Genomic DNA, 72089 nt, shown 5'->3' with positions numbered 1-72089 from the left:
CCAGAAAAATCCCAAGGAGCCAAATTATGAACTATAAAGCCTTAAAATGTCCCCCAAGTTTCCAGAAGTTAAAGAGCATTTCCTGGCATGTCAGAGCTGGAAGGCACATTGAGAGTCATCTTATAAAACCCTCTCCTTTACCATATGAGGAAAGGGATGCCTGAGACTTTAAGTCACCTGCCTGCAGGCACACAGCTGGCTAGAGGCTCCCGCAGAAGGAAAACTGGTGTCTCTTTTAACTGCACCCTGGTGTGGAGATGCTAATCCATTTTCCAAACTCAAGAGTATCAACATAAAAGCAAATTCTATCTGACCTCAGGGGTTATCTTTTGTAAACATCTACTAATTGCTTTTGCCAACCTGAGACCTTTTTGGTCTCTCCATCTAATTTCCCTTGTTCAGTGCACTTCTTCCTCTATAAAAATATCCATCTTTCCTCCCTGTCGCAGAGATACACTCTCACAGCACCTCCTTTCAGCTCCTTCCTCCACGGAGAACATAAACCTGTCAGCTCCACAAGTGATGAGAGCCAGGCAGGCTGTCCTGTTCTGTCTCTTCCAAATGGGGTGATGCACGGGTGTCCTGCAGGCTGCCTCCCTCTGAAAAGTGATGAACCAGAGGGGGACTAGGTGCTGAATCTGCTGGTCTTATGGGGGTAGGATCTCTATCAAAATGGACCCCAGACTCACTTCTACCAGCTACTATGTCCAAGTCTGTGGTCACAAGACAATTGGTAGCAAGATCTCAGCACCTTCCAGCAATTTTTGAAACAAGATGGAGCAGTGGGGATGTCTTTCCATTCTGGGGATGTCTTTGTGTCCATCTAAAACTGCTAAACTCCCAAGAAATCAACATTAGGCTAAAACAGCCTCTCTATTAGTGTGTGTTGATTTCCCTTCCTTTGGATGAATAAACACTACTTAAAAAAAAATTAAAGCAATGTGGTGTTGACTTGTATGCCAGAATGATGCTTTATGAGGGGACAGTGTTTGCATGTGATTTTCCCTGTAATAGAGAATGATTGAACACAGCCACCTGCATTTTACTGTCTCTTTTGAATACCCAATGCTACAACAAATAAACTCCAAGTGATAGTTCTCCAACTTGAGCATGTGTCAGAGTTACATGGAGGGCTTATTAAAACTCAGATTTGCTGGGTGCCAACCCCCAGAATTCCTGATAAGCAGGCCTGGAATAGGGCCCAAGAATCTAAATTTCTCACGAGTTCCCAGGCGACGCTGATGCTGCTGGTCTGTGGACCACACTTTGAGAACCATTGCTCTAAATGTAGGGGCCAGTTTTCCTCTTGCTGCTGATGGGCCTTCCCACATATTGCATCTCTACCCTTGGCCTCCTTTAGCAATGAGCTTGCATGGCTGAGCTAATTAGTCCACACGCAGGACGCACAGCAAAGCCCCTCCTCATTTCTGAACAGGCAGTGTCCTTCTGAATATGAACTAGGGCTGTGGCTATGAGTGAATTTTAGAGAGTAATTCGCAGCTCAGCCGTGACCAAGATAGGCAGCACGGTCTGTCAGGGTCAGGTTCATGGGTCAGAGAATGGCTTTCATCTGTGAAGCTCCCATGGCAAGAACAACGCTTTATTGCAGATCATTTAGTTTCTACTCAAAGGAGTAGTCCCTCAAGGAGGAGAAACTGGCTCCGTATTTGCTAAGGAATCTGTGCTTCTTAAATATGCAGCATGGAAAAATAGACATCAGCACTACTTAAATGATGTGCTACTTAAATCGGTGCTACTTAGATTAAACATGTAGTGAAAAGTTTGTTGTTTCCAGAGTCAAAAGACGAGAGTTTTTATATTAGTTCCACCATTTACCAGCCATGTGGCTCCAAGGAGTCACGTTACCTCTTCAAGCCTCATTTGTGTAACAAGGGGAAACCATAATTATAAATGGGGTTGATGAGAGGGTTAGCAATTATGTATGTATAGTTCACACTGAAGGCGTAGATCTGTCATGAGCCTCTGGAGACCTATCACAAAGCTAAGATCAAAAGCAGGAGAGTGAGGGAGAGTGGGTACGCAGCCTCACCTGAGTCTCAGCCTGCCTGCTCTCGGTGGTGCCTTGCCAAGCAGACCTACCCACCCAGCATGCAGTTTGCACAAGTGGATGGTGAGAAAGACCATACACCACATACCCCAAAACTTTGGTTACAAGCATATATTCTCTTGAGGAAGATAAATCAGCGCGCGCGCGCGCGCACGCACGCACGCACGCACACACACACACACACACACACACACACACACACCCCAAAACAAAACAAACAACATTTGTTATCGATCATCTATTACCTTTTCCTGACAAACAAGCTAGGCCCACAACATTATAAACACAAATTTTCAACACCTCTCAGGCAACTCAGTTCTTAAAAAGTTTATACTGACATTGGTAAATGGTAAGCAATCAATAAACAGTAATTTTTAATTTTTATTATTATGAGAAGATAAAAATACAGAATATGACAGTCATTCTCTTCCCCTTCTCTAGAAGGTCTCTCTAAACCAATTTGTACACAGTACACTGACTTTACCTCCTCAAAGTGCTGGGAGGAACAGGGAACTAGCAACAGCTCTGCTCTTGAGCACTATCCAAAAGTGTCATGGCATTGGACACACGGGGAAAATAAATGTCACAGGTCCCCAAACTGGAAGACATGGTAGATAATGATTTATTGCTGGAAATGTTATGATTGGGGAACAGGACCTTCTCAAAACCTGTCTGCAACCATCAAGAGGCAGGGCAGGAGGAAATAAATGAGAAAATGCCCAAACACTCTCTTCATACCAGTAATAAGCTTCCTCATGGCTGTTAAGTCTGGTCAATTAAAGAGAAAAAGATAAATCTCCTGAGACACAGGGCTTCACTAAAAGTCAGGAAGAGAACTCACCAACATGGAACATCCATCCATCCTCTTGGAACAAAACAAAATCTGCATTAGTTATCTATTGCTGCATAGTGAATCATCCAAAAACTTTGTCGATTAAGACCACAATAAACATTTACTATATCACACAATTTCTGTGGGTCAGGAATACAAAACAGGTTAACTGAGTGGTTTTGGTTCATGGTTTGTTATGAAATGCAGTCAAATGGTTCACCAGAACGACAATTATATGAAGGCTTGACAAGGGCCAAATGATTCTCTTCCTAGATAACTATATCATACGGCTGTAGGCAGGAGGCCTTAGTTCTTTGCCTGTTATTGGCAGAATGCCTCAACTCCTTGCCATATGGTCCTCTCCGTATGGCTTCTTGGTTTTCCTCATGTGATCTTGATCCCCTAAGAGCAAGTAATCCAAGACAACAAGACAAAAAATGTATTTTCTTTTTCCTAAGAGGTCTTTTCTGCACTCTGTCTTTTCTGCAATATCCTATTGGTTACATATGTCAGTCCTATTGATCTCAGCATGAGAGGGCACTGCACAGAGACATGAATACCAGGAGGATCGGATAATTGGGGGGCATTCTGGAGACTGGTGGCCACAATTATGAGAATTATTTCTGAGAAAACAGAGCAAAAATCTGTGACAGCTTGCTCCCTGGCTCTACCTAATGCTATCGAGAATAATAAATAACTAGTTCTGTACATATACAAGTGAAAATTAAAAATCAGCAACAAATATGCTGTGATACTGTGTATGTATAATTGGTATCCCAGAAGGAAAAGGGAATGTGGCAAAAGAAATATTTAAAGAGATAATAGATAAGAATTATCAAAATAAATGAAAGACAGCAACTATAGGTCCAAAAATAAATCTCAAGAAATATGCCCAAATGTCCATCATCGGATGAGTGGATACGGAAAATGTGGTATATCTACACAATGGAATACTACTCAGCTATAAAAACGAATGAAATACTGCCATTTGCAACAACATGGATGGACGTAGAGAGAATTATATTAAGTGAAACAAGTCAGGCACAGAAAGAGAAATACCACATGCTCTCACTTATTGGTGGGAGCTAAAAATAAATAAATAAATTCACACACACACACACACAAAAACCGGGGGTGGGGTGGGGAAGAAGACATAACAATTACAATTCCTTGAAGTGGATACGACAAGCAAACAGAAAGGACATTGTTGGGTGGGAGGGGGGAGAGGGAGGAGGGAGGGAGGTTTCGGTAATGGGCCACAATAATCAAACACATTGTGTATCAACAAAATAAAATTAAAAAAAAAAAAAAAGAAATACATAGCAGAATAAGTAAAAAGAAAATCACAACTAGGCACATTAGAGCCAAAATGGTGAGAATCAAAAATAAAGAGAAAATCTTGTCAGCAGCAGAAGTGGGGTAGGATTGCATGCAAAGGAATGAAATAAAAATTACAGCAGACTTTTCATCAGAAAGTATGCAAACAAGAGGACAATGTAGTAATGTCTTTACTGAAAGAATAAATACTAACTCAGAATTCTATACCCAACATAAATAACATTCAAAAATGAAAGTGAAATAAGGACTTTTTAAAAGAAGATCAAAAGCTAAGACAATTTATTATATTACAAATAATGGTAAAGAAAGTTCTTCAGGCAAAAGAGAGTAAGATCAATAGAAATTTGGATCTACATAAAGAAATGAATGTTGGAAATGGTAAAAATAAAGGTAACTCTAAGAAACATTTATGCTTATTTCTAATCACCTTAAGAGATAATTGTGTAAAACAAAAATATTAACAAAATGTAGTTTCTGATTACAATTTGACAAAAATGGAAATAAACAATAAAAAGATAAGTCATCTTCGATGTGTTTGGAGCCTTAACAATACACTTAACAATACACTTGCAAATAATTCAGGAGTCAAAGAAGAAATCTTGAGAAAAAGTAAAATTAGAGAATGTATTTAGATCTGAATAACAGTGACAATACTACATACTTAAGCTAACATGGTACTTCATAGGAAAATTTACAGCTTTTAATGCATAGAAAAAATACCACTGAAAGTTAATGAGCAAAGTATATAACTGAGGCCCTACAGTGAAATAAGCAAAATACAGACTAAGCCCAGAAAAGTAGGGGTAATTAAATAATAAAATAGCATAAATTAATAAAATAGAAATAGAAAACAATCAAAAACAATGAAGATTGCCAATAAAAACAAAACCTAAAGTGCACAGAACCTTCCAGAACATACACTTCTGGAAAAATTATGTTGAAAATTACTACTGTAGCTCTGTAGTATCTATTGAAGTCAATTGAATATGTGATGCCTCCAGCTTTGATCTCCCTTCTCAAATTGCTTTGGCTGTTAAGCGTCTTTTGTGATTCCATACGAATTTTAGGATTTTTTCCCCTATTTTTGTAAAACAAACATCTCTGAGATTTTAATAGGGATTGCATTGAATCTGTAGATAACCTTAAATAGTATGGACTTTTTAACAATATGAATCATTCTAATCTATAAACACAAGATGTTTTTCCATCTATTTGTTTCTGATTTAATTTCTTCAGTGTTTTGTAGTTTTTGGTGAGCAAGTCTTTCGCTTCCTTGGTTAGGTTTATTTCATTTTTTTTTTTTTTTGGTGCTATTTGTAAAGGGGATTGTTTTTATAATTTTCTTCTTGAGTAGTTCATTGTTTGTGTGTAGAAACACAACTAATTTTTGTACGTTGATTTTGCAACCTGCAACTTCACTGGATTTGTTCTAACAGTGTTTTTGTGGAGTGTTTAGGGTTTTCAACACATAAGATTATGTCATCTGAAAATGGTAATTTTATTTCTTTCTTTAGAGTTTGGTTGCTTTTTATTTCTTTTCTTTGCCTACATGCTCTGGCTAGTGCTACTAGGTTGAAAAAGTGGAGAGAGTGGGCATCCTTGCCTTGTTCCAGATCTTAGAGGAAAACTTTCAGTTTTTCACCATGAAGTATGACAATAGCTGTGGATTTTCCATATGTGTCTTTTACTGTGTTGGGGTAATTTCCTTCCATAACTAATTTGTTAAGAGCTTTTGTCATGAAAGAATATTGAATTTTATCAAATGCTTTTTCTGTATCTATTGAGACAATTATGTAATTTTTGTTCTTCATTCCTACAAACGTGTTATATATCACATTGATTGATTTGGGTACGTTGAGCAATTCTTGCATTCCAATGATAAATCCCAGTACGGTACTACCATAAAAATAGACATATAGACCAATGTAACAGAACAGAGATCCCAGAAATACACCTGCTCATATACAGTCAACTGATCTTCAACAATAATACACAATGGGGAAATGATAGTCTTTCAACAAATGGTGTTTGAAAAATAGGATATCCTTATCTAAAATAATAAAATCAGGCCCTTAACTTCCACTATACACACAAGTTAACTCAAATGGAGCATATTTGAATTTAAGATCTGAAGAATAAAACTCAGAAGAAAACATAGGGAAAATCCTTCTTGATATTGGTCCTGGCAATGATTTCTTGGCTATGACACCAAAGGCACAGGTACAGAAGTAGACAGTAGAATGATGGTTACTGGGGATGGGGAGGGGTGGGGGTATAGGGAGTTGTTCAATGGGTATGAAGTTGCAGTTATACCAGATGAGCAAGGTCCAGCGATCTGCTGTGCAACATAGTGCCCGTAGTTAACAATAAGTTACTGTGGACTTAAAGCATTTTGTTAAGAGGGTAGATCTCACATTAAGTGTTGTTACCACACACAAAACTAAGAAAAACAAGGATACTTTTGGAGGTGATGGATATGTTTTTTAACACAGTACATGAGTGTATATGTAGATCCAAACCTATCAAATTGTATGCATTAATTATGTGCAGTTTTTTGTATATCAATTATGCCTCAATTAATAAAAATTAATAAAGAGTAAAAGCAGAAATTACAGTATTAGTTATGATAAAAGGGACATACATGTACAGCAAAGATTTTAAAAATCATAAAAGAATATTATAAGCATTTATAGGCCATTATATTTAAACATTCAGACTAAATGAACAATTTCTTATAGCAAAACATACATATATAACAAAAAGTAATTCATGAAGACATAGAAATCCCAAGTAGACCTATAATCATTAAAGAAGTTGATTGAGTAGCCAAAGATATATAATTCTCCCAAAATAAATATCAGATTGAAATGCTGTATTGGATATGGTTTATCGATTTTAAAGAAACACAGTATTATTCTCAATCTATATAAATTGTCCTCAAAATAAAGACAGAGTGATCTTAATTTATTTTCTGAGGCTATAATAATGTTGAGAAAAAAACCAAGACACCATAAAAAGAGGAAACCACAGACAACTTTCCCTTTTTAATGTAGATGCAAAACTTATAAAATTAACTATATTTCAACAATTTATTTTAAAAATGTTTCATGACCTATAAGAATCATCCCAAGAGTACAAGCATTATTTAATATTTTATTAAAAATCTACTAGTGTGATTGAGCTCAATATTAAAAAGTAAATGAGAAAAAATATCATCTGAATAGCATTAAAAACATTTATACAATTAAACATCCATTATTGATAATGTACATGTAACAAACTAGCAATATTTGACTATGCTTAACCTAATAAAACATATTCATGAAAATTGCTCAGCAAACATTTTATTTAAAATGTCCACTCTTAACATTTCTATTTAATAATGTACAGGAGATCCTAGCCAAAGTGTTAAGAAAAAGAAATACGGATGAAAAAGATTGAAAAGATTTAAGCATAACTGTGGTCATTTATAGACAACATGATTATGTGTATTGAACATCCAAAATATTCTATAGGTAATCTATTAGGTCGAATAGGAATATTCAGCAAGATTTCTACAGCCACGGGCAGCATTGATGATAATAATAATAATAATAATAATAATAATAATAATAATAATAATAATAATGAATTATACTCTTATATGACTGAAAATAAAAAGATTAAAAATATGGTAGAAAAAAACACTTCATTTCTAAAAACAGAAACTGCAAATTATTGGTAAACCTAATAAAAGAGCTATAAAAATGAAAAAAATACTAAAATGAAAAAAACCTATAAAAGAGCTATAAAAATGAAAAAATACTATATTCAGGATGAACCATGCAAAATTTTGAACATGCAAATATTTTCCAAAATTCTTCTACAAACTATACATAATTAAAACCAAAATTGTAATGTTTTTCAGGAGTATTGACTAATAGACAAAGAAATGTGAGAAAATGGTCATCCTTATAGAACTCAGGAAAATAGAAATTAAAATCACATTCTATTTTACATTCTTTAAGTGTGCAAATTTACGTGGGCTGATAAAACTGATGGTGTGGCAAACGAACAATGTCACATACTGTTGCTGGGAGTGTAAATCGGTGCAAACAGTCTGAATGATAGAAATGTCAAAAATGTGTGTGTCCTAAATCCGAGGAATTCTGCTTATAGCTATTTATTCTAGAGAATTTCTAACATATATGAAAAAGGGAAATGTGTAAAGAAGCTCACGGAAACACCGTCCCAGCAAAAACATGAAAAAGATAAAGAAGTGGGGAAGGGGAGGAAAACAGGAGGAAAAAACAAAAACCTTCAGTAGAAAGAAAGATAAACTTCCCCCACCAGACAATGAAATATTATGTAGCAATTAAAAGGGACCTACAAATACATGGACAAATGTGAAGTGCTTTGTGAATAAGTTGAAGAAAATAATGTACACAACAATGACACTTACATAAAATGTAAAACTATAAAGCAATAGAATATATTGTTTCTAAATTTTATATTTATATTTTATATATTTTTAAAATTTTATATTTCTATCTATATTTATATATTTATATTCTATATTTTTTTATATAATAGAAGTAAAAAGACATGCAGGAAATAAAGCCCATCCACTTTAGAACAGTGGTAATCCCGAGGATGGAGAGAGATGGAAAAGATTAAGGCATCTGTGTTTGTGTTTAATGTCTTAGTTATTTTTAAAGAGGTCTGATGCAAAATGACAAAATGTGTGCATTCGCTCAATCTATCTGGTGCTCTGTAGATGTGATATTCTTTTCTATACAACTAAGTGTTTGTAATAGTTCATTATGGAGGCAGGCTGAATAATGACCCCCTTAAAGATGCCCACGTCCTAATTCCCCGAACCTTGTGCACCTGTTAACTTACGTGGTAAAAGGGACTTTGCAGATGAGATTAAATGAAAAATCTTGAGATGGGGATATGATCCTGGATTATGTCAGGGGGCCCACTGTAATTAAGGGAAGGAGGGGGCAGGAGAATCAGAGTCAGAGGAGAAGTGAGGACAGAAGCAGGTGTAGGAGTGATGCAGAGGCAAGTCAGGAAATGCGGACAGCCCCAGAAGCTGGGGAATGATTCCTTCAGTGCCCGCAGAAGGAAAGCAGGCCTGATAACCCATTTTAGACTGCTGACCTCCAGAACTGTAAGAGAATAAACTTGTGTTGCTTGAAGCCACTGAATTTGTAGTAATTCATTACGGCAGTAATAGGAAACTAATATAATCATTAAAATGGTTTCATAGCAGTGGCTAGAAGATGAATGGTTTCTAATAATGTCCAAGAATAGGCTAATCGTTTAGAAAAAAGAAAATAAATTTGAATCATTACCTCATTCCCTAAACCAAAATAAATTCCAGATGTATTACAAATTAAAGGAGATAAAAAAAAAAACAACCCAAAAAACTATAGGTGCATAAAAAAACAAACAAACAAAAAAAACCCCGGGATATTTAAAAAATAATCTTGATGAAATAAAAGAGGGCTTTTCAATTAAAGTGAAGCCCATTAGCTATAAAAGAAAAGATTAGTAAAATTGGACATATCATAAGAAATGTTTTTTAAAAATTACCATAGACAAAGTCATAAGACAACCAACTCCTGCAAAGAATGTATGCAACAAGTATCACAAGTAAAAGCTTTATCTTGTAAATATATAAAGAAGTCTTACAAAACAATGGAAAATTATCCACCATTCAATGAAAAAAATAGGCAGAGTAGATAAACAGGAAATTCACAAAGAAATAAAGACCAATAGCTTATAAACAGGTGAAAAGAAAATTAACATCAGTCTTAATTAGGCATAGTTTTAAAAATGAGAAACTACTTTGTATCTAAGATATTGACAAATATTTAGAAAGCTTCCTAATAAATAGTACATGAACAGGTGTAAAAAATGGTCACTCTCTTACATGGCTGGTAAATTGTAACCAGTTTGGATACCAATTTGGCAATATATGTAAATTTTAAATGCACATGCTTGTTAACTCAGCAATTCTACATCTCATAAGTTAGCCTGCACATGCTAGGCGGTTCATTGCCACATTGCTTGTCATAGCAAAATATAGGCGACAACCTGTGGGTCCATTATTAGAGGACTGGGCAAACAAATCATGTTACACCTGTATGTAGCCAGGCAAAAAAAAAAAAAAGATTGATACTTATGAACTAATATGTTTAAAAATCTCCAAATGTTTAAGAAAGATAATCAAGGTGTAGTATGGCATATATAACATACTCGTATAAAAATGGATAATATGGATAATTAAAAGCAATAACATATATCCATATAGTAAGTGGATAATAATGTGTGTAGGTTTGACTGTCAATGGATAATAATACGAATTTGTTCTACTGAATGGATAGGCTGTTTCTAGAAGGCTAAGTTGGTCACAGTAGTTACTTTTGGGGAAAAGGATTTAAGGAAATCTATAAACAAGAGAGATTTCCTTCCCTTTGGATACACTTTGTGCTCTGGTGTTTTTTCTGATGCGATATTGATTTTTAATTAAAAGCAGTTAATCAAATAAACCCATGTGGAATAGTAAGTCATTGAGATTTTTTTTAAATTAGAAATGAGTCATAAACCTCCCAAAGGCAGATATTATCTGTTATTAAAGTGTTCTTTACATGTCTTCTGTCTAGGAACTATAACTGCTCCTGTTATCTATGCATCCAAATTAATATATGTAACACGATCTCAACTAGGAAAACAATGCACACACGCACACGCACTTATACTTGGCAAAAAAAAAAAAGACTATACATAAGCACATCAAAAATTTTAGTGAGGTGATTATCTCTGTTTACTAGGTGTAGGAATGATTATTATTTTTTTCTTTGTATGTTTCTTTTTCCATATTTTGAACAATTAGTTTGTATTACTTTTATCAAAAGAAAATATAGTTTTCAAATTATGAGATACAATTTTCATGTATATACGTATGTGTATATAAATTTAATGACCTAATTTATATTTGAAGCAAACATAACAAAGTATATATGTTAAAGTGAAATGAAATGCACCTGAAGTATTAATAGTACCTGGCTCTTTCTATAAAAGATTTTTTTGCCTTCATTTTTCTGTTTTCTGAATTTTCTGTAAGTACTATTGTACTTTAAATGAAAATATTTTAAATGCTAGGTATAAAAAGTGGGAAAATCTCTTTAAGATATAGTTACTGTTGTTTTAAATAAGAATCTTTAGATTCTTGTGGGCTTCTATGATCAAAACAAATGAAAACTTTCCTATTTGGTGGAATCAGTTTTTTGGAAAAAACAAGAAAAATATATTGAGTGAGCAAGTAACTTTTTAAAATTTCTAGCTGGATCCCACTGCTGGGAATATACCCAGAGGAATGGAAATCATCAAGTCGAAGGTATACCTGTTCCCCAATGTTCATCGCAGCACTCTTTACAATAGCCAAGAGTTGGAACCAGCCCACAAGTCCATCATCAGATGAGTGGATACGGAAAATGAGGTATATCTACACAATGGAATACTACTCAGCTATAAAAAAGAATGAAATACTGCCATTTGCAATGACATGGATGGACCTAGAGAGAATTATATTAAGTGAAACGAGTCAGGCACAGAAAGAGAAATATCACATGTTCTCACTTATTGGTGGGAGCTAAAAATAAATAAATAAATAAATACACAAATAATCTGGTTAGGGTGGGGTGGGGAAGAAGACACAACAATTACAATTCCTTAGCAAACGGAAAGGAGGTTGTTGGGGGGGGGAGGTTTCGGTAATGGGCCACAATAATCAACCACATTGTATATTGACAAAATAAAATACAATTAAGAAAAAAATTTATGCTTTTTACTAAAACAGAAAAATAAATAAATAAAATTTCTAGCTGGAAAGCAGTCATTAGAAATAAAACGTAGGTGCTCAATCTGCTTTGGGGAGCATTTTTCCACTTTGAGCTATGGGGGAAGAAATGTCACAGAATTTTCTGCACTGTATCTTCATACTGATTGCAGTTAAACACAAGATTTGATAAACACCAGAAGAAAAGAGAGGAGAGCTTCAGCTACCCCTAATAGAAGGCCAAACCTTGATTCTCACTGGGACTGATCACAAGGAAAGCTCGGGGAGGGACCCATGGGCAAAGGTGTGGGGTGGATGAGAGCAATAGCAAGAAAATGTAACCATTTCACACCCACGTGCTGGGAAGAAGTCCTGGCTTTATATTTATGAGAGAGAGAGAGAGAGAGAACTGTAGTTGGTCAAAGCACAGTCCAAGAAGAGGTAAAATATTGTAAAATAAGATGCTAATCTATACTAAAATGGTTTTATTTCTTAAAACTGTGTTTAGCAGCATTTCTATGAATTTAGAAGACGCCTACAACACTTAGCCAGGGTCCGTCTTTTTGTGGAGGGTGCGTGCTAGCGCAGCACCCCTGAAGATTTTCAGAGCCATATTAACATTTGACGATTTTCCCAACTTTGCTGAGTCACTTGGCAACTGCATGAATATTGCATCCTAATGAGAGCAGAGAAAGAATGAGGTGTAGACAAAGAAGAGATTCCAGAAGGCAATTTTTTAAAAAATATGAAGATATGAATATGAGATGGACACACTTCAGGGGTAAATGGAGAAAAATGACACTGGTTTTTGGCAAAGATATTTTTTATTCTGCAGTCTGGACAAGAACAAAGAGTGGTGTAACAAGCACATCTATACCCAACGCCCAAATTTAACAAGTGTCAACATCGTGTCACATTTCTTTCATGTTATTACTTGCAAGAAACAAAATGTTATAAACACAGTCAAGTCCCCATTCTAGGCTTCTGTATGGTCTCCCAACCCTGCTTCACTAGACATAACCAGTCTGTTTGTCATTCGTGTGACCATATGTGGAAACATCCGCAAAGAATATGTACTATTGTTGTGTGTGAATTTTAAAAATCTATAAAAAATGTCATCTGGTATTTCTCCTCCCACAAATTGATTTCTTCATCCCACACCGTGTTTACAGAATATAACCAGGTTGCTACGTGAAGATCAAATTCATTCATTTGAAATCAACAGCTTCAAGGCATTCTGTGGATATAACACAATTTGTCTGTTCCCCCACTGATGTACATTGAGGCCTTTTCTCTTTTTTTTGTTTTAATAAACAACACTGCAATGAATGTTCTCTTATGCACCTCTAAGAGGATCTGCTATTGAGTTTCTCAGTTAGTGAAATTACTGGGTCTTAGGGATGAGTCGGCTTTAGTCTTAAAAGTAGTCTTAAAAGTTCTTCCAAGTAGTTTTACATATGTATGAAGAACTTCCATCAGCAAGGTAGCAAGGTATAAGCATTTACATTTTTCCACATTCTTGTCAATTTAAAATTTTGAACTTCTATTTTTTGCCAATCTGTGGAAAGTGAATTGATTCATCTCAGTTACTTGTTTTAGCTTCCATTCTCCTGGTTAAAAGCAACATTAGTATTTTATTCAGATATTGATTGGCCATTCAGTTTTCCTCTTCTGTTAAATGTCTATTTTTTTAGGATGTTTGTATTTTTCATTAATTTGCAGAATTAAAAAAAAAAAACTTCCGAACACTATTTCTTCGTAAGTTACATGGCTTGAAATATATTTGTCCAATCTGTAAACCATGTAAATTTGTGCACATTCTATTTCTTTTTGTCTATTATCATATGAAAATATTTTAATTTAAATTTAATCAAACTTATAAGAATGCTCTTTCTTGGTTTGCATTATTTTGTCTTGGTTAAGAAATCCTGCCCTATCTTAAATCATAATGATATTCTCTTTCATGTTTCTAAGATTTACAGTTTATATTTTCATATTTTGTTCCTTTATTCAAATGGAATTTAATTTTGTGCATGGTATGAAATAGAAAATTGGTTTCATTTTCTGGCTTATAAATGGCCATTTTTTGGTGTGCTGCTTATTAAATAGTACATCATTTCTTTACCAAGTGGTTATGCCACCTCTATCTTTTACCACGTTTTCATGTGTGGGTTGGTCCGTGGTAGAGTTTGGGTGTGTTGTCTCCACAGAACTCATGTGGAAACTGATCCCCAGTATGGAAGTGTTGGGAGCTGTTTGAGTCATGGAGGCAGATCCTTCATCATGTGGGTAGTGAGTGAATTCTCGCTCTATTAGATCCCATGAGAGCTGGTTGTTTAAAAAGACCCTGGCAGCAACCCTCTCTCTCTCTCTCCCCCTCTCCCCGCTTCCCTTCTTGCCATGTGATCAGCTTATACCCACCGGCTGCCTGCAGCTTTCCACCATGAGTAGAAAAAGCCCGAGGACCATGCCAGAAGCAGCTGTCCCAGAATCCTAAGCTAAATACACCTTTTTTAAAAAATAAATTACCTAGTTTCAGATCTGTTTCTGAGGTCTTTATTCCATTCCACTGTTTTATCTATTCCTAGATTATTACCATGACTTTATTACTATGGTTTTATTATAAATCTTGACAAATGGAAGGACAAATCTTTTCTCTCATATCTTCTAAATGCTTTTCTGGTCATTTTTCTTTATTCTTCCGTGTGAATGTATCACACGGAAGAATATATATCAGCTTCTTAATTTCAGTGGAAGACTGCATTCAAAATTTGATTTGAGCTGCATACCCATCTTGATGTATTCATTTAACAAGTATTACTGAGTGTTTCCTGTACGTCAGGTATGGGTCTAGGCATTAGCTGCAAAGAAATTAAAAAACGAACCAAAACCCTGCCTTTGTGAAACATGCATAAATAAATGACTCAATGAAAGTAAAAACAAGTGAGCTATAATTTGGTAAGTGCCATGGAGAAAATGCAGGAGGAAAGGGGGATAGAGGTGGCAGGACAGCCACAATTTTAATTAGCCCTGTTTGTTTGACAGGGTTCAGTCAAGAGATCAAAAGCCATTGTACATGTTTCAATAAGGTAAATTGATTTACCAAATCCTGATTGGAGAGCTGAGGAGTCATAGGAGAGATTGCAAAGGAACCCAGAAATTAGCAATAGCAGGAAGGTGCTTATTCCCACTAAGGAAATGCATAACATGTGTCCAATATACCCCTTCTCTCTGCCAGTTCAGTGTTATAAAAAGCCCCCAATAGTCTCAACTACTAATTTGTTGTCATCTGTGGAAACAGTTCTCCATTATGGGGAAAAACAAAAAAACAAAAACCTTTAAACCAGAAGAGTCCGCATTTTCAGGAATAAAAAGAAAAATATCTGTGAGTGGACTAGAAGGTGTAATGATGACTTCAGTCTTTTGTTTCTGGACTTGTTATTCTGGCTTGTAGAAAAATGGCACCATGAATTGTTGCTGTTTCAAAATGAATGCCACATAACTATAGAGAAAGTGAAAAGATTAGTGGTTTCCAGGGCTTAGTAGGGAGAAAGTGATGAATAGGTGAAGCATGTAGGATTTTTAGGGCAATGAAATGACTCTGTATGATACTACAATGGTGAATACCTGTCACTATACATTTTCTAAACCCACAGAATGCACAATGCCAAGACCGAACCCTAATGTACACAATGGACTTTGGGTGATAATGATGTGTCTATGCAGGTTCATTGATTGTAACAAATGTACCATCTGGTGGGGGATGTTGACAACAGGGGTGGCCCCGGAGCATGAGGAATGCATGGGAAATCTGCACTTTCTTCTCAATTTTGCTGTGAACCTAGAACAGCTCTAAAGAAATAAAGTCTTAAAATTTTATTTAACAAACATTAAAAATATATGATACACCCTGCAGGCCAGTGCTCCAGGCTCTCAGGTTGCGTCATGGCTGGCATCATACAGAGGGCATCAGTCAGGACCCAATGGGTAGACAGAAACTAGGCCGTCATTTGAACAGGGACAGTGGTGATAAAGAATTATTAACTAGTAATAAGGAATTGGCCAGTAGGAAGTGATGAGAATTCTAAATAACATAGAAATAGAATATATAAGGAATATTCTCTATCCCTAGGGATAAGATAAAGCAGCCAGAAAAGAGACCTCCCCACTTTCTCCTAGAGCTGAGCTCCAGACTGAGTAGGGAAGAGCAAGACCATGGTTCACTCAATGACAGAGAAGTGTCTACAGTGCTGTGCCAGCTGAACTTGCTGGAAACCCACCCTCCAGAACTTTCCAGAAATCCTCCCTCCAGGATACTGGAGCCAGCCACTCACGAGGAGTGCTCAGGGGAACTTCTGGTCACTGGCCGCTGCTGACCACTGTGCACTGCAGGGAAGCCTGGTGCTGGGCAGCTGCTCATAATGTCCCAACTAAACACCAGGGAGCTGTGTGTACTGTAGGAGCCTGCTGAGAGAACACACCAGAACCAAGCAGGAAACCCCTTCTTCATGCAGGGTCTCTCCAGCACATTCCACTGAAGAGCCAGCTGCCCAAGGCGCATGCAGAGCGGGCAACAAGAGAGGAATCTGGAGCTGAGAGGCTGCACATTGATAACCGGCACAGGGCGTATTCAGGGCGCAGTTCTCACAGTGAATCAGGCCAGGTGCTTCCAGGTGAGAACCCTGGAACCCTCGTCTGCGCTTCCTTCTCTGTGAAGGGCGTTCCTTGGTCAGAAGCATTTGAGAGATAGAGTGGAAGGGAAGACTACCATGACGACCAGTAAGATACTTCATCCAAAGCAGGCAGATTTAAGTAATTCGCTTGACAAATTTAAACAGTTGTGACTCTCCCATATGCCATGGAACACTAGAGTTCCCCACTGTTCTGCAAGGAGGTCACCGCACTCAAGACGTGAGCAACCAACTTCCACACTGCATCCTGAGAGTCTGTTTTCTTGAGGCCACTTCTTGTGCCGATAACTATAACAGTCAGTGTCAAGCCAAGAAAATGGAGACACTCTGGATATTTAAAACAAGGGGAATCTAAGGGGATTTGCTACACACATTTTGGAAGAGCTGAGAAGTCAAATAGGAAATAGTAAAACTACCCAGACAGTAGCAAGAGCAGGAAGCCACTATTATCTCTGGGCTGGAGGGACAGAGGGATGAAGTAGTGTGGCTGGTGCCCACGGACTGGCATCCCCTTCTGGCTTGCCCAGAGGGAACTAGAACCACACCACCATCACGGTCACCGCTGGAGGCAACACCAGAGTCAGAAGGGAATGGAGGAATACACTGGATTAAACTTTCTTTCTTCCCTCCAATGTCCCATCTTCCTATATCACAGCTGACAACAGAGCCTGGAAACAACAGCCTGCAGGTGCCAACCTCCCTAAGATACAGAACAGAGCACAGGAAAGGTGAGAAGTGGATTTGGGAGCCACGAGGCTCAGGACATCTGTAATTTTTTTTTTTTTCAAAGTATCCAGGTAGTTCTGTAGATCAGCCAGGTTTGCAAACCATTGGTATGTACCAGTATTAGTGTATGTTCCTGGAAGGCAGGGACCTCATCTTATTTATATTTATATGCCTATAAATGAACACAATGTCTGGCATAAGTAGATGCTCAATAAATGATAAATAACTTATTGAATGACTAAATTAATGAGATGCTCTAAATTAATAAAAGCTGCATAGATGGGAGAGGGATCTTCAGGGGGCCTTGAAGAAAAAAAGGAGTCAGAGAAAGGCAATCCAAACAGGAGGAAAAGCAAAGAGGCAGGAATGCACGGGATACGAAGGAAACAATAAGTAGATGAAATTGGCCGAAGAGGCTGATTTGTTCTGGTTATCCTGCCAGGAACCTATTGCATGAGGCGGGGGTAGAAACGTGGTCATTGTTCAGGCTACTCGAAATTGTCATCCAGAGAAGAGATGATGGTGGCTTTGGAGGTAGAGAAGGATATGTGTATATCAGATGTGTTTTAGATATAGAATGGACCTTGCTTACTTCATGTCTTGCCCTGGAGATACAGAAATGGAATACATGAACCTTGCCCTCAAAAAGCTCACAACCTAGTGGACAAATAGTGAGCAGACAGGAAATGCAGTCAGCAAAATTCAGAGCACAACTCAGGCACAGGTTTCATATCAGTTCAAAATCTCCCATCAACCTGGCCTTACACGGTTCCCACCAATGCCATAGCACGTCCCCGTAAACCCTGTCCCAGGGGACAAAGAAGGGGCTAGTCATCCCTGTCTGCATAAAATTCAGATTTACCCACAGAGGCAACAGTAGCCTTCTGTTTCGCACTAAAATGTTCTTTAAGTCTTATCCTGTTGAATGCAAGAGACTCTGAGACTACATCTGTATTCACCAGTATAACAACAGATCATATTATATATATGTATATAACCACGGATATAATATACGCTGTTATATGTATTATATACATATAACAATCAATCACTAGTTTAGTCTTTGTTACATGAGAAAGTAATCGATTTCCATTCCTCCAGATGACTGATTTTCTAAAGACAAAAACGCACGGTGACATTGTTTGCAGGGATCAGGAAAAACCCCACGATTGCTTTTTTCTCTTTTCCATCTTCACAGCCACTGTGAATAAAAAGCAACGTGAGAGCATGACTGGGAGGACCCCGCACATGCATGGTCTTGGTGGGTGCTCTGTTGGATGTGTCTGTGGGCTCTGTTTGATCCCAGAACCTCAGGTGTGTGACAGCCGACCCCCGTCCTCAGGAGCAGCCCGCCGTGCTCCAGGCCTCCCACTAGCTGGAACATTCTCTTGATATTCTGCCTTAATCCTTCTGTATTAAATTCCTTCTGAGCTCCTGGAATTGTATGCTCGATACCACCCGCAGATGTCTTTCTCCCCCAGTGTTTATTCTATTAGCAGTTATTGTCTCATCAATCCCCTTCTTTCACTTGGTGTTCAGGAAAGAAATGCGGTTCGTATTAATACCTTCAATTGTCCTTCATAAATCAATACCCAGAGTCACTTAAGTATCTTTATTGCTTCTTTTTCAACTCTCCACTATTTACTACACTTGTCACATGCTTCTCCAAACAAACACTTTAAGACCGTGGGAGGTGTCAATGGCCACAGGCACTTCATGTGGGTCTCCCGAGAAAGCCTTTGCCGGTGAAGTCGACAGTGTTGGGGTAGGAATCGGTCACAACTTCTCACCAGATCAAGGAACTGAGACTGAGGGCCCAGAGCAAGCCAGGGCTGAACTCTTTGCACAGTGGTCCTAATGGCTGAAGGAATAAGAGGGGTCCAAAAGCCAGAAGGTACTTTAAGTAAAAATACTGGCTCACTTCTCCCTATCTTGACCAATAGGATCGAAAAAAGCAAAATTAGGGGAGGAAATCAGGGCAAGATTGTAATCACATGCCACAAGACAATTCTGCCAAATACAATAAAAGTTGAACCAAAAGTAAGAAAGATAAAAGCAGATGAGCAGAAATTTAAAATTATGATAAAGTTAAATTTACCATTCTGTGCTTTTGTGGATAATGCTTTTTGTGTCCTGCCTAGGAGATTTTTGCCTACCCCAAGGTCACTAAGGCATTCTCCTATGTCTTTTTCTAGAAGTTTTATATTTCTGACTCCTGTGTGGAGGGGGCTATGATCCACCTCAGATTAATTTGCGTGTACAGAATGATAAAGGGATTAGGCTTCATTTTTTCCCTCATACCTGTATCAAGTTGTTATAGCATAATTTGTTAAAAAGATTTCCCATTCACCCTTGAATTGACCCAAAACCTTAGCGATAAAGCAATCAAGCATATGTGTGGGTCAATTTCCGGACTCAATCTGTTCTATTATTTTATTTGTCTATCGTCATGCTGATGCTATACTGTCTAACTGCTGTAACTTTTTAATAAGTCATGAAATCAGGTAGCGTACATCCTCCAGCTTCGATTTTTATTTTAAATGTTTTACACTATTCTAGATCCTTTGAATTTCCATATAAAGTTGAAAGTCATGGAATTTTGATAGAGGAATTTTAGGAATATCCTAACATTACTGTCTCCCACTCTGTGAACTTAATATATCTCTACATTGACCTAGTATATTTCACTTTTTTTCTCAGTGACGCTTGATAATTTTGAGTATAGATATCTCACATCTCTTCAGTAAGGTGTACTACCATATATTTGCTGGTTTTAATGATTCCCTAAATGGTGTTTTTAAATCGTTTAATTGTTGTTGCTTAAATAAGGATACACAATTGATTTTTCATACATTGACTTTGTAGACTGCAACCTTACGAAATTCACTTAGCAGTTAGAGTAGATTTATTTGTAGATTCCATAGAGTTTTCAACATATATAGTAATGTTACCTGGGAATAAAGACATTTACCTTTTCCTCTCTATCCTTTCTCTTCTTCCATTTCTATCCCCCCTGGCTTTTTGCACTGGCTGGAGTGTCCACTATAGTGGGGAACTATAATGAGAATGATCATCCTTGCTTCCTTTGTCTTAGGAGAAAAGGGCTTAATATTTCACAATTAAGTATGATGTTAACTACAGGTTTTTCATAGATGCTCTTTATCAGGTCAAGTTTCATTTTATTCTTACTTTTCTCAGGTCATTTTTTAAATCATTAATGGGTGTTGAATTCTGTTAAATGCAACTTCTGTCTCTAAAGCGTTGATGACATGGTTCTAGTGCTCTTTTCTGTTAACAGGGTAAATTACTTTGATAAATTTTTGAACTTTTATACCAGCTATGCATTTCTGAGATTAATCACCACTCGTACATAATGTGTTATTGTTTGAATATGTTGCTGAATTATATTTGCTAATGTTCTGTGAGGGCATGTTCAATGTACGTTTGTGAAGGTTGTTAGTCTCTAATTGTCTTTTCTTGTAACATCTTCATCAGGTTTTCATATCAGGCTTATGCTGCCACAGGAAAATGAGTTTTGAAGGTACTTCTTTGTTTCCCAAAAAAGTTTGCACACAATCGGTATTATTTCTGTCTTTAAAATTTGACAGATTCACCAATGAATTCATCTAAACTTGCAGTTTCTTTGGTTGGAATTTTCTCCCCCCATTATTATAAATTCAATTCCTTTAATAGATGTACAGCTACTTAGAATTCCTACTTTTTTGTATGCCAGTTTTATATGTTTTATCAGGGAATTTGTCAATTTCATTGAAGTTGTTCAATTTATTGGCATGTTTATAATGATGTCCCATTATTTTCTTTTTAGTATCTATAGGATCTGTATTAGTATCCCCTCATTCTTTCTTGATCTTGGTAATTTGTATTTTCTCTTTTTTATCCTTTATTCGTGTAGCGGAAGTTTTTTAAAAAAATTTTTTTAAGAAACAATCTTTGACTTTATTTTCTAGTTTGTTTTCTTTTTTAAAAAATTGGTTTTGGTTCTTTTTTTACTATTATTTTTCCTTCTACTTTAGGTTTAATTTGTTCTTTGTTTAGATCATTGAAATAGAAACTGAGATAATTTACTTCATACCTTCTTTCCTAATGCCATATTTAAAACTATAAAATTTTCTTCCAAGTACTGTCTCAGCTACATTTAACAAATTTGATATTTTATTTTGATTACCATACAGTTTTAAATATTTTTTCTTGCAATTTCTTCTTAGACCCTTAAGTTATTTAGAAGTGTGTTGCTTAATTCGTAAATATTCTGGATTTGGGGTATATTTTGTGTTATTGATTCCTAATTTAATTGTGATCAGATAATATACTTCTTGTGAGACTTGTTTTAGTGCCCAGCACGTGGAAGAAATTTTGAATGTGAGGACAGATGATCTGCTGTGTGGCTAGAGCTCCTCAGAGTTCTAATTTTTCACGCTAACCCACAAACACCTGTTAAAAGTATTTAAAATTTTCAAGTAGATTTTTCTTACTCTCTTTCACGATGCTTTTCTTCTCCCATCACTGTTCTGAAAAGCATAATGGCAGCCATGGACCTCTTCTTTTATAGTTTAATTTACTTACATTTCTCAACCCTTTTATTGATTTAGAGAAAATAAAACTCTATAATTATTAGCTTATCTCGCATATTTAGGTTATTATGTGAGGTGGTCTTTTGTAAACTTGTACATCCTAACTAAAATTGGAACTCTCACTTAGAGTCTTTTTCTCTTTCTTTCTTCTCTTTTCTCTCTCTTCTGCCCCACTTTTTTTTTTTTTTTTTTTTTTGCTTAGGGGATATTTGTTTATTTATTTATTTCTTGTAATAAAATACACAGATCATAAAATTTAGCATTTTACCCATATTTAACTGTACAGTTTGGTGGCATTAGGTACAGTTATATTCATCTCCAAACAGCCATCACCAACGTCTATCTCTGGAAATTTTTTCTTTTTCCAAGATGAAACTCTACCATTAGACAATAACTCTCCACTGCACATTCCCCCAGCCCCAGAAACCAGCATTCTACTTTCTGTCTCTATAAATTTGATGACTCTATGTACTTTATGTAAGTGGAATTATACAGTTTCTGTCCTTTTGTAATTGGCTTCTTTCACTTAGCATAATGTCCTCAAGGATCATCCATGTTGTAGCAGGCATCAGAATTTCATTCCTTTTTTTCATTCCTTATTTTTAAGGCTGAGTAATATTTTGTTGTTTGTATATGCCATATTTTGTTTATTCATTCATCTATTGGTAGCCGCTTGAGTTGCTTCCACCTTTTTGATATTAGGAATAATGCTGCTATGAACATGGGTGTACAAATATCTGTTCAAGTTTCTGCTTTCAATTCTTTTGGGTATATGCCTAGAAGTGGAATTCCTGGATCATATTCTATTCTGTTTTTAACTTTTGAGAAACTATCATATTGTTTTCCATAAAGGCAATGCATCAGAATCTTCTTAAAAGCAATATAGACTTTTATTTCAGTTGTAAAACCCTAAATCTGGAATAAGAAGAGTAGACATTTGGATAGACAAAGCCCCCAATTTACTTGTAGTTTTTTGTAGACCAGCAGCCTTAAAAGCAAGAGGCAAATATATGATGGCATTTTCCAAATAACACATTGCTACTTAGGTTTCAGTTAATTTGCAAGCAACAAGTTCATGTCATTTCAAAGCAGATTATCATCAAGACCAAAGGGACATTTTCTCAAAGGGAAAGGGATAGTCCCTCAACTTGGCAGATATGGTACATTGTGACATAGTTACATAAAATGTAGAAGAAAAAGTGCCTGGTGGCAAACAACTTCTGTGACCTCCTCACACCTTCAGGCTCCTGAAATTCTGGGTAATTATATAAACTTAATTTATTGCAATAGAGGCTTATGCCAAAAGAATAAAAAGACTTCAAATAAACAACTTAAGGTTACACTTCAAAGAACTAGAAAAAACAAAAACAATCCAATTCCAAAATTAGTAGATGGAAAGAAATAATTAAGATTAGAGCAGAAATAAATGGAAACAAAGACCAAAAATATGATATAAAAGATTAATGAAACAAAATGTTGGTCTTTTGAGAAGATAACCAAAATTGAAAAACCATTAGCTAGACTAAGAAGAGAGAAGACCCAAATAACAAAAATCAGAAAGGAAAAGGAGACATTACAACTGGTATCACAGAAATACAAGGAATCATTAAATACTATTCTGAAAAACTATATGCCAACAAATTTGAAAATCTAGAGGAAATGGATAAATTTCTGGGCACATACAAACTACCAAGAGTGAACCAAGAAGAAATAACAAATCTGAGCAGACCAATAATGAGCAAAGAAATTGAAGCAGTAATCAGAAGTCTCCCCACAAAGAAAAACCGAGGACCAGATGGCTTCACTGCTGAATTCTATCAAATTGTTAAAAAAGAATCAATACCAATTCTTCTCAAACTATTCCAAAAACTCAAAGCAGAGACCATTCTCCCAAACTAATTCTATGAGGCCAGCATCACCCGGATACCAAAATCAGACAGACACAACAAAAAAATAGCACTACAGGCCAATATCCTTGATGAACATAGATTCAAAAATTATCAACGAAATACTAGCAAACTGAATACAACAGCACGAGAAGATTATAAGCCATGATCAAGTGGGATTCATCTCAGAGATTCAAGTTTGGTTCAACATATGCAAATGAATAAATGTGATACACCACATCAACAAAATCCAGCACAAAAACCATATGATCATCTCAATAGATACAGAAAAAGTGTCTAACAAAATTTAATATCCTTTTATGATGAAGACTCTCAACAAATTAGGTATAGAAGGAAAACATCTCAACACAATAAAAGCCATGTAGGACAAACCCACAGTTAACATCATCCTGAATGGGGCTGAAATTTTTTCCCCTCAGAACACGAACAGGGCAAGGATGCTCACTCTCACCGGTCCTGTGTAACATAGTATTGGAAGTACTAGGCAGAGCAATCAGGCAAGAGAAAAAAATAAAGGCATTTCAATTGGAAAAGATAAAGTCAAATTGTCCCTGTTTGCAGATGACATGATCATATATATAGAAAAACCTAAAGACTTCAAATTCAGTAAAGTTGTAGGATATAAAATCAATAAACAAAAGTCAGCAGTGTTTCTATACACCAGCAATGAACTAGCAGAAAAATAAATAAAGAAAGCAAGCCCATTTACAATAGCTACCAAAAAGTAAAATACCTAGAAATAAATTTAACCAAAGGAATGAAAAATCTCTACAAAGAAAACTATAAAACACTGATGAAAGAAATAAAAGAGGACACAAAAAAATGGAAAGACATTTCATGTTCATGGATTGGAAAAGTGAATGTTGTGAAAATGTCCATACTACCCAAAGCAATCTACAGATTCAATGCAATCTCCATTAAAATACCAATGACATTCTTCTCAGAAATAGAAAAAAAAAAATTCTAATATTCATATGGAGCAATGTAAGAATAAACAAAGCAATCCTGGGCAAAAAAAAAAAAAAAAAAAAGAGAGAGAGAGAGAGAAAGAGAGATGGAGACATAACACATTACACTACCTGACTTCAAAATATACTACAAAGCTATAGTAACCAATAGAACATGATACTGGCATAAAACCAGACACATGGACCAATGGAACAGAATAGAAAACCCAGAAATTAACCCATGTATTTACAGCCAACAGATCTTCAACAAAGGCACCAATGCCATATCTTGGGGAGAGGACAAACTCTTTAATAAACGGTGCAGGGAAAACTGGATATCCATGTGTAGCAGAATGACACTAGACTGCTATCTCTCACCATATACCAAAATCAACACAGAATGGATTAAAGACTTCAATATAAGATCTAAAACTCCTGGAGGAAAATGTAGGGGAAACACTTCAGGTTGTAGGAATTGGCAAATACTTTATAAATAAGACCACAAAAGCACAGGCAACAAAAGGAAAAAAAAAAAAAAAAAAGGGACTATATAAAACCAAAAAGCTTCTGCACAGCACAGGAAACAATCAATAAAGTGAAAAGACAACCTACAGAATGGGAGAAAATATTTGTGAACTATGCATCTGACAAGGGATTAATATCCAGAGTATACAAGGAACTTAAACAACTTAGTAGTAAAAAAACAAATAATCTGATCTAAAAGTAGGCAGCTGAGCTGAATAGACATCCCTAAAAAGAAGATATACAAATAGCCAACAGGTATATAAAAAAATGTTCTACATCACTAATTATCAGAGAAATGCAAATCAAAACCACATTGAGATATGATCTCACCCCAGTTAGACTGGCTATTATAAAAAATACAAAAAATAACAAATGCTGGTGTGGATGCAGAGAAAGGGGACCCCTCCTACACTGTTGGTGGGACTGTGAATTAGTGCAGCCATTATGGAAAATAATACAGAGGCTTCTCAAATAACTACAGATCAGATAGAACTACTATAAGGTGCAGCAATCCCAGTACTGGGTATTTACCCAAAGGAATAGAAATTATCAGGTCGAAGGGATACCTGCACTCCAAGTTTTTGTCAACTCTATTCACAATAGCCAAGATATGAAACCAACCAACCTAAATGTCCAATGATGGATGATTGGGCAAAGAAAATGTGGTGTATATACACAATGGAATACTACTCAGCAATAAAAAAGGATGAAAATCTGCCATTCCCAGAAGCATTGATGAGCCTGAAGAAAATTATGTAAGTGAAATAAGCCAAGCACAGAAAGAGAACGACTGCATGTTGTCACTCATAAATGGGAGCTAAAAAATAAAAATTAAAAATAAATAAGTAAATAAATTATAAGTTGAACTTTCAGAAAGAGCAGAACTGTGGTTTCTAGAGGTAGAAAAGGAGGAGGAAGAGGGGGTAGTGAGAGGTTGGTTAATGGACACAAAACAGCTAGCTAGGAAAAACAGATTCTATTGGTGTAGAATTAAGCTAGGCTTCTGTAATAAACAATAATTTACTGCATGTAATCAAATGGCTAGAAAAGAGAAGATCGAATGTCCTCCACAAATAAATGATTAAGTTTCATAATGATTAATATGCTAATGACCCTGATTTGATCATAATACATTGCATGCATGTATTGAAATTGAAATTCAACATTTACCCCACAAATATGTATAATACGTTTCAATTAAAAAACAAAACCATAAACAAACAAAATAGCCTGAACCTCCCAGATAAAACCCTATGACTCTAAGGCCAGGATTTGATTTCAAATTATTCCCCAAACCTTGCAAACTGCCTTTGCCACTCCTGTTTTGCCTCTTACCCCTGATTTGTATTGCGGGTGGGCTCTTGTCAATCCAAGTCTGACCTCAGTTCTTGTGCAAACTAGCAAATTTTCCTAACCACAGGAATTTCTGAGCTATGCATGAGAAAATCCCCAGGTAGAATTAACCCGTTATGCATCTCTATTTCTCATCACCTTATGGGTAGTTTTTGGTAGCATTAAAAAAGATTTTGACCTCATGGGTTAATTGCTTATGCAGTTATCTTCCTTATCTGATTCCTTGAGTTGTATATATAGAGAGAGAGAGTGAGAGAGAGAGAGAGCAGGAGACATACCTAAAAATATATATAAATTTAAACCATCGTTCCTTCTCTGTTCTCTATGGATGACATTCAAATGGACCCCACGTAAACAAGAAGGGAACCCAAACTGAATCCATCTATACCATTTTGTGATAAACACCAAGACTGGATAGAATAGTGTCTGTTTTGCTTAAGTAAACTAAAATGAGAAGAAAAAAAAGGAAACAATGTAGGTGAAGTGCAAAACCCTTTCACGAACTACAAGAAAGGTTAGAAGAGTAGATTCTATACTTTTTAATGTAATTTAAATTGATGGGCTTTCTGAAATGAGGAATGAAAGATGGGAGGACGAAGCAGTCTGCAGCATTGGTCGGGAAACTGACAGTGCAAAGAAAACAATGGTAGGAGGCAAATAAAACCTCCATGGAACATAAAGAAATAGTAAAGAGCATAAAGTAATATAGCACATAAAATGGAATCATGCAGAGGATATTAAACAGAATGCAGAGGAAAATGAAAAACACAGAAAGACAACCAGAGAGCAGAATGATAACCATTAATAAGCCCTAACATGCACCAGTTAAGTTGTTGAAAAATGACTAAAACCAAGACATATCTTAGTGAACTTATTTAATTTTAAGAATGAATTTTCCAAGTATTTGGTTCAGGGTTTCTAAACCTCAGCACTAGTGAAAGTTTGGCCCAAATAATTCTTTATCATGGGGGGACTGTCCTATGCGTTGCAGGATGTTTAGCAGCACCCCTGGACTGCACTAGATGCCAGTAGCATCCCCAAGTTGTGACAACCAAAAATGCTCCCTGCAGGGCAGGGCAGTATCAACCCTGGTTGAGGAGCACTGAAGTAGAGCAAACATGTTACCAAAAAGACAAAAAGCAGACTATTTACAATATTAACAAAATTACGTGCCCCAGGCCTGCGAAGCAAGGTCAACAGAGTTTTGAAGGAAATAGGATGTGGCCCAAGAATTCTCTACCCAGTCAAATTGTTATTCATCACCTTTTGCAGAAAGTCTTTAAAAATCAATATGATAATGTGAGTGCCCTGTAATAAAATGGGCAAGGACACAAACATAAAACTTTCAAAAGAAAAAAAATACAAATGCCAATAAATGTGAAAAAGTTCAGCCTCATCAAATAAAAGTAAATTAAAAAATTATTTTCAGAGATCAAATTAACAAATTGAACAAAATAGAAAACACTCTGCAGTGTAGGATTGGAGTGCTCAAACACTAATACTGCTCTGATGAGGGATTTGGCTTAATGTATCAAAACCCCTTGAAGTATTCCTTTTATTAGCTCAGAAACATAGAGTTTGTCTTAAAGTAATCATGAATAAGTGGAAAGATTTATCAATGTTTATTGCATGGTTGCTTATAACAAGGAAAAACTGAATTGGATGTAAATATATTACAATAGAAGGCAAATCAATACATCTATATGATAGTCATAAAAAGTCATTTTGAATAAGAATTCTTAATTGTCATGGATAAAACTAATTGTGTTTTTAAAAGAAATACATAAATGCACACATACAGAGAAAGTAACTGATTTAACGTACTAACACTAAAAAAGCCACAATAGTCCTTACTGGATAGTAGAGTTTTGGGTGTTTTGGTTTTTGTGTGATTTATCTGTATTTACCCTTTTTCATATTCTGTATTTACCCTATTTACCATTACTTGTATAATTAAATAAAAAAGCAATTTTGAAATAAAAGTGTAAACTGAAGAGACACCTTTGTTGAACATCTACTCGGAATTTGGGGGTTAAAAATAAATCCATTGAAATGACCTTAAAGGCATAACAGAGTGAGCAAATAAGTTCTGACTGGATCCCTCTCTGCCAGCATCTCTGTTCTCATTTTGGGCTGGCATTAGGCATGCAATATTTCAGATTCCACAGAATCACCCATGTCAGGTTATCATAAAAGTCATGATGAGTATGAGACGTATTCAAAGACACCAAAACATGCCAGGAAAGTGAGCTAGTGATTACTCCTGCCCCTATTGAAGGATGGAGCGAGACGATCCCCGCAGTCCCTGGAATACACTGTTGGATTCAAAGGCTCACTTGAAAAAAATCTCTCAGTTACATGAGAAAATCTAAAGTGCTGGAATATGATTTACAAAAATTAAATTGGCCAGGAATGTGGCAATAAAGTTGTCTAATGTGTTCCAGGGTGATGGTGGGGAGATGATTTAAAACAGCCAAGGGCAAGAGCGATTTAAAATCAGCTGCTGAGCAGTGAACATTTTCAGAGCTGCCTGAGTTTTGGGTAGGATGTGCAGCATTTTAGTTCAAAGGCTGTAGTCCATTTCAGGGTTTGACAGGAAGAAGTAAGAGGCCAGCTGAATTCTTGCCAAAGGATATAACAACGAATTCAGAATCCATACCCAGCCCGGCTCACTCACACTCGAAACAATGGCTCTTTTTTCCCTTGTTTGAAATGCAAACCAGGCACTTTTCTGTTCCTACAATTGTAGCTAATGAAATCGTCTCTGCAGAGCTTTGACAATGGCTTCTCTTTCTATCTCTGGGGAACCCTTTCCTTAGTATTCTGCTTCTTCTTTCCCCCAGAGGTCAGGTCTCCAAGACTGGTTACAATGGCTGTAAACACTGTGCCCACGACACATTGCTCTTGGGTACTTCATTAGCGTGGTTCCTGGAAAGAGATGATAAGGACACACAGCAGAACCAGGATATGTAGCATGAGCCACAACAAAATCTTTATATTTAATGCCACAGATATTTGAAGTTTTTTGTTATTGCAGCATGATCTAGGTGAAGCTGACTGATCTGCAGGTAATGCTCGTATTACTGACATTAAGGCATATGCTGCCAGCATAGTATCTGGTATGAAGGTGGCACTCAATAATGTTTGAAAAAAATAAATGCAGAGAGAAAAAAATCTGGTTTACTAAATGGCTTCATTTTTCATCCAGACATTTTGTCTTGGTTCGGATGCAGCCTCTCTCTCCAGACCTGGAGGAGAATCCTACAATAGCTTGAGGACCTAAAGTAAAGACCGAGAGAAAAGTGTGGACTTGGAACTCCTGGCCAGACACAGACTCTGCGTAGATAAGAGAAGCAGCAATGCTTTCATGCCATCCCCTCAATTGTCCTGCTTTGACTTCTCTGTCTGAACACATGATTCACCGCTCTAGATGCTGTGAGCCCCTAACAACAGATAAAGGGGTGACCATCTGAACGCAGTGCCCTCTGCTTTGGTTTTTCCTCTTTCTGTTCTCTCGACATAGCTCTCTGGGGCAGAGGGAAAACGGGAATGAACCTAAACAGGCCCCAACCTCAAACCAATGTCTTCATATCCAGTGGGGGAACATGTTGCAACCATTGAAAATGTGATGTAACTTTCAAATATCCACAGAAACAGCTACACTTATTGCAAAGCAGAATATGCTCATATTCATGAGGTGAAAGTAGATATTGCCAAATGATGTCAAGATAGGAAGTCAAGAAATAAAGGCCCTTTACTTGTTTTAACAAATACTCTGTGAGCACTGCATCAGTGTTCCATGTTAGTCATCTAATACCATAATGCAGAATAACAACTTATCCCCAAGCCATGTTTTAAAGCAATAAAAGTTTGTTTATCACATGGTTCTGAGGATCAGGAGTGTGAGTGAATCTCAGATGGGCAGTTCTTCTAGTCTCGGCTGGGCTCACTCATACACAGCAGTCAGCTGTGTTAGCTGCGGGCTGGCTACTCTACGATGGTCTCCAGTGGGGCTCGTCTCTGCCCCACGTGGTCTCTCATCTTCTAGCACATTGTCAAACTTAACTCTCAAAGTGACAGGCAGTGTTCCAAGACAGCATGTGGGAAGGTCTCTTGAGGCTAGGGCTTGGAAATGGCACATCACTCTCATTGAGTCAAAAGTTAGCCCGGATTCTGAAGAGTTGCAAAATCCAATTACCAATATTATGGATAGAGAGAGAGGTGGAGAATTGGGAGCATTCTTACAAGCAATACTTACAAGCAATACATACACCGCCAGGTCTGTTCTCTACCCTTCTGTGCTCTGATTTCTGACCAAGGAACTGACCTGTGCGGGCTACATCAATGGTGTCCCATACCCATTGTCTTCTACATGGGGACATCCAGTGAGAAAAGATTATAGAAAGAGGGAAGATTGTGGATTTTCTTCCTGGTTTCCTCAGGCACTGAAGATGAGTACTCCTCTCAAGATGGTCACCAGAAGTAGATGCCAGGTATGAATGGGACCTGGGACAGTGGAGAGATATGGGGTTGGGATGTGGTTAGAGAAGATCGTTCCAAGGAGGAGAGTTTTCAGCGTAGATCTGAATTCTGTGAAGGAATGAGCTATGCAGGAAAACAAAGCATTCCAGGAAGAGGGAACAACCTGTGGACTCTGTGCTTGGGCAAGACCCTTCCACCGGCCACGAGCTGCTGAGGCTCGTAGGACATTTCCTGATGAGTATCTTCTCACCCTCCAACTCAACATCTTCCCAAGTAAAACAGTCATATTTTTATTCGCCTGTGATTCTCACTGTCCTGTTTTAATCGTTCTTATGATTTTCTGCATTAGAAACCTTAGAGTCAATTTTGGCCTCACTTCTATTCAATATTTGTTTATATTTATACATGATGACAAATTATAAATTTAAGTTCCCTGTAATATTTACAACAATTCAATGAGCTTCCTTTATCTTATCTGAAAGAGAGAACGACAGATAGAACAACAGGGTTCTAATAAGAATTAAATGAAAGTTAGCAGACGGAAAGAAATCATTAAGATCAGAGCAGAACTGAATGAAATTGAAAACCAAAAAACAATTCAAAAGATCAACGAATCAAAAAGTTGGTTTTTTGAAAAGATAAATAAAATTGACAAACCATTAGCATGGCTAACAAAAAAAAGAAGAGAGAAGACTCAAATAACAAAAATTAGAAATGAAAAAGGCGATATTACAACTGATTCATCTGAAATACAAGGAATCATTCGAGACTACTATAAACAACTGTATGCCAACAAATTTGAAAATCTGGAGGAAATGGATAAATTTCTGGACACACACAAGCTCCCAAAACTGAACAACGAAGACATAGAAAATTTGAAGAGACCAATAACAATAAAGGAGATTGAAGCTGTTATCAGAAGGCTCCCAACAAAGAAAAGCCCAGGACCAGATGGATTCACAGCAGAATTTTACCAAACATTCAAAGAGGAATTGACACCGATTCTTTACAAACTATTCCAAAAGATTGAAACGGACGCAAATCTCCCAAACTCATTCTATGAAGCAAACATCATCCTGATACCAAAACCAGGTAAAGATATAACCAAAAAAGAAAACTACAGGCCAATATCCTTGATGAATATAGATGCAAAAATCCTCACTAAAATACTAGCAAACAGAATACAGCAACACATACGAAAAAGTATTCATCACGATCAAGTGGGATTCATCCCAGGGATGCAAGGTTGGTTCAACATACGCAAATCAATAAATGTGATACACCATATTAATAAACTCAAACACAAGGACCATATGATCATCCCTATAGATGCTGAAAAAGCATTTGATAAAGTTCAGCACTCATTCATGACAAAGACCCTCTATAAGTTAGGTATACAGGGAAAATATCTCAACATAATTAAAGCCATATATGCCAAACCCACTGCCAATATCATCCTGAATGGGGAAAAGCTGAAAGCTTTTCCTTTAAGAACAGGAACTAGACAAGGATGCCCACTCTCACCACTCCTATTCAACATAGTGTTGGAAGTACTAGCCAGAGCAATCAGAGAAGAGAAGGAAATAAAGGGCATCCAGATTGGAAAAGATGAAGTCAAACTGTCCCTGTTTGCAGATGACATGATCCTATATATTGAACAGCCTAAAACCTCTACAAAAAAACTGCTGGAATTGATAAATGATTTCAGCACAGTAGCAGGATACAAAATCAACACACAAAAATCAGTAGCATTTCTTTTCTCCAATAGTGAACATGCAGAAAGAGAAATCAAGAAAGCCTGCCCATTTACAATAGCCACCAAAAAAATAAAATACTTAGGAATTGAGTTAACCAAGGAGGTGAAAAATCTCTATAATGAGAACTACAAACCACGGCTGAGAGAAATTAGAGAGGATACAAGAAGATGGAAAGATATCCCATGCTCTTGGATTGGAAGAATCAACATAGTGAAAATGTCCATACTACCCAAAGTGATATACAAATTCAATGCAATCCCCATCAAAATTCCAAAGACATTTTTCTCAGAAATGGAAAAAACTATTCAGACATTTATATGGAACAATAAAAGACCATGCATAGCCAAAGCAATGCTGAGCAAAAAAAATAAAGCTGGAGGCATAACACTACCTGACTTTAAGCTATACTACAAAGCTATAATAACCAAAACAGTATGCTACTGGCATAAAAACAGACACACTGAACAATGGAATAGAATAGAGAATCCAGAAATCAACCCACACACTTACTTCCATCTGATCTTTGACAAAGGCACCAAGCCTATTCACTGGGGAAGGGACTGCCTCTTCAGCAAATGGTGCTGGGATAACTGGATATCCATATGCAGGAGAATGAAACTAGATCCATACCTCTCACTGTATACTAAAATCAACTCAAAATGGATTAAGGATTTAAATATACACCCTGAAACAATAAAACTTCTTAAAGAAAACATAGGAGAAACACTTCAGGAAACAGGACTGGACACAGACTTCATAAATACCACCCCAAAAGCATGGGCAACCAAAGGAAAAATAAACAAATGGGATTATATCAAACTAAAAAGCTTCTGCACAGCAAAAGAAACAATTAACAGAATTAAAAGACAACCAACAGAGTGGGAGAAAATATTTGCAAAATATACATCTGACAAAGGATTAATATCCAGAATATATAAGGAACTCAAACAACTTTACAAGAAGAAAACAAGCAACCCAATTAAAAAATGGGCAAAAGAGCTAAGTAGGCATTTCTCTAAGGAAGATATACAAATGGCCAACAGACATATGAAAAAATGCTCAACATCACTCAGCATCCGGGAAATGCAAATGAAAACCACATTGAGATACCATCTAACCCCAGTTAGGATGGCTAAAATCCAAAAGACTTTGAACGATAAATGCTGGCGAGGTTGTGGAGAAAAAGGAACTCTCATACATTGTTGGTGGGACTGCAAAATGGTGCAGCCTCTATGGAAAATGGTATGGAGGTTCCTCAAACAATTGCAGATAGATCTGCCATATGACCCAGCTATCCCACTGTTGGGAATATACCCAGAAGAATGGAAATCATCAAGTCGAAGGTATACCTGTTCCCCAATGTTCATCGCAGCACTCTTTACAATAGCCAAGAGTTGGAACCAGCCCAAATGTCCATCATCAGATGAGTGGATACGGAAAATGTGGTACATCTACACAATGGAATACTACTCAGCTATAAAAACGAATGAAATACTGCCATTTGCAACAACATGGATGGACCTTGAGAGAATTATATTAAGTGAAACAAGTCAGGCACAGAAAGAGAAATATCACATGTTCTCACTTATTGGTGGGAGCTAAAAATCAATATATAAATTCACACACACACACACAGACACACACACACACACACACACACACACACACAAAAACGGGGGGGGGGAAGAAGATATAACAACCACAACTACTTGAAGTTGATACGACAAGCAAACAGAAAGGACTTTGTTGGGGGGGAGGGGGGGAGGGAGGAGGGAGGGAGGTTTTGGTGATGGGGAGCAATAATCAGCCACAATGTATATCGACAAAATAAAACTCAAAAAAAAAAAAAAGAATTAAATGAATTAAATGGGACAATACAAATGAATCTGTTTAGCATAGTAGCTGGTACACGGTTGACGCCCAATAAACGTTCATTTATTTGCATGGATACACAAGAAATTTTAAAGCACATTTTGCTACTTAATTTTAAACAGTTTTTGTATCAAAGTAATATGCACACAAGGTAACTGTAGCAGATGCTGGTGGCACCTTCCACACAGGTAACTGTAGCAGATGCTGGTGGCACCTTCCACACAGGTAACTGTAGCAGATGCTGGTGGTACCTTCCACCCCACCCCATCTCTGGATCCTCACTGTTTCCATGAGGTCCTCATCACTAATGACGAGCACTATCCCCATCTCTGTGCCTGATGTTTTTTCTAGAACCATAGTCAGCTGCTTTGCCCTGTCCTGAACAGTGGATCAGAAGTGTTAGGAATTAGCAGCACCCTGGGAGCAGCCCTCAGCCAAGGACTGATAGGAACAGGTATATCAATCCCCCCAGTTCCCTGGCTTCTCAGGTGGGATAAATATGCATTGTCTGTATTTTATTACTTTCCAGTTTCCCCTTGGAGTGAAGTCTGGTTGCCCACTGTCGTGTGCTGGATTGAGAAGCTAGTCTTATTGGTTCTCTCACTTCCCTATATCATTTCCCTGCTTCCTGGCTGGTGTTCACTGCACCTCTCAGTAGACAACATTCAAGATCTTCTTCTAGGAGAACACAGACTAAGGTAGTTACAGTTAAACAGCACAGGATATCCTGGGATAAAAGCCAAGAGTACCCCCCCCACCTTCTAAGTCCTGCTCTTCGGGGACAGATTTGATTTGCTCTTTCTGTTTTTAGTTCTTCTATGGTACCTTTACAACTGTAGATAAAATGCTTTTATCTCTGTTTCTCCATTTAATCATTTTAGACAATATCTATAGACTCCCTCATATAAAAGAAGAATATTTAGTCACTTTTGATACTGCCTCATTTTTTCCTATTTGACATGTAGATTTTAATATCTGGTTCTGTTATTGGCTATATTTCATCTTAAAATAATAAATTTAAACCTCTATTTCTCAATAAATCAACTTAGGCAGTGTACACTGACACCCGAATCAGTGAAGCTGGGCTAGTTCCACCACGTTCCTTGCCTCATGCTTCCTTTCCTGCTTTCTGTCCACTACACCTTTACTCTTACTGTGTCAAGGTTGTTAATAACCTTCTCTCCTCCAGCCTCAACGAAGCCTCCTATGCTTTATCCATAAGAATGGTGAGGCTGCAGGGCAGAAGGTAGTTAATTAACCACCTTGACACAGTAAAAGTGTAGTTGGCAGAACTGAGGTAAATGGATCAAATTATATGGAATCGTATTTCTGTTTCTATAAGCCCAAAGTCATAATATCTGGTCGCTAAAAAGAAAATAGTCCTAAAATCAAATGGGCTCTTTTATCTTAGATTCCATCCATTGCTTAAAATCATGTCACAATTGAAATCATTTCACTCTTCGGTTGTGGCCTTCTGGTAGGTTTTTTCTGTGTATGAGCTTTGTTTCGTTTTGTTTTGTTTCTCTGGAGCATCTAATAACCTTTTCTTCCTCTTGATTTATTGGCCTTTATCGTGTCCTCCTTATCATGCTCAATAGCTCAGTCATATGCTCCATTCCCGTATTCCCTTGTTTCCTGGAGACTTTCTCCTCTCACCCCAATCTGCACTATCAAAACACATGGGTATGTTCTGGGAAGACGGCGGTGCTGATGACAGCATAGACTGGAACTTCTGAAGTCCCCACATGAAAATAGGACAGCTAGGTAGCAAACCCAAACACCCATAGGCAACATTGACCACATATCTAAATGATAAGATATCCCCATGAGTTCCAAAATGCAAGCCTGTGGGGGAACCTCCAATACTCCCAAGACCTGTGAGTGTGAGAAAGCACAGGGAGCCAGGAGCCTCTGACAGACTGAGGGTCAGGGCCACAAAACAGCCAAACTGTATTCACGGCGGAAGTTGGGAGGGCCAATTTGAATGTGGTGACTACATCCAGGAGGGGTTTGACATCTCAAGAGCGTGGGAGTGCACATGGCCCGAGGCAAGACTGAAGAACTGGAGCAGTCCTGTCCAGTGAACTCAAAACTGACCAGGTAGGATTCCCCTGCAGGATAGGACCTGCGCCGAGGAGACACGGTTGAAAGTTGAATTGAAATCGAGCAATCTCAGGATGAGAGGAAGGAAGAAAACCGCATAGCCAACCACAGCCGGGCCAGGGAGGAGCAGTGGCCGCATTCTTAACACCACGGAAAACACCTGAACAGGGAGCTCTGCGAAGTCGGGAAAGCTGTTTGAACAAATCCTCCTCTAAAACTCAGGAAAAAATGAGCAACCAGACAGTGTCAAAATCAAATCCCATGAAACGTAAAGGTTCTACGGGAAAAAAAAAAAAAAAAGCAGGTTGCGACGAATCATGAAAGCACTCCAAAAAGCAATACTCAAAAACCAGATAGGAACTCCAACTTTCTATGTCAAAACAAGAACATAAAAACAAAACAAAACAAAACAAAACATACATCACAACTAGAAGTGCCACACAAAGAGGTGGCCAAACTCATGAAAAGATTAGAAATAGAGGGGGAAAAAAAAAAAAGACTTAGAAGGAATGCAAATAAACATTAAAAATAATGCTGTAAGAAAACAGGTTGAAACATAACTTAAGTAAAAAAATAAATACATAAAGGATATAAAATAGTATGTGAGAGAAACTGTCAAATTTTAAAGACAGGCAAAGACCCACCCTACAGATAAAATGATCCCAGCTGATAAATGGGGAAGAATGAGAGAATTAGAATCTCACTATCCTACAGGCCTTGATGAATAAATGGACTCAGGCCTTGAACATCACACTGGATCCTAAAAGGAATGAAACTTCCTGGTGTGAGAACACAGCACCACCTGTAGTCTTGTCAAACGGATGGAACCTGAGGCCACTGAGACCTCCGGTCCCTTGCAGATGCGTGGCCCAGAGCGCAGAGGAACACGCCCAGTTGCACCACGTGTGTGCAGTCCTCTGAGTCCCCACCATGGGACGTTCTGCAGGTCAAATGGCTTTGTCAACAGAGAAATTGTAAGGAATAGAAAGTGATTGATGGCTTTTATTTTGTTGTTAAAGAGCAAAACTAAATTCTAGGGTCAGGCACACACGTTTGTGATAAAATCACAATGAAATGTTTTCTATAAACATCAAGATAGTGATCGCTTTTGAAGGGAGGAGAGACAGTGAGTGGGAAGGTGGCTTGGGGTAGGGGCAGGGAGGCTGGCAAATCTCTGTTCTGACTTAAGCAATGGTTACAAGGGTGTTCACCCTTTAATAATTCACTGAACTATACATTCATGTGTTTTTTGTGGTTTCTGTATCTGTGTTTTTTTATTCAATCTTTTTTGTTTTGAAAAAAAGAAGAAATTCCAAAAAAGGGGCTCACATAGAAAAGAATTTTTTTTTTTTTTTTAAGATGACCGGTAAGGGGATCTTAACCCTCAACTTGGTGTTGTCAGTACCACGCTCACCCAATGAGCCGACCGTCGTCCATCCCTATATAGGATCCGAACCCATGGCCTTGGTGTTATCAGCACCACACTCTCCCAAGTGAGCCATGGGCTGTCCCGGAAAAGAAAATTTTTTAGCAGAAAGTTTAAAGAGGTTTCAAATAGAGTTAAAATTATTTTGTCACTGTTATACATACATAAAAATGAGAATGCAAAAGATTTTTCTTATTAAAGACTCAATGAATCTATCAATAATTATTTAATTTACCTTTTTAAAATACCTTTTTCTATTCTGGGGCTGTGGAATCAACAGCAGTGTAATATGTATTTCTTTCTTAGAGCATTTATAGGTAACAGAAAGGTATCTTGGGTTTTTTGTGCTGTTGTTTGTTGCTTTAAAATGAAATAGGAAAAGATGACACAGAGCAATGAAGGTTTGGAAGACTTTGCTTTATTCTGCCATTTTAGTGGGGTGGGGAGCACTATGCAGAATATTTAGAGGTCAGTACTTTGGACAAGAGGGTTAAGAGACAGTACTACAGTAACATGTTCACATTCCAGCTCTGCCACTAAGCCAGGAGGAATTCCTCCTTGAATAATTTAACCTCTCTAACTCAACATTTTCACCTGTAAAATGGAAATGCTCCCTGTTCCTAAACATCATGAGAAAAGACGGAGCCTTGTCCCAGCTTTTCTCAGATCTTTCTTGGAACCAGGATGCAAGTATGTGCCAACTTGGGGGGGGGGTTGGAAGGGGCCAGGGTATGGGTGGCAGCAAGCAAGAAGCCTTGAGAGCAGCCCCTGGACCTCAGTGGGGCATTCTCAGATCTTCTCCAGCCCCCAGCACAAAGGAGGGGGAGGCCAAGGGGGCCTGGCTGGCTAGAGTGCTGCCACACCACCCCCCACCCTGTGTATTGTGCTTTGCAACCTTCTTCTGTATGTTCTCACTGATGGATTTTGGGTGGGACCAGCCTTGTCTTCTACTTCAGCACCAAGCCCCTCCCCCCTTCCCTTTACAAGAAGCCTCCTGACTTAAACAGAAACCCCTTTGCTTCTGTAAGGACACAGTTCTCCACCCTGATCCACATTAGCATAATGCCCCTCCTTGATGGTATCAGCCCACCTTTGGTGCAATATATAAGCTCTACCACCCCCACACCTGGGGATGTCCCCCATTTTCAGGGCAGCCCCAAGCTGCCTGCCACTTTGAGCACAGCCTGGCATATTTTCTTCCTTTAATAAAGCTTGAACAGTACCTGGCATCTCAGCTCACTTTCTTTCATTACGGTGCTAAAACCTGGGAAGGGTCTTGGCCAGACCATCAGCCAATCCTCTCTCTTAGGTTGATTGGCTCCCAGCCACCCTTCCCAGACCTGCCAAACCAGATACCCTTGGGACTTTCTCCTTTTGCCATTTCAGACCAATGTATCCAACACCAGTCTCAATTCAGGGTGAGTCAGTGGGTCTGTCCTACCTACTTCTACATGTTCCCCCGACTACTCTCTATGATGCCAGTCTCTATGAAGCACAGGCACCTGGCCAAGGGAACTCTTCTCATGGCTTCCAGCTATTGGAGGATGCTCCTCTAGCTGGTTGGTGGCTTTTTTCTTGAAAAGAAGGTGGACAGCAGAGAGGACGCTATTTGTTGGCACACTTCTTCTACCAGGACTGACTGCCCTTTCTCACCCTCCAAATGGGATCCTTACAATCCAAACCTCCATGTTCTATGCCCTTGGGCTGTCTCATGGCCAATTTCTTGGCCTCCAGGAAGACATTAAACTTAAATGTCTTGTTTTCTACTGTACTCCATGCTCTATGCCTCTGGGCCATCTCCTGGCCAATTTCTTGGCCTCCAGGGAGAAATTAAAACTCAAAAGCCTCATTACAATGGATCTCAGTGGCCATAAGATGGTGCCCGATTTAGACCCTCACTAAAGCAGCAAAAGCTGTAGAGATTCCTTGTTCAGGTCTTTTCCTATCTCTGAACATGTTCTTCTCTCTGTCAAAACTATCCTATGTCTCAAATTCTCCTAGCTCATGCTCAACCTCTCCTTCCAGATTCAGATCAATCTTCTGATCCATCAGCCCTCCACATTTCTCTCTCTTCCCTCTACCTGGCCTGGAGATGCTTATCATCTGCCACTCAACCCATCTCCTTCTCCCCCTTTGTCAGATAACAACCCCACCTCAGCTCCAGCTTTTTATAACCCTTCCATGAAGTGGCTGGGTCAGAAGGAATTGTCTGAGTCCATGTACAGGGAGCAGGTCTGGATGGCGGCTCTGGTACATGCTAAAAATAATAGGCAGCCTTAAGGGAGCCATTGCTGTTCCTTGCATGGACCCAAATTGGAACTATCAGACTGGCCATGGGGATCAGGATCTCTGGGATAACATGTTCATGATCACACACTTGATTTATGGCCTCTGAAAGGCTACTTACAAGTCAGTCAATTATGACAAGCTTAGAGAAATCACACAGAGATACACTGAAAATCCCAGCGAGTTCCTAACCCACCTCTCTGAGGCTTTACATGAACACACACGTAAAGACCCAAACTCCCCTGCAGGCATAGCCCTCTTACACTCTCATTTCATTACCCAATCAGCCCCTGATATTTGAAAAAACTGTAAAAGAGATCAGGCCAAATACCAGCTCCTGACTAATGCCATCCATGGCTCACATACTCCAAAGTCGGCTGCCTCTAGGGGCAAGCCACCCGAGAACTGCTTCAAATGCAGTCAACTGGGCCACTGGGCATGGGCCTGTTGTAACCTGTCCGCATTACAAATGGCCAGGTCACTGGGGGATTGACTGTGCCACTCGCCAGAGAGGGAGTAGCACAGTCCCCAACCTACAGCCTTTGGCTTCGCGGCCATTTCTAGAGGCCCCCATGGAGATCACCATGCATGAGCTCAGGGTTACTCACCTCATAGCAGGTAAGCTGTTCTCTTTTGTCATCGATACAGGGACCATTTACTCTACCCTTTCTGATTATGCAGGACCAACAACCCTGTCCTCTATTACAATAGTAGGGGTCACATGATCAGAATACCACCCACAGATCACTCAAGCCCTTTCTTGCACCCTACATCACACCCAATTCACAAATAGATTTTAATAATGGCTCAATGCCCAAACCCCAAGGGATGGGGCATCCTTTTCAAATTCAAAGCTACTCTTACTGTAAACACTTTGATTCCAGCTACAATATTCCTGTTACAGGCCACCCCAGACCTGGCCCCTGAGGCTTCTACCTTCCCCTCCCCCTCAGACAAGGTTAATCCCTAGTATGGGATGCTTCTTCTCCCTCCATTGCTATGCACCATTCCCCTATCCGTGCTAAATTGTGGAGCCTCTCTTTGTTCCCTGATGTCCCACAGTACCCCATCACTCTGCACAACTCCCAAAGGAGGTTGGAGTTATACACTGCAGAGGACACCAAACCTCCAATGACCCCATAGCACAGGGAATCAAACTGGTGGATCTAACTGCAAAACAGCCTGCTCAATCACCAGGCCCCCACTCTTCCTCTCCTGCTCAGGTCCTTCTCATGGCCCTTATGTCCTTATCCCAATACACACCCCAAGAAATACAACACCTCCAACAGTTGAGGCCACAGAGAAAGGACAACTGGTATGCTCTTTCCGGCTGCTATGTCCTCCCTACCACACAGGCTGAGCAAATCTTTTTAGATTTCCATAATTCAGTTCATACAGGCTATGAACCCCTACTACGACTTCTTCAGCCCTTATATTGCTCTCTCCACATGGCCAAGTTACTAAAAGAAATCACTCAGAAATGTCCTTTGTGTACTTGTTGCTCCAATCCTTTCCCACCCACCAGGCCAGAGGGTACATTCCTGGACAGGATTGGCAAATTGAGTTCACACACATGCCTCCCCACAAAAGGACATGCTATCTTCTAACCTTAGATACCTTTTCAGGTTGACTTGAGGCTTTTCCCTGCACTTCAGAGGATGCTCCAGCAGTCACGAATGCTCTCATCTCAGAAATCATCCTTCATTTTGGCCTCCCCACCAGTCACTCACTTGCCTATGGGCTGCCCCGTGCAAGCCCACAGGCCTCAGCCCCCTCAGACTTATGTATGGCAGACCCTTCACTCTCACACCACTCCCTTCCAGCTCATCGCCTTTAGGCCAGAATCTCCTACTCTTTCACTCATTAGGGATCTTAGGGAACAGGCCAACCTCCTATTACCTCATCCTTCCCCCCACCCCTCAGACTTTAAACTGAGCCTGGGAGCAAATGTATGTGATGGAGTTTGGATGTGTTGTCCCCTCCAAAACTCATGTGGAAATTTGATACCCAGTGTGACAGTGTTGGAAGCTGCTTGAGTCATTGAGGCAGATCCTTCATGAATGGATTAATGCTCTTCCTGGGGGAAGAGGGGTAGTGAGGTCTCCCTCAGTTAGTTCCCATGAGAGCTGGTTGTTTAAAAAGACCCTGGCACCTTCTCTCTCTCTCTTGCTTCCTCTCTCACCATGCGATCTGCTTGTACCTGCCGGCTGCCTGCCACTTTTCGGCCATGAGTAGAAGCAGCCTGAGGCCCGTGCCAGATGCAGCTGTCCCAGAATTGTAAGCCAAATACACCTCTTTCCTTTGTAAATTACCCAGTCTCAGGTATTTCTATTATAGTAACACAAAACAGACTAAAACAGTATATTAAAACCCAAATCCCAAAGCCCCTCTCACTATGTTGGGAGGGGCCTTATACAGTACTTCTCGCCACCCCCCGGCAGTAAAAGTACTAAGAAAGGCCCCTTGTTCTCACTTATCCTTGGTAAAACTAGCACCTGAGACTTTACCCAAAAATCTGTTAACACCAAGCCAGAGGGGTCCCTCTGCTCAACCCTCAATGCAACGTCTCATCCATTTTAGGACCCACAAAACTGAACATCTCCAGGACCTTCGCTCTTCCCCCAATCCTAGAAGAAGGATGATCTTTCCCTGGTATTATCCTCTCACTCTTGCAGGCCCGCTTCACGTCCTTCACACAAGAGCTACTATTATATTGTCTGTTTTAGTACTTGCTACAGGATTGGCAGCAGCTGCCCCAGAGCAGTGTAACATTATGGGAAGATTTCCCCTGCACTCCTTTGCCTCCTATCGGTAGGATGCTTCTTAGCAATGTCATCGTGGCAATGTCCCCTTTAAATTCTTTTGGCTCCTAACCCTTTGCATCCTTCCCGTGTTTTCCCTCCAATCTCAATGCTCCCCCTTACCTGGATCATGGAGGTTCCAGGTCCACAGGGACGATGCAGTCCTCAGCGAATGAGACTGGTCCCCTAGTGACTCATCTGTCTCCTACTTCATGAGAAACTTTTTGTGGCCACCCACCTCCCTGTCAATGCAGCCCACAACATTTCCACAAATGTCTCTTCACTTTCCTCTAATCTCGCCTCAGTGGGGACTGTCAGCGCTGTGCGGAGCCTGCCCACACTCTGCCTCACTAATACCAAACGCTGCCACTCACTTACCCTCTTCTCATCTGTGCCCTAAATCCGGAATATATTTCCTTTGTAAAACTACATTATCCTGTTACCTGCCCCCAACGTGATTTCTTACATATTCGTTTGGCTCGTCCCTAACATCACCCTCCAGACAGACAGAGAGATGGAGACGGGACTGGGACTAACTTCAGCACCCCCTCAGGAAGTGCCCCTGCTCCCATAGGGCACTGATTGGACCTATTAATTGGGGCAGGGATCATTCTTGCAACTGGAACTGGCATAGCAGGCCCTGCTCCTGCCTCTCAATTCTACCAAAAACTCTCAGAAGAACTAAGTATAGATAGCATCTCCTCCCTCCAGTGACATGTCACCTCACTCGTGACAGTTGACACTCACTTTACAGAACCGTTGGGCCCTTTACTTCCTTACAGCCAAGAAGGGAGACACCTGCCTCTTCTTGGGGGAGGAATGCTGTTATTACATAAATGAGCCTGGGGTGATCCAAAACAACTTAAACCATTTCACTGAATGCTTGGAACCCTGGCTATGCCCCTACTAGGACCCCTAACTGTGCCTCATCCTACTTTCTGGTCCCTGTCTCTTTTGTTGTTTCTCTAATTTCTTGCAGGAACATATACAGGCTTTCACCAACCAAAAGGTCACCAAATCGTTCCTGCGAGGAGGACATCAGCCCCTCAGAATCAGCGACCCTTCCCCGTAGGAATACAACCTCCCCACACAAAACCAGTACCCCGCCACCTAATTGTTTTACCCACCAATATAAATCTTTTATTTTTTTCATATCTTCACCCATCTCCAGCAGGAAGTAGCTTCAGAAGAATGAGACCTTTGCCCCTTTTCCCTTCTTATAAAGGCAGGAATGATGGATTTTGGACGTGAACGGTGCCATTGTGCACACTATAAGCACAAAACAGCTGCCGGCCTTTTCTTCTACTTCAGCACCAAGCCCCTCCCTCCTTCCCTTTAGGAGAAGCCTCCTGACTTAAACAGAAACCCCTTTTGCTTCTGCAAGGACACATTTCTCCACCCTGATCCACATTAGCATAATGCCCCTCCTTGATGGTATCACCCAGCCCTTGGCACACTATACAAGCTCTACCCCCCCACACCTGCAGATGTCCTCCATTTTCAGGGCAGCCCCTGCCTGCCTGCCACTTTGAGCACAGCCTGGCAGATTTTCTTCCTTTAATAAAACTTGAACGGTACCTGGCATCTTGGCTCACTTTCTTTCACTCACCCACATAAAAAACAACATTTGCATGTGCTCTGGTAAATGCACTGTGGCCAGAGATGACCAGCTTGGGGTCTAAAGTTCCCTCAAGGCCTGAAAGGATTGATCTCTGAGCCCCATGGAACCCTCACCACGGGCCACTGGTTAGGAAGCTCTGTTCTAACCCACAACAGAAACTGTAATGTACTCAAATCAAAGCAAATGTTTGAAGCAATAGGAAACCAATTATTTCAAAGAAATTCTCTAGCTCCCAATGAATAATCTAATTATCATCTTTTCCAGAAACAGTGATGTACTAGGGTCATCTCACACCAGCTCTCAAGAGCCAGGTGTGTATACCTCTTCCTGACTGTACATTACAACTGCAAAGGGATATTTACACCACGGAAGTGGGCACATGCTATAAATGGGCCTTTCTTCCTTCCATCCTTCCTTCCTTCCTAAACGCTGCTCATTAAACATTCACCAGCACACCAAAAACCAATACAATTGCAGAACTGTGTTTTCTCACTTTACTATGTGCAATTAAAAATCAGTCTAACCAATCAATCAAAATCCTGTTTCTATTTGTTTTATAAATCATTATTAAACACCTGGTGCAACTCCTGGCCCCAAACAAGCAGATAGGAAAGATAAAACCAAGAAATTAATTAAGAATTACAAAGAGATAAGTGCTCTAGAGGGAAAGTATCGGGTGTTTGGAAAGTTTGCAATAGAGAAACCAGATTCAGACAGGAGTGTCAGGTAAGACTTCTTTAAAGAAATGATATTTACTCTAAGATAGGAAGGACCAGTAGAGATTGGTGATTACTGTGGTGTTTGTGTGTGAGTGTGTTGGGGAGAGAGGGAAGAGCAAATACAAAGGCCTTCAGACAGGAGAAAACATGGCTACATGAACTGATTGTGCTAAGCCTTGGATACTTTGGATTTTATTCTAGACAAGAAGAGAAACTACCAAAAAGGTAAGACAGGAGTCACGGGATACAAAGAAGCTGGGAAAGGGGATTCCAGCCTTTGGATGATTTTGTACTAATAAATGTGCATTCAGGTCTCAGCATGGTGTCTGGTGTCATGGTGTCTGGACAGTGTTTGATAAATACTTGGCATCATCAATTATTAACTATAATTGTTTGGGAAATGATTTAAACTCTGAGTCTCCACTATCTCCCTTGCAAAATAAGGGTAATATTCATCCCAAAGTGTAAATACAAAATGGGAACCATACAGTAAGTTATAAAGCACAAATAATTTTTGTTCATGGGTGGAGGTGGCTTCATTTCTCTTTCATTTCCAGGATATTTTTATTGGTGTGGAAATTGCTCTCGGATCTCAGAAAATAAACCAGCGTGTGCACGTGGCTTAGCTTTGGAAGTGTGACCCGTTTCTTTGCTTTGACACAAGTACTTTTCTTCCCTAACACTCACCAGATCTTTCACGTAGGCGTAAAGGTGTCTGCCAGGAATTGCACAGTGAGCATGCAGCCCGGTGCATGTGCCTTGGCGCTCTTCCCACAGCGATTGCCAAGATACCCAAACCTGAAACTAGTGGCACTGCAGGCTTAACGATCCACTGATGGAAGAAATGTGTGGTTTCTGCTTGTGCCAACAGGGTGTTTTTCCTCTGGTCCCCGTTTTCCGCAGGTGGTCCCTTTAATTTAACTTCCAACCACTACTTTCTGCTTTGATTCCGGGAAGTTACCTGTCTTCTCCATACATCTTAAATTCCAGAATCCTTTACATTTCCCGTGTTTTCTCTTTCTCCCCTCATCCCCACTGCCCCCAAATTCCAGTGCAAAAAAAATACATAAATAAAAAATTAAAATCCTACTGGATAAAAAATTTCCATAAGTCTGAACAAAATCTGGCATCACTTATACCCGGGCAGCTATTGACTCTGTGGTCGGAAATGGTTTGCTGCAACACCTGAGATTTTTTTCTTCTGTTTAATGACCTTATTTTAATGGTCCGATTTTGACAAATCCTGAGTTCCTGATGAAAGGGATTCGTGAGACACCTCATTCCTCTAACTGGTGACAGGAGTTTATGAAATCTGGGCTAGTGCTGTGAGGAGAAGCTAAAGTGATTGTAAGAAATGAATAGGAGTTTTCATTTTGGATAAGCCGTGATAGGGGTGAAAGCCAGGACAGACACATCATCCCGGTGATTAGAGAGGAAGGCTTCCTGGAGGAGGTGATGTTTCAAGGCAGCATCTGGACGACCAGAAGACATACACCCAGGAGGTGCAAGAGAAGACATCGAGGCAGGGCTGCAATAAGCAGACAATGGAAGTTTTTGAGTAGGCTGTTCTGGGAGGAGCCCCAAAAAAACTCAAGGTGAAGAAACAGGGATATTGTGGCAAGGGCTTATGGCCAGGGCGGGACTTAGAAAAAAAAATGAGAATCCACCCAAGGGGGAACAGATGTGCATGTGCTTGGTGTGTACATGTGTCCACAGATACACACGAACACATAACTTAAGTCTTATGCTCTGCAACACTTTTTCAGAGATGTAGCATGTGTTAGGCAGCCATAATCATTTATTCACTTCGGAGACCTGCAGGCATGGTAACAGTGCCTTCTGGAGGTTATTGGGAAGGAAAAAAGGAATTAACATGTAAGGCAATAGGGGTCTTCTGAGCTAGCAAAGATGGCCTGTCCACTGAGGGGACCTCAGTTTCCCTAGAAGTGGCATGCTGTAGTGACCAGATGGAACAGGTTGTGTGAATGGAAAAACAAACAAACTCCAAGCACTTAATGTCTCTGTCATTTTTCTCATCTGCCTAGTGAATGCTGTTGGGTGCCATCCATGGGATGGGCCAGGGGTTACTCTCAGGTCCTGACACAGAGGAGGGTAAGCGGAGCAAATGCGTGCACCTGCGTGTACGCCCCGGCTGCTGGAGGTCACGGGGCGATCACCTGTCTCCTTCTGACTCTTTCCCTTTCCACCGGGTGCCTGTAGATGCGACATGATTTGAGGAGTTTGTCGCTGTGCTTCTGATGCCGAGCGTGGGAGACAGGCCTCTGGTGAAGCTGACGTTCCTGGGTGGGCAGCAGGTCACCAAGACAAAGGGCGAGGTTTGCTTGGGTGCTGAGCTGGGCGTGGGGCTGGGAGATACACGTCAAGCTGTGCTGGGGGAAGGTTTTCTGTTTTGTTCTGTTCGCTTTAGATCTTGTAAGTCCTGGGCAACAATGTCAACCTTTGAGGCAGGTATAAGGTATCACATGGCTTATTTTTCCAAGAATAATAAAAGTTCAGGTGCAAGTTCAGAAGGCTAGGTGGTTCATTGCTTTCTTCCAACTACCTTGGTGCCTCAAAGGGCCACTCATATTACAAGGAGCTCTGACACCAAGTGTCATGGATAAGTGACCCCACGAGGGTGTTCTGAGGATACAAATAAATGTGCTAGGACATATAAAGTGACTGAAGGAAGAAGACGCTGATAAGAGTTGGGCTCTTTCTCGGGGCCACCCCTGTGTCCCCTGCTGGGCTCTGACAGTGTGCTGCCTGCTCCTCCTGCATGGCTATTTCTTTCTGCTCTGTTCTTATGTCAGCCATCCAGCTACACTGGTCACCCCTGGAGAGCAGGTCTTATTCATTTTTTACAACCTCATAACCAAATATAACCAAACCATCAGGAAGGAAAGGGCTCCCCTTGTTAGAGCTGCCTCTATTTGACTGGTCTTCCTACTAACTCCAGGGGCTTTAACAGCTCATGGCTGCTTCTCTGGGTTTTGAAGCCTTGTCTCATTTCTAATTTTCCTCTGTGCCCCTCAAAGTACGGTCATGTGCTGAAGAATGTTTCGGTCAACCGTGGACCGCGTATATGACAGTGGTTATAAGATTATAAGATGATAGTGGAGCTGAGAAATTCCTATTGCCACTGATGTCGCAGTCACTACTCACCACTTCTGGTGGTGCTGGTGTCAACAGACCACAGCTGTACAGTGTGTTTGTGTTTTAAGCTAAGTGGTATGACAAAAGGGCCAAAAAGTTAAAAAACAAACAAACAAAAAAACTTAAGTGTATAAAGTTAAAAAGTTACAGTAAGGTAAGGTTAATTTATTATTGAAGAAGGAAAAATATTCTTTTACAAATTTAGTGCAACTTAAGTGTGCAGTGTTTATAAAGTCTGCAGTATGTTCAGTAATGCCCTCGGTCTTCTCACTCACTCACCAGCCACTCTCTGACTCTCCCAGAGCGGCTTCCAGTCCTGAAGGCTCCATTCATGCTAAGTGCCCTGTACAGGTGTGCCGTTTGTTATCTTTGATACTGTATTTTTACTGTACCTTTTCTATGTTTAGATGTGTTTAGATACACAAACAGTTACCATTGCGTTACAATTGCCTACAGCATTCAGTACAGTTTAACATGATGTACAAGTTTGTAGCCCAGAGCAATAGGCTGTACCATATGGCCTGGGTGTGTAGTAGGCTGTACCAACTCGCTTTGTGTAAATACACTCTGTGACGTTCACAGAATGACAAGATCACCTAGTGATGCATTTCTTAGAATGCATCCCCTTCAAGTGACGTATGACTATAATAAAAAGTGTAAGCTTATTTCCTAGTTTAAATTTAAAATAATGTGGCTTTGAAAATGCTGTGAACCCTTGGTGATAGGGTTTAAGATAGAGGAGTTGTACTGTGTCATGAGGACACTGGAAAGGGAGAGAAGAAATACCCCTGGTCTATGTACAGTAGGAGGCATTAGTTTCTCTCTCCTGATCACAGACAAGTTCACCCTCTTTATCAGGTTGTAGTTAGTGCTTCAACCCCGTGCTTTCTCTGGACTAGAGCTTTTCAGAGTGTAGTCCCCGGACCAGCAGTAACAGTATCACCTTGAAACTTGTTAGAGGTGCAAATTTTTCATCCTTATCGCTGACCTCCTGAATCAGAAACTTTGGGGGTGTGACCCGGCAACCTGCATTTTAACAAGCAGCTGGGGAGATTCTGAAGCATTCCATCCACTGACAACTACTGATCTCTTAACATCGTGAGGGTTGGAGCCAGATGGCCTGTCCTGTGGATTCTCTGCAAGAGCCACGGCTCACCGGGCTCTCCTATGCCATCTCCATGCTAAATGGGGATTTCTTTTCTGAACTTTTTTTCCCCCTAAATCTTTATATCCACAAATCTCAGTGAAATTTTACTAGGATTAGAACAGAGAACTAGCAATGTAAACCTCAGATGGGCATGTATTCTCTATTGAAAAGAGGCTCATCCCTTCCTGCTTAGGCAAGAGAAAAGACTGTTTTTTTATCATTCCATCTAAGACTCTGGCAAATAGAATACGATGAAACACGAAACCAGGCCTCACTGCAAAACCCACTTTCTTTCCAGTACATAAAGTGCTAAGTGAACTTTAAGAGGCAGAGATCCAAAGTAATCAGGGAAATAAAGGGGTGGGGAGGGAGGGAGGTGGGGGAGGGGGTATGAACATTCAAAGTTCACATGGGACAGATCTACTAAGACATTATTCTTTATTCCTGGCTTTGAACATTGTTTTGTCCAAATTCAGGCACCCACTTTCCCAGGAGGTCCATCAACATGCACTCAGGTGCTCAGGCTGGGAGCAGCAGTGTCTCTAAGCACAAAATGTGCAGGCCTTGGACGACACAGGGTGAGAAGCTGGTTTGGCTGGGTGGGTGCTGTGCTTGTCCTGGAGACACAACTCAGGAAGACATAGTCCCTGCCCTCAAGGAGCAGACAGTCCAGCAAGGACGCAGACGAGTAACCACACAATTACAAACAGTGTGCTGCGTCTTACTGTAGTTCTATGTGGGGGGTGTAGATACCTGGTTTAGTCTTGGAGAGATCGATGAATGCTTCCCATAGGAAGTGACTGAAATCCAAAGGATAAACAAAAGTTAGCCAATGGATATGTGGTTGGGAGAATGAGGTGAAAAGGGAGTGGTTGGTGATGGAGTGTGTAATGGGTAGAACTACAGGCACCCACACATTGCAGGTGGTTCTGTAGGTCTAAAGCAGAGGCAAGGTGGGAGCAGGAGAGAGTGAAAAATGAGATGGGAGCCCTGTGTGAAGACTCCACTATTGTGGAGGTTTAGGTGGATTGACATTACAGACTTTAGATGGCACTTGAGCTGGAGAGAAGGTTGGATTTGACAGTAGGCAAACTTGGATGGCAGCAAGGGGGTGCTTAGCTGAAACAGCCACTAAAGACAAAATTCCTAGAGGTAAACTTAAGAAATTTGCTAAAACTATGTGAGGAAAGTTTTAAAACTCCCCCAAAAGACATAATAGTAAACATGGACAAATAGAAAGACATCTTGTGGGTGATTCCACATTATAAATATGTTGATTCTCTCCCATGTTAACATGTATTTAAAATGATTCCAATAAAAATACCAAAACGTTTTCCACACAAATAAAAGCCCCTACCTCCCACTGATAGCCAGAAAACATGATTGTAAAGTATTTTTTTAAAAGAAAAACGTAAATAAGCAAGAGTAGCCAGAAAAACCCTGAATAAGAATAATGGGATATAATTAATAGGATGAATAGTCCCATCAAATTTAAAAATCTACCATCAAATGGAATTATTTTTGTAGAATAATATTGCAAATATTCTCACCACTAGCAGATTCTCAAATAGCAAATTCTGACCACTAGCAGACTTGAATAAACCATGGTGTGTTTACTATGTGCATTATTAGGCAGTCATAAGAAAAAATGGAGAAGATCTATATGTACTGATAAAAAGAGATTTCCAGAATGTGTTATTAAATGAAAAAGCAAGATGCAGGTTAGTACATTTAGTAAGCTATTTTTTTGTGTATAGGAACAGTTGGAAAATAAAAATAATAACTGCAAAGAAATATTAAACTTTACTCAATTTTGATAACATTATAACTTTAAGTAGGGTGATGTGTAATGTAGGAAAAAAGCAAGTAAGTATATATTTTAACGTTAGTAGGAACCAAGATTTTTCAGGTAAGGGAAAAGAGATACTTGAGATACTAACATGAATCAACATTGAAGGGAGAAAAACTGTATTTCTAAATTTGCATTTGAAATAGCAATATGAACTAAATTGTAAATAATGTATACATTTTGGATCATGCTACACAGAGAGCCTTGGAGCAATGATACGCTTGTAACAATGAGCTCCTATAATACCTAGATTTTGCTTTCTAAATACCATTCTCCAAGAGAAGGAAATAAAGTTCCCCTGTGTGCTAGTCCAGGTCTAGAGAAAAGAAAGTACAAAGCCACTCTGAGATATCTTATTGCCCGAGAAAATAAGAAAGTCTTCAGAGATAATGGGAGAACGTAAGACACAGAAGCCAGCTTGAAGGGGTTCCTGCTGGTCAAATTTGGTTCAAGGAAAGCTTCAAAAAGAAATGATGTAATTGACTGAAACACACTGAATAAATAACATTGATGAGTTCATATTGATATGAAAAAGAGAGAGAGAAAGAAAAATAAAAACTCATTTGCTACCACTAACGGTGATTATTATAACAACGCTTTATCCTAAAACTTGAAAGCAAAAGTGGAAAATAAGCATTTACCCTACCTTTTAAAGAAGAACTATAGTTTGTTAATGATGGAAATCTCTTTTTTTTTTTTTATGGAAAAATACCAACAAATGAAAGTGGAAGGAATAATAGAATTTAAAAATTGCCATTTGGAAACTCTTAGTGAAATAACTGATTCATACATGTACAAAAAGTAGACGATAAAATTATTAGGTAACTGGCTGATGGGGAGTGGGATGTTTATATGGTGCCAGAATTCACCCCACAGATTACATTTCAATTCCAAGGGGGGAAAAAGTGTTTTAACCTAGTGATCAAACTTAGCATCACTAATGGTAGAATATGTTATCTTATATACCTTCTGGTGTGATGCATTATGAAATAGGGAGTATCACCTATGAAGCATTCTTGCAAAAATCCTTTAACTTGAATCTAACTCTGTAGACTAATTTTCGTTTTGCAGGAAATAAATGGATAGAGTAAAAATTAAATGACACCACAATGAAAAAACATAAGAAATCCAGTATTTGGGGCATGCTATACTACGATTAGCCTGTTTTCTTTACAAAAGGCAAAGTAATAAAATAAAAAGGTAAAGGGACTGTTCTAGGTTAAATGAGACCAAAGAGCTATAACAACCAAATGCCTGAACTCTGACTAGGTTTTAGATCATTGGAAAAGAGACATTTGGGGAAATTTTTATATGGACTGGTGTTAGATGATATTAGAGAACCTGTGTTAATTTTCTTAACTAGGATAATCATGTTACAGAATGTAAGAGAATGCCTGTTTTAAGGAGATTCCTGCTGAAGTCCTTAAATGTGCAAGGGCATGCTGTCTGCAACTTACTTTAAAATGGTTTAGCCAGAAATAACAGGACAGATGAAGCAAACATGGCACAATTTCACAAATGTTCATTATCCCATTTTATTAACTTTTTGTATGCTTGAAAACTTTAAAGATAGAAATTTGGAAATTAAAAAAAAAGACTGCTTCTTAAATTTCTGAATTGGGCAAGTGTTTAGTAATTTACCAAGAAAAAAAAAAAAAAGGTAAAACCTAGAAGAGAAGGCAAGGTTGGTAGACTTAAGCAAACAGGTCTTAATTGAGGAAGATGGGCTTCCGTCCGTCGTGTTTTCACCCTTGCATAAATCTCTCCTTGCCTTTACCACCATGTGGCAGGCTATAGAAGCCAAGATTAGGGTGCAGGGCCAAGGGGAAAAGCAAGAAGGGTACTGGGAGGTGTTTTGACCTTGAACTTAGGCTTTTGATTCATCTCAAGCCATCAGAAGCAAGACTTCTGACCTTGGCTGAGTAAGACAGATTTAATGGGTGTTCAAGGGCAAAATCTATAAAACTTGGTAACAGTTTAGATGTGCTGGTAGGGAAGTGTCAAGAATGATCCCAGATTTCTGAATTATTTAGTTGGATAGATTGTGTTGACATTATAGAGGTTATCTCTATACCCCAGAGGCTGAAAAAAATCAAGCCTAACATACAACACACATGAAAATCTCTGAGACCTACACTTAAGCATTAAAACTCCTCGAACTAGACAACCAGATTCTATTCCATAAATAGAAATTAAAAGTTCAAAAATGCAACATCGTTAGTTAGGAAAATATAAATTAAAACCATAAGAAGACACCACTACATACCTATTAGAGGGTCAAAAAATATGTATTAATAAAAGACAATACTAAGTTGTAGAGCAACTAGAACTCTCATCTGTTGCTGGTAGGAATGCAACAATGGAGAAGGCAGGAACACACCACCAGGAGCTGCAGGCAGCACCCTGCCTGACAAAAGGCAGGAGTGTGCCTGGGAACCACAACCCCCACCACTGATGCAAATAGCACATCAGTGCAGTTGGTCCACCACAGCCGCTGGCACCTCAAAAGCAGCTCACCACCACAGTGGTAGCCATGGCCACTGTGGAAGTGGCTCACCACAAACTCAACTGTGTTGACTCAAAGAGAGTCAACAGCAGAGTCTAGAAAAAGAGGAGGAAGTCTCTCTCTTCAAATCCTACTCCAGAGTAATAGAAGAAGCAATTACTCTAAAAGATGATCAGTACTGAAGGAGGTTTATTGCAATAAATGCTTACATCAAAAGAATAAAAAGATTTCAAATAAACAACCTAATGCTATACCTCAAAGAACTAGAAAAACAAGAACAATCCAATCTCAAAATTAGTAGATGGAAAGAAACTATTAAGATCAGAGCAGAACTAAATGAAATAGCAAAAAAGATACAAAAGATTAACAAAACAAAAATTTGATTTTCTGAGAAGATAAACAAAATAGGCAAACCATTAGCTAGGCTAACTAAAAAAGGAAGAGAAAGAATGCAGATAACAAAAATCAGAAATGAGAAAGGAAATATTACAACTGATAACACAGAAATACAAAAACTCATTAGAAACTGTTATAAACAATATCCACCAACAAAATTGAAAACCAGGAGGAAATGGATAAATTTTTAGACCCATAAAACTACTAAGACTGAACCAAGAAGAAATAGAAAACCTAAAAAGACTAATAACAAGTGATGAGATTGAAGCAGTTATCAATCATAAGTCTCCCAACAAGGAAAAGCCCAGGATGGGATGGTTTACTGTTGAATTCTACAAAACCTTTAAAAAGGAATTAATTCCAATTCTCTTCAAACTATTCGAAAAAATGGAAACAGAGGCCATTCTCCCAAACTCATTCTATGAGGCCAGTATCAGCCTTGTAACAAAATCAGACAGAGACACAACAACAACAAAAACAAAAACTACAGGCAAATATCTCTGATGAACATAGACACAAAAATTGTGAACAAAATATTAGCAATCCCAATACACAACACATCAAAAAAATTATACACCAGGATCAAGTGGGATTCATCCCAGGAATGCAAAGTTGGTTCAACATATGCAAATCAATAAATGTGATACACCACATCGACAAAATCAAGGACAAAACCCATATGACTATTTTAATAGATGCAGAAAAAGCATTTGACAAAGTTCAATTCCCTTCATGATAAAGACTCTTAGAAAGCTAGGTAAAGAAGGAAAGTATCTCAACACAGTAAAAGCCATGTATGACAAACCCACTGCCAATATTCTGAATGGGGAAAAGCTTTTCTTTAAGAATGAGAACAAGACAAGGATGCCCACTCTCACCTCTCCTATTTAACATAGTATTGAAGTACTAGCCAGAGCAATCGAGCAAGAGAAAGAAATAAAGGGCATCCAGGTTGGACAAGATGAAGTCAAGCTGTCTCTGTTTGCAGATGACATGGTCCCAAATACAGAAAAACCTAAAGACTACAAAAAGACTCTCAGAGCTGATAAACAATTTCAGTAAAGTTGCAGGACACAAAATCAAAATGCAAAAGTCAGTAGCGTTTTTATACTCCAACAAAAAACTAGCACAAAAAGAAATCAAGAAAGCAAGCCCATTTATAATAGTCGCCAAAAAAATAAAATGCCTAGGAATAAATTTAACAGAGATAAAAGATCACTACAATGAGAACTTCAAATCACTGTTGAAAGAAATTAAAGAGGACACAAAAAGATAGAAAGACATTCCATGCTCTTGGATTGGAAGAATTAACATTATGAAAATGTCCTTACTACCCAAGTGATCTACAGATTCAATGCAGTACCCATCAAAATACAAGTGATTCTTCAAAGAAATAGAAAAAAAAAAAAAGTCCTGACATTCTTACAGAGCAACAAGAGACCCCAAATAACCAAAGCAATCCTGAGAAATAAATAAATAAAGCCAGAGGCATACCACTACCTGACTTCAAATTATACTACAAAGCTACAGTAACCAACACAACATAGTACTGGCATAAAAATGCAATGGAATAGAGAACTCAGAAATCATCCTAGATACTTACAGCCAATTAATCTTTAACAAAGCCAACAAGAACATACAGTGGGGAAAAGACTGCCTCTTTAATAAATAGCACTGGAAAAATTGGACATCTGTATGTAGAAGAATGAGACTAGAACCATACCTCTTGCCATACACCAAAATGGATTGAAGATTTAAATATAAGACCTGAAACCTTAAACTCCTCAAAGAAAACACAGGAGAAATACTTCAGGAAGTAGGACCGGGCAAAGACTTTATGAATAGGACCCCTTCGATTTAGAAAAAAAAATTAAAATTGCAAATTACTTGAATGACAACACTGGGCTAAAGCCAGTGACATTAAAATGAGGTAAATTAGCCAACAACCACCAGGGGTTGGTGTCATGACCCTTCCTGAATTTGGAGAGCAAATGTTACAAACTGTGGAGCGCTGGGGCTTATGGAGGGGAAAGGCTGCATTTAAGATAGACAGCAGAGCAGCTGGTGAAGCTTTCTGTGGGGCTTAGGCCAGCCCTATTCCAGTTCACCGGGTACACGTCAATAAAACCATTCATTTGCTAATGCTTCTTAGAGTGTGTTTATCAGGAGCACTGTTGCCAAGCTCTGAGCCCCAGGCTTTGCCTACCCCAGGTACTCAATAAATTCTTTTCCTTTAATTTGCGTGTAAAACATTTTCAGACCAAGATTAAACATCATAGATATATTGAACCCTTTAGGTAAGTCCTACTTAAGTGGAAAGCCTCAAGAAAACTTGTCCTAAATTTCCTTCCTGTGGTGTCTGTGCACACATGGTGCAACATGGTGGGAAATCCTGGGACACAGAGTCTGAATTCTGGGGTTCAGTACATGCCACGTCACTGATCCTCTGTGTCCCTTCACATCTCAATGACAAGTCTTAGTTTTTCGCCACCTGTCCAATGGAAATATTAGTTGTAAAACACGTTCCGTAAGGGTAAACAATCTGTAAACTGAAAAATGTAATTAATGCAAGAAGTAAAGGTCCAAACCTGAATCCTTCCTGACGCGGTCCTGGGCTCCCTCTGCCCTCCCTCTTTGTTCAGCCTCTTTGTTCTATCATTTTTACATTTGTGATATGATACCACCGCCTCCTCTGAAGGATCTTTGGTTCCCCCTAATGCAGCCCCTAACAATGGCTTCCATGAAAGAGGTAAGCGAAGAGGCCAGAGGGTCTCTGGAGAGAAAGGAAGCTTGTAGCTTTTCAAGTTCAATGAGGCTTAGGAGGTTGGAAGGCTCTCCAAATAAAGGCTTGTTTAAAAGAACGTGAAGGATTCAAAGCCCTTTCTTTTCCCAGATCTCTGGCCACTTTCAGCCATCTCCGGGACGTGTGTTTACCCATGTCTCTCATCTCTTCTCGAGTCATTATTCCACTCCCAAGCCTGGATTCCTAAATCTGTGATGACACAAATGGAATTACCTGGAAGGTCTGACTGGGGTCAGCCCTGGAACCCAGGGCAGCAGGTGCAGCCCGCACTTCTATTCTGAGCCCGGAGGGACTTGATATATGCAAATACTGGGACCATCAGGCCAGGGACAATAGAGCGTCTTAATCCCCCAAGGCAAAGGGAGGGGAAGAACCCTCATCCACTCCCCTCCCCGCCTTGCAAAAGCCAAAGTCTAAATGGAGCATCAACAGAGTACAGATCTTCCTGCACAAGCCAGGGATTCTTTTTGTTCCTTGCATGTAGCTCTGGTGGGAGCTGCTGAGCACGAGCGCAGACGCCTGGGAGGAGCTTCTCAGGCTGGTGCTGCAGAGGCCACGTCATTTGCGTGTTCCTGCTACTTGGTGAAAACAGGAGAAAACTCTTGGTGGCTGATGGGGTCTACTGAGGTCTTATTTGGCTGAGTAGTGAAACACACCAGGAGTTGGCCTCCAAGAGGGATTAATAAATCGTATTTATTTATTTATTTATTTGACCTAAGCACAGAACTTGACAACAGCAAAACCCCAGTTCTTATCCTACTTGGCTTTGAACTCTTAAGGCAAGTCACTCTCCTCTTTGTGACTGAAACAGTATCCTGACCCCTCAGGAAATCCAGTGTGGAAGGAAGACGGCTTCTGTCTGTCCCCAGGTTTGATTTAGGTCTTCACCTCCACCACCCAGGCGATCAGAGTTTCTGTCCCCAAACGAGGGGGTGCACCCTCTCTCTCAGTTTCATTCTTTACAAATTAACTGGACAGATCCGCCCCTATACCCGGCACTGCAGGTATAAAGATGGAAAATGCATGGTTCCTGATATCCCCGCTCCTCTCCCGTCCAACATGCCACTAACCCTTAAAAATGCGTCCATTTTACTCTCACGAAAGAAAAAGTGAAATGCAGCCCGCATACGAATTAGGCAAGTTCACAAAGTACAGTCTGACGGTGTTCAGTTTTTCACCAGTATTCCCAGTTCTTTCTCGGTCTCCCTCCTTCCGATCCCTCACAAGGCCAGCTCTTTCACTAAACCTGTTTGGACCTCAGGTGAGGACTGTTCTTCCGACACTCTCCCCTTTCATGCTGTCACCAAAATGTCACAGGATTTCGTTTCCCTTTTCTGGGCACACAGCTCCCTTTAAAACTGGAGGAAGTTTAACTTGAAACGATTACTAGCTTTGTCTAATATCCAAGTTTTTAAAAGTAATCTAGGTACAATAGATAAGAAAATAGATTAGGTAAAAATAAATCAATCAAATAAAACTGGAGGAAGAGTCATTAGATCAATGCTGAGGTTCCTTCCAGGTCTGAGATTCTGTGACACTGGAATAATGTAATGGCCTTGTTAATCCCGGTGTGCATTTCAGTTATTGTCTGTCGCAGGGACAGTAACGGTGCCCGTCCTACCTCGCAGGACTTGATCTAGGCCTTTTGAGCTACAAACTTGAAGAAATTTTCCCCAGACCCTCTCTTGTATTTTCCCTTCTCACCTCTGGGAAGACTTGTGTCTTAGACAATACTGGTCTAATCTTGGTCAGAGGAAGCTCTAGGCTGGCTCTGGTGCTGAATCTGGGACACTGGGACCCCCTTCTGGGCCACCTGGCTGTGTCTGGGTTTGAGCCACAGTCCAGCGGCCTCCTGCATGGGGCACGGGGTGGAGAATGCGGTGGAACTGCACAGAAGTTCTCTGCCCTCCACAGAAAGCTGCAGAGAGACACCGTGGGTGACACCCCCTTGCCTGTTTCTATGGCCAGAGTCAGGTTCATTATTTTCTAATGTTTTCAGATTCAAATGATCATGTAAATTTGAGATAGGAAATCACCATTAGGTCATTTTTCCTGTCCTCTCAGGGGCTGAAGTGGGATCAATGTATGTGCTCCAGCTCTTTGTTCTCCCTTGTGTTAAATAATGTGAGGAATGGGGCTGCTATTCTTGAGAGAGTATTACATATTCTAATAGATTTTCACAGTTAAGAAGTCCTTTCATCTTCGGCCCAGAGTTTCCTTTCTTTAGATTCATTTCATGACTTCATTCTTTGGATCTCCTTTTACTACGGCCTCTCCCTTTTGGAGTTTAGACCCTAAAGATACATTTCTTAGATTTGATTCTCTGAGCGAGATTCATGAGCCCAGCCTGTCTGCAATGGGAAAGAAAAGTCCACTCCAGCCAAAATCTCTTTTCCTCCCGGTGCAAATGGAAGGTATTATAGAAACAGAGTAAGGAATAATGCTGACCCAGATCCCTGCAGTGCTGCAGGTCAGAGATTCCACCGAAATTTTTCTCTAGGCCTTTTATGATTCAAACAATATAAATTGTTCTGTTCCATTCAAAAGAGCTTTGTGCCCCACTTAGAAAGACCTCTTTTCCTTGCTGTATTTTATGGATGCATTTTTCTGTTTCCATCTGGGGATAAAGGTGGTGGTGGGGGCAATCAAAGGCTCTTGGAGGCTGTGCTTCATAAAGCTATAAGCAAAAGAGTTTTCTTGCGATGTCTCATAGTATGTGGCACTGTCTGCTTCTGTCCAGAAAACAGAAAAAAAAAAAAATCTCATTTTTCAAAAATGTCTTTGGAGTCCTGGCATGTTCGTGGGCTATCAATACTGGGTTTAACTCTGTGCTTTTGACTGGCTCTGCACAAAATTGGAAAACCATTTGCAAAGTTGGCCAGAGCTCTTTTCAGACTCACCTCTCAGTACCTTTCTCCCCTGGTCTTCCACAGTTTGTGCCTCAGAGATCCTACCCCTCCTCCCACAGCTCCTGCTCTCAAGCTCTTCCCTCTCCAGACTTTTCTTTCTTGACACTTGACTTCTAAGTAGTCAGAAAAGATTATGATAAATTAATTTGAGGTCAAGTTGCCCTTGAGGGACAAGGCATAAGATTACTTTTCATTCCCAGTAGCTTGTACGAGACTTGTCTGTACAGGGTAGGTGCTCATTTAATACAGATACGCTAATTAGGAGTAGTAACCTTTTAAGCAAAAGATTTCAAAGACCTGGGTCCTTCCTTTTAAGCCTTCCCTTTCTCCCTCCATCCTTTCCTCTCTCACTTCCTTCCTCTACTCCTTTCTTCCTTCCTTCTTCCCATTCTTCACATTTATTTCTCTACAAATATCATTGAACATCTTACCATAGTGTTTTTATCTCCAGTAGATATAGAAGACAATAAGACAACAAGGTGCTTTGATGAAATGTGCTCTTTTAGGGAGGGAGACATGATAATCAAGTAAACAGGGAAATATAAAGATAATTTCAGAGAGACAGGTGCTATGCAGAAAATCAACTAGGTGATGTCATGGGGAGGAGACAGGGCAGCAAGGGGTGGGAGGGGGGCATAAACAGAGGAGTTGTCCTAGAACTGGTGGCCACAGAAACCCTCTCAGAGGTGACCTTTGAGCTGAGTGCTGTGCAACACGAAAGATCCCCCTATGTGGAGCCTTGGGGACAGAGCGTACAGTGAGTAAAAGTCCTTGGGAGGGACTTAAGTAGGGAAATAAGGAGTTGGAAAATAAAGAGAGGGTCAGTGTGGCCAGGGCATGCGGAGCCCGAGGTTAGACAAATGAGTCAGGACCACCTGCATCAATGCAAAGCCTTGTAGGGCACAACAATGAATATAAAGTTTATTCAGAAAGCTAATCCTTTAGTGCTGTCACTTTGAATGTACCATGTAATTCTTTGGGGTGTTACATTCGTTATTAATAGTTGTGTAACAAATTACCCCAAGACTTAGTGCCTTCAAACTGCAATAATCACGTATGATATCATAGCTTCTGTAGGTCAAGAATTCAGGCATGCCTTAGCTGGGTGGTCTGGATCAGGTCTCTCATGAAAGCTCAAAGTGCACCCATCTGAAGGTTTGACAGGGGCAGGAAGGTCTGCTTCCAAGGTGGCTCAGTCACACGTCTAGTAGGTTGGTTGGTGCTGCCTCGATGAGAGGCCTCGATCCCTCTACATAAGGCTGCTTGAGTGTCCTTATGACACGGTGGCTGGTTTCCTCCAAGGCAGTGATCCAGGACAACAAGACGAAGCTGTGATACCTTTGTGTCCAAACCTTAGAGGTCACACATCATTATTTCTGCAGTAGCCTAGTGATTACCCAGACCAGCCTTATTTAAGGTGGAAGGGCTCTGCAAAGGCATGGGCACTAGGAGATGAGGACCACTGCAGGCCATGCCGGAGGCTACCAGCCACAGGTCTGTTTGCTTAAAGATATTCAAACTGGATAATTTCTGAGGTCTTTTCCAACTCTAATTTTTCCTGTGATCATTTCCATGGATATTCATGGTCTAACAGGGATCCTGGTTTTAGTTATGTCATTACTCTGCTATGAGTTAAGGGCATGAGAAAATGCAAAAGAGGAGTAAGGTGTAGCCCTTGGCCCCCTCAAGTCAGAACACAAAAGATGCTACTAAGCTTATGCTCAAGATGATAAAATCCCGACTGGAAGGAGCGGTGGGGGTAGAGAGAGGTGTAGACCTTTATGACCCACTGAGTTATGATGGGATCTGCAAGACTGAACTCGCCGAGAATTCTGACATACTAGCCTTGTCTTCTCTATTGCTACTGGGACTTCTCCAAGCCACACACATACCAGTGTTATCAGCAGGAAAATGTTATGAGGGGCAGCCTGACAATGTGGCATTGTCCTGTGGGATTTATGATTGGGTTCTAACAAATGACCTTTTATCCCATTTGTTTTCCCCTGGGTTGATGGATACGCCTTGACACAGACTTACAGGGTATGTTTGGGAACACCTGCTTGCAGATTGCTTTTCTGTCCTGTCTCCGAGATCTCTGAGTGCTTCTTTGCACCCTTGATTGGCACCCTCCTGGCAGTGTCCTGTGGATGGAATGTTGTTTTAGGGAAGTCCTTGGGGTGTTGGCAGTGGAAGTCCTTGTGAGCAGCTGTGATTTGTGGCAAAGAATGTTTTATAGTTGAATTTGTCCCAACACAACTCCTTGTGCAACTCAGCATGGAATGGAATAATGTTGTAAAACTCTAGAAAAACGGGGAAAAGGATATTATGTGTCAGCCAAGGTTAAGGGGAAAAAGATCTTTCAAAGTTACAAAAACATTCTTAAGGAAATACATCATAGAATCACATATGATTTTTTGAGAAAATCTGGGTTCAAAACCTGGTGTCTTACTCTCCCTGTTACTTAGGCAGGGAAACATAGTCTTTATTTTTTCTTATGTATTAAATGGAGGTTAATATCTTTATTTGCCTAACTGGATTGCTGTGAGGATCAGATGAGAAGGTTATAGTTATTAAAAAGTACTTTTGAACACATTAACAGATGCAGGGGGGAGGCCATATAGTTAGGAACACGGCTCCACAATCAGCTAGCTCTGCATTCAATCCAGGTTCTGCAGTTTAGCTGTGACTAAGTTCCACATTTCTCAAATTTATGTGCACATGAATCACCTGGGGATTATATTAAGATGCAGGTCCCGGATCAGTAGGTCTGGGATGAGCCTGATTCTGCATTTTCGGGTGATGCGTGTGGGACTAGCCCACACTTCGGGGAGCGGGGAGTTAGGCTTTCTAACCCAATGATTCTCAACTCTGGTTTCTCATTTAGAATCACCTGGGAGATTTAAGTTCCAATGCCTAGGTTGCATATCAGATCAATTAAATCAAATCTCTGGGGATGGAACACAGCCTCAGTTATTCGTGCTAAGACTTGGTTTATTAATCTGCAAGATAGGAAAATTATAGTCTTTTCCTCATAAGCCTGCGTTGAGATTCACACTTTATAAGGCTCTTGATGTAGTCTATTTCATAAAAAAAGTTTTCAAGAATTTAAAGATTCCATAGAGCTTTGGAGTTTACAGAGCACTTGGACATATATTATCTCACTTAATTCTCAAAAAGAGCCCTGTGAAATAGTTATATTTTTCAGACTCTGAGGGGTAAGAAGTCCACGGCCAGGAGAGGGGATAGCTGAGACTTGAACCCAAGTCTCCACCCTCATTTCAATAAATGACTTTGTGACTACGACATAGGGTTCTATTAATGTAAAGTCCTACCTGAAGCCCTCTTTCTTGGGATGTAAACCTGCCAGGATGTATTACCACTGCAAAGGCAGCCATCCGTCACTGAAGTCCATCTACCCAGCATCATTCTGGATCTGACGTGTTGAGGTCTGGGCCATAGATGGAGTTGACTTTCTCCATTCTCTAAGGAGAAGAGAGCACTCTGAATGCACGACTGTGAAACTGTCCACCCCACCAGCATGGGGACTGCACCCGACTTCATTTCAGAAGAGTGGGGGCACCGACAGAGGGTGTGAAGAAAGAGGAAGCAAACAGAAGCAGCCGTCTTGGAGGGGAGGCTTCCCCTCTGTTCTGCAGCTTGAACGTGGGCAAACAGCCGGGTGGGACCAACCGAGCAGCCGTGCGTTCCCTCTGACCTGCTCCTGTTCCTTCTCTCCATACGCCCGTCGAGGAGGGAGAAGAGTTAGACAAGAGAGGCAGTTGAAAAGTCACTTAAAAATTGTTTTTTATGTGGATGACAGTCATTTATCTTTACTGGATCTCTAAAAAGAATTTTGTTCTTTTGATTCCTAAAAGAGGATGTGGTCCCTCTTTGTTCCAGGGCTGAGGTTAGCCATGGAGTTAGTGACTAGAAGTGCTGGTGTTGTAAAAATCATGAAAGCAGCCTACTGGGGTGGAACAATTTCTATTTGTATTTGAAGAAGCATTTCAGCATTGCGAAGATCTCATCAGATCCCTCCAAAATCTGGTGAGGCACACGGTAAGAGGCTCCCGAGGGATCTGAGGATTGCCTCACTGGAATGTCCCCCTTTCCTGTTTCCAGCCTGACGATGGAGTGAAATCGCTTTTGGGGAAAAATGTCTTCCATTTGGCAACTGTACCAAGTAATGGATAGAAAATAGTGTTTGGGATGTAATTGATGCTTTTTTAGAATTGATGGAGACTAAAGGGAAAAAAAAGTAATTAAATGAAAATACCTGGTTATTTAAGAAGCCGTTGGAACACAAGACACGGGGACTTTATATTCCAGTTGCTGCTAAACTTCGTGTGTCTGCTCTTCTATCATAGGCTTAGGATGATGAATCCAGAGCTGAAGAGGCGCTAATTTATTCTTGGAGATCATCCTTATTTTGAAAATCACAGTTCCTCTTTTCAAGGGTGCAGAGATACTAAGACAATTTGGATATTCTCTATGGTCCTGGTGAGGCCACCAGAACATCCATGTGATCAATTACTGGATATTTTGTTTAGATCAGAGGTAGATGCTCTTTCCTTACAGGTGGATCAAACTGTCCCTCCTCCCCTGGTAGCAAGACCTTCTGGGAAAGGAGAGAGCAAGCTCTTGGCTCCTTTGATGCGTGGTTCGAAGTTATTACAACACGTCTGATGGGCTGAGGTTGCCCAACTGGGGCCAGTTGTCAGAAAACGAGCTTATTGGTCCCTGAGAGGAAATTATTGTAAGAGTCAGGACACTCATGGCTGGTGACCCCAGCTTATTACTAGTAGGAACCCACATTATCACACAACAGCTAGTCCTGTGCTCATGATGAAATATCTTCTGCTCTCAGCTGCCTGGAATGATAAGTACACCTTTGGGAAAGCTCCTGCATTTTTTTGCACTTGCTTGAATTGTGCATATATTGTAAAAGAGGTATAGTGTTGGGAGCCCAGCTCTCCTTTGCGAGGGTCATCCGTGGCGGGTGTAGCCCCTCTTCAAAGCCTGAGGGAGGCATCTAGGCACTAACTAAAGACAAGAACCTTTGGTGGACCTGCCAGACAAGGTTTCTTATTGGTGAGGCAAGTATGAGCAACACAAATGCTTTTGTAGTAGGCAAACTTCCTTGTGGAGTTTAGACTTATCTTAGGAGGGAGAGAAAAATGCACTTCTTCCAATTTGTGGGATGAGGCCTGGGAGTCATAATTCGAACACAGAAGAAATATGATCTTAAGTTGCACCCTTAGCCAGTGAAGTGGGACATATCAATTATCCCTGACTATGGAGTAGCCAGATTTCCCAGAGGCATGTTTAATCAGGAGAGCACAGCACACGTTCCCAGGAACCCTCCAACATCTTTTTCTTTGCAAAGTTTTCCAACAGCAGCAGCTTTCAAATATTTACTGACACACAAAGACACACAAACCTTGAAGGTCACTGTAAGCCCGTGGATTTTTCTCTGCCTGAAGCAGCCACTGGAGGATTTCAAACAGAGGAGTGACATGTTCTGATTTATGTTTTAATACTGAGTCACTCCCACTGTGATGCTGAGACGAGATTATTGGGGGACAGGGAGGGGGAGAAGACTGGAAACAAAGGGAGCAGTCAGAGGCTATTACACAATCCAAGTGAGAGGTGAGGGTGGTCTGAACTGAGTGGCTGCAGTGGACATGGTGAGAGAATCTGATTCTGAATATGTGGAGCGTGAGCTGTCAGTGCCCTGCCGATTCCTCAGACGTCATCTGAGGTAATGCTACAGAGAACTTCCAGCTACCTGTAGCCTTATCTTTGTGTCTGAGGGCTTTTACTCTGGACCTCAGAAGGTCACCTTGCCCACAGTGCCTGGCCAGGACTACCCTCCAAGGATTCACTGGGTGTCTGATTCGTTGCCTGGGGACCCTGCCTAACATTGCTGTAGACCAAAGGACCCACTTGACAGCAAAAGGGGAGTTAGGTGGGCACATGCCCATGGAATCATTATACCACATCACTGGGCCTGATGGAACAATGGAACAGCCTTTTAAAGGGCATGGACAGGTCCCCAGCTTAGAGGTGACATTGTGCAGAGTGGAGAGGCTTTTCCTTCAAGATATGGAATACACTTCAGTGAGCCTCAAATTGTGGGTCCTGAACCTACAGCATCGATAACACCTGGGAGCTTGTTGAAAATACAGGATCCTGGGCTCTGTCTCAAACCTTCTGTATCAGATTCTCCAAGGTGGGACCCAGGAATCCGAACGTTAACAAGCTCTCTAGATGATTCTGGAATGTGCTGAAGTATGTGAGGCATTGCATTATATGGCGCCAGGTTCTCGATAGGTAGAATATGTAAGGCCAGGAATCAACAGGTGGAAATAGGAGTGGCTCTTCTCACCAATCCTCCCAGTAATACACTTTGGGAATTGGTACTTCCAGTCCCTGTAACTTTAGGCTCTGCTGGATTAGAGTCCTGATTCCCAGGGGAGATTGGCTCCACCAGGCAGCCCATGGAAGAGTCCCACTAAATTTATAGCTGTAGCTACCATATGGTAACTGTGGACTTTTTACACCAGTAGGTCAACTGGTAAAGAAAGGAGTGACTATCAACCATAATTATTTTGAGGAAATAGGATTTCTTTTACACAATGAGAAAGGGAAGAATCACGTCTGGAACACCAGGGAATTAGAGCAACTATAACCTGATCAGGGGCTCAGACTCCATCAGGGGAGAGGGTCTGGAGCACCCCACTCCCACCAGGTAAGCACCCTAAACCAGCAGAAATACTGAGAGAGTGAAATCTAGAGTGAGCGGTAGAGGAGGCAGGTAATGCTTATCATTAGAAGCCTCCATCTCAACTGTAGCAATGGAGACAGCTTGTCCCTCTTAGCCTCCTGCTGTCTTCTTTGTTGGCTGTTTTGTAAAGAAATTGGGACCAGCCATGACCCTAAAGAAACAGGGGCAGGGCAGAGTGAATGTAACCTGAGAAGTGAGTAGATCTCAGCGCTTAGAGTGGCTTGGCTGTCATAGACCCTGTCAGAGGCCCACCTGCAAGCCTTTGCCCCTACTGCTTCTGTGTGCTCTACGTGACTTCCACTTAGCAGGATTTGTGACTCAGTGCCTGAGGTCCTTTTGTGGAACTGTGGAAAGCCACTCTTCTGTGTGCAGGACAAGCTGGTAGTGCTGGGAATCAACACTCCCTAGCAGCCTCTCCAAGCTGGTGATGGATGGGAGCTGATGCATAATCTTGACACTGGGATACTTGACACTGTTTCTCAGAATTTCCTCATGGAATTATGCTCTAATCACCCACCAAAGCAGCTGGGTTGATAAGGTAATCGTATCAGCCAGAATCAAATCAGAAGGCAGAACCACATAGTCATTTGAGCAGGGAAAGTTTAATATAAAGAATTATTATATAATTGTAGAATTACTGTATAATTACATAATATTATATAGTATGTAACCCCCTCTTATGTGCTCTAAGAGGGGATTTGGAGTAAAAAGTTATTGGATAGTAAGATGTAAAGAGACGTCTAAAGAATATAGGAATAGCTGATATAAGGAACAGCCTCTACTCCTGGGGCAGAGCACCCCAAGTGAAAAAATCTTGAAGGCTCAGAGGAAGAACATGTTCAATTTGGGATATACTGCAGTGAACGCAATTTTGTAGATAAAATTTGCAAGTAAATTATGAGTAAATTACAAGTAACTCAAGTAAATGATTTCAATTTTGAACATCTTGAGGTCAAAATGCCTAGAGGGACATCCATACGCAGATGTCTGACAATCAGCGGTATAGAGAGGGCCGGTGCCTTGGAGAAGAAGCCTGCGTGGAAGGTCAAACCTGGCAGTGGGTGTATAGGTGCCGACTGAAGCCACGAAAGTAGATGGAATGGTCTAGGGGGAGAGTACAGAGTTTCCAAAGAGAGGGAGACTGAGGACTGAACTCTGTGGAACTCCAACTTTTAAATTAAAAATATATTTAAGGAAAAAAAATCAGGTTACCATGGTGCATATTGTGTGTACCATGTTGTATAATTTTTGTTTAAAAAATAAATCATGCACTTACACTCAGGGTTGATTTTCATCCAGTACACACCCAATAGTGTGATAACCAACTAACCTTGGTCAATGCCCATGTTATCACAGTATTTTAAATATCTCTCATATACATGTTTTATTTTGTTCTTTTTTAAAAGGCTAGAGGACAAACAGTAGTTCTCTCTAGTGGATGGGTTGAAGGATACATTTTCTCTTTCTCTTTTTTTTTCTCTATATTTCCCAGAATTTCTATTAAGAACATGTCTTTAGTACTTTGTTTCTAGTAATTTAGTGCTAGAGATAATGTATACTTAAAATATAAGGATTTGGACTTAGATCCATGATTCCAAAACCTAGCTGATCATCAAAATCAGGTGAGGAGCTTTCATACAATGACTACGCAGGCCCCAGACTGGACGTATGGAATCTGAATCTCTGGATGGGACCCCCCCAGTCATCGGTGTTACCCCAAGTAATGACTGGTTGATGAGATTAAGTCGTCTCTGGACTAAATAGTTTCTAGTATCCAGTCTATATGTCTCATAATGTCTGTACTAGAATGAGATGTAAAAATCATTTGGCAAAAGAAGAATGTGTTTAATTTGTCAATATTAATTAATCTAAATTATAATATTAGCTAAACCCTTAAATATTGACCAAAAGTCCAAGTAGGAGATGATTATTCTCATTACAAAGAGATTCAGTGTGAGATTGTTTAAATAGTAAATTCTCAAATTTATTTAAGTTTCTAAGTGAATTCATCCACATCGTTCAGGAATATATCTAAAACCTAAACCCCAAGCCAGACCTCACTGGAATCACGCGGTCACTGCAGGTCAGCCACCAGCCATAGCCACCCCTGACGAGGAGGAGGAAAGTCATCTAGCATTGGGATAAGCTGAAATGAAGAGTCAGACCTCTAAAAAGTGGTCCAGAAAAGGTGTTTGTGTTCATTGCTCTAAATTTAAACATGTTGAAAAGACTTTAGATTTTAGCTAAAAGGAGAGAAAAAAATATTTTGTGTCAATTGCAGTTAATGTAATTTAATGCAATGACTCCAAAAACAAACAAAAAAGCCAAAAAAAAAAAAAAAGAAAGAAAGAAAGAAAGAAAAGAAAAGAAAAGAAACAAAAGAAAGAAAACAGACACTCAAGGCTGTTTTTCGAGGCAGCCTCAGTTTACCCCATTTTGGCAGGATGGGTGCAGAGCTTAAGGGTGAGACTCCACAGAGTCTGCCTCTGAGTTAGTGTAACCTGGACCGCTTTTTAAAACTATAGCCATGCCTGGACCCCACCCAGGTCAAGTAAATCAGAACTTCCAGGCCCGAAGCCTAGATAGACACTGGATATGTTCAAAGTTTCCCAGATTGTTCTAATGCACAGGCAGGGTTGAGACTTCTGAACCTAAATGCACTTCTTCCTTCCCCCCTCAGTTGGTTACTGTCCGGCACTTCGCTTCCTAGTTCCAGCCATTTCCAACCTTCCTCCTCTAGCCCTTGGTAGCAGAGAGAGGCCTGGGTCTGGACAACTCCGGAGGGGGCCAGGGGCTGGGAACAGCTTCGTGGGCCTGAACCAAGCGTGGCTCGGCGCTCAGGGCCCCCTCGGGCCTAGTGTGCTGTTTTTCTGCTGTCCCCTTGTCTTGAAATTCTCACCTTTATCTTTAAACTTCTGTTTCGTGCTCACGAGCAGGAGAGACACGAGCGATCTGCAGCCCCTTTTGCAAAGAGCGTGCATGGTGCGCCCCGAGCCCAGGGTTGCAGCAGACCCGCCCTCGTGGGAGCCGCAGAGCCCGGGCGAGCCCCCGAAGCTGCTCCCTTCACAGGTGAGCGGTCAGCGGCCCTGACGGCCCCCACAGGCATCTTCCTGTGCCAGCCAGACCTCGCCTCCAATGCAGAAAGAAAGCGGTGGCCTGTTAAGAAATATGCACAAGGGAGGAGCCCTATTTTTTCCTTTCTTATTTATATTACTTGCCTGCATTAGCCAACCATTCATGTTGAAAGTGAGGACATAGGAGGAAAGAAAAAGTCCCTTTTCCTTCAGTCCTTGACTCATGGGAAAGCAAAAGGTAGGGAGTGTTGGTAAAACAAACAAACCAACAACAACAACAACAACAAACGAACCGCAGGTATCAAGAAGTGAAATAAAACCAGCTGAGTGACTTTTGTGTGGGGTTTGCACTCTTCTGGTAAGAACAAAATATATATCCACGAACGAGCTACCACGTACGATGTGTGCGCTTTTGATGATTCTGCACAGCAGTTAAAGGCCCTTCTATTTTCATTCAACACGGGCATTGCACAATCTAAAGATGAGCATTCAAAGGCATGCTAATCATCTTAAATTGGAATTTTTCTTTACTCAGAATGACATTAAATAACAAACTTAAAAACATCATGACAAGTTGAAAGCGAAACTGCGGGAGAAAAGAAAAAGCACTTTCTCCCTTCTTTCTGAACAAAGGGTCCCCGCATTTTCATTTTGTATGTGAGTCTAAAACTTAGGTCACTGGCCCTGGTGGGGGTCGTAGGACGTCAGCTAGGAACAAACGTGTCCCCTGCTCGGTCCCACCTGCTCACCGTCCTGCAAGCTCCGAGGAGCCTGGCACAGGGGCACGGGGACACGGGGGCACAGTCCCCGGGGCTGAGCGCTGCTGCTGGGGGAGGTCTGCTCCGGCTCCACGGCCGCGGAGCTGCCTGCCTGCCTGTTTCCAGACGGTGCAGGCTGCAGTCAGACGACGGTAATGAGCAGTTCCCTTCCGAGGATGAGCTAAGTACGGGCAGGAAGGGTAATCATTAGCAGCTCCCTCGTGGATACACGAAGGCCAGCAAGAATGTCTGCAGACAAGTAATTCGGCGGGGCGTGTGTTGACAATAAACTCAAACCAGACAGAAGACGGGTGGGGAGGGGAGGCAGAAGACAGGAACTTGACTGGAGAAAAGAGCTCGGCCCCTTCATGCTCACTGCTGGAGAGGCGAGCTGCAAAGAGCAAAGGTCCCCCGTGGAGGCTCTGGACAGTGGCCGGCTCCGGGGACCCGGCTGGGTGGCTCTGGGCAGCCCCGGGCAGCCCCATCAGCTCCACCGAGCCTCTCTGAGCATCCTTGTAAAGTTCCCCTACACTTGAACTTATCCATATGCTCACGACGAAGCGACTGGACAGGGGACTCAAGCTTCAGCCACCAATTTCTTGTGTTCCCCCAGCGTAGCAGCCCGTAGTTTGGGTATTCACGGGTGAATGTGCCAATAGACGGGTCAGGCTGAGGAGCTGGGCCCTCCCCCGGGCACTGGCAGGAATGGGTCAGGTCTGAATTGCAGACCCGTCCAGACACCTTCCGTAATTCCTGAAAGCCTTAAGCTCCTTTCATTTTGAGCTCGAGCTGTCTGGACTAATTACCTACTTTTAGAAATCCACAGATTA

Source organism: Cynocephalus volans, chromosome 10 (genome assembly GCF_027409185.1).
Source record: "Cynocephalus volans isolate mCynVol1 chromosome 10, mCynVol1.pri, whole genome shotgun sequence".
Classification (NCBI taxonomy): domain Eukaryota; kingdom Metazoa; phylum Chordata; class Mammalia; order Dermoptera; family Cynocephalidae; genus Cynocephalus; species Cynocephalus volans.
The sequence above is the reverse complement of the archived record's forward strand: the minus strand, read 5'-3'. Positions refer to the sequence as shown.